The sequence below is a fragment of the Henckelia pumila genome, chromosome 3, assembly GCF_033568475.1.
Source record: "Henckelia pumila isolate YLH828 chromosome 3, ASM3356847v2, whole genome shotgun sequence".
Classification (NCBI taxonomy): domain Eukaryota; kingdom Viridiplantae; phylum Streptophyta; class Magnoliopsida; order Lamiales; family Gesneriaceae; genus Henckelia; species Henckelia pumila.
Window position 1 is genome coordinate 52397407 of NC_133122.1, and position 60948 is coordinate 52458354.

Below are 60948 nucleotides of genomic sequence, written 5' to 3' on the forward strand. Positions count from 1 at the left end.
ATTTTTTTTAAAAAAAAAAAGGCTATTTTTAACCCCCGGAAAAAAAAAAAGATGCGACAAATGTGAGTACTTTTATTGCTTATTTACATTCAAAATAGAATTTCTTCCAACCAAATAGAACCAAACAATACGAGAAGTTCTCGGGGAATTGACAATAATAACTTTATTATTATTTGTGTAGCAGATATTACAAATTTTTTAACACAAGATTTAGAAATGAAAAACAAAAATCTAGTAACATTTCCTTCCATCACAAAACGCTTTCTGATTATTATAATGCACGACAAATGCTGCAGTATATTCGTATAGATGTGAAAATCTAAGCCTGAACTCACCTTCCATCATCGGAGCCTCCAAATTGCGTGGAATTTCCGTTCCAATATTTGTTTTTGTCATTGTCATCATCTTCATCGCGTTTCAAAGTGTGGATGTTGCCCCCAAACCCAAAAGTTTTCTGTCTGCTCCTGCTATTGCTATTTTTGTCACTTTCAGATGTACTTTTATCCGACGAGTAAACAGCTGAAGAAGCACTTGAACCCCTCGCATTATTTTGAAGCAAAGAATTTTGATCTAAAGGGAAGAAACAAGCCAATCAATCAATCAGATAGTGAATCAGAATACATGCTTGAAGAGGTGAATATTAACAATTAACAACTGGTAAGAAACATTTTCTGTTCAGCAAATAATTTCGTGTCCATCATCTAAGTGAGGACAATGGGAATAACCATTAACAGCAAAGATCTTGAATGGATTCTAAAAAACCTTGAAAAATATAGTAATCTAACAAAACTGTCCCTGTACTGGATTACAGCCACATTCACTGCCCAAACTTCAAGGTTCTATTCCCTCAACATAGCACATAAGAAACATCAAGTTCTAAGTTCACAGTACAGAAGAAAATCATTGAAGGAGTCATGATTCACACACATGTATCTTTAGAAAGATAAGTGAATGTCGGTAACTAACTGTATTGCCACGAGCCACTAGGGAGTTCCTCGCCAGGACTTCGTGAGTCAGCACCACCACTCAGATAGGAGAAAGGATTCACATAAGATAAAATTCTTTTCACAGATGCCCAGTACCCTTCATTACTTTCCCTTGAAGAACTGAGATCTGGAGAAGAAGAATGCACAGATGATCTTTCTCTGTAATTCGTATGAGTTTGGTTGCGTGGAACCACTATTAATGCTTGTCTATTGAAGAGGCCCAATGCTGATAATGTGCTATCCAAATCTGCATCCATCATAAATCCACAATGAGAATTCAAGAGCATAAACAATTTAACATGATTTGCAAGAAATATGACAAGAAATCAATAATATTTGGGAAATGCCGAGCCAAAGTCAGAGATGAACTAAAACTGCTTTAAAGCCAAAATGAAACTTTGATTGCATACAAACTGTTAAAGAGTTATTCTTATTTATCATCTTCTACAACATTGGAGCACATTAAAGCTTCGACAATATCATCTGCTCTCTTCTAACGACGACTGATAACATAGAAAATAGCTCCAGTTTATTGGACATAGAAAAGTGGGTTGATGTAATTAAGAACAACAAATCTGTAGCTGCTTATTTGTCATGAGTTGCTTCAAGTGTCTAATATAACATCTCGATATGCCAGAAGCCTAAATGGGTTATGTACAACAGGAAAGCAAAACGCCAAACTAGCAATTAGAGCATACCTTGGTCGCTGAAAACATGGCGAGGGTAAGGTATTGCTAAATCAAAAGAGCCCAATCTGCTTGTTTGATTGTCATTTATATACTGATGGACAACTCTTAAAGTGTCCGTCACAGAGAAGTTGGCCTGCAAGCTACCATCTGGCAGTCTGATATTGAAGAAAACGTTATTTGATTTTATGGCAGGGGAATCTAAGGCGTCAACTTTCTCCGCCTCTGCAATTTCTGGTCTTTTCACTTGTGGAGCAGAAATTGTTTCATTGAGAAAACTTTCATTTCCACTACCAGAACAGAGGCCACCAAAGTTTAAAGTCTTTTCTGAGACAGGGCATACAACTTCAGGTTCACCTCGACCGACTCCTTCGGGATTTAGATATACATTTTCGGTTTCAATGGTTGGTATAGGTTCATCAGTTTGATTATTGATCAATATATTGGCATGAGAAGCTTGAATGGTCTCACCATCCATTTTGCAATCTGACTCCTGTTCATTAAAGAAAATTGAATGAATATTAAACAAGCCCAATTTGGTCTACACAAAACTAATACCCAAGGCCCAATAGATGTCACCTCGTCGTCATGGCTATGTCTTTTTACTCTTGTCTCTGAATTTTTTGGCAGTTCAGCATCACGAGATAAACTAAGATTATTTGTTAGAGGCAATGGTCCAGATGCCCCTGTAGTCTGTTGCTCAGATGATGCCCCTGTCGTCTGTTGCTCAGATGATGCCCCTGTCGTCTGTTGCTCAGATGAAGAGCTACCTGAAGTCCTGGAAGCAAGTGTGGCAGTCAAATACGCTGCTGTTGTCTCCTGCACATAACAAAAACTAATTAACAACTTGATGACTACCAAATATAAGAGCTGAACATAATCAAGCATAATGCATCAAGAATACAGTATGCCTACATATTGATATTTCAAAGTAAATCAATTAAAGCAGCAATACACAATAATCATGTGAAAAAAGAGAGAATGCTGATGATGTCTTCGATGAACAAGAGAAAAGAAAAGAAAGGCTAAAAATTAACATGAAATACAACATATCCTTTGTCGAAAGCGCAGCTCCAATTAGAAGACGAATGTTACTCATAGATTCAACAGGTATGAGTTTGAAGCCAACCTGAAGGTGAAGACTTAACCATGCCTTCTCGAGACTGGTGGAGAGAACGTCAGCAGAAACAAAGCCTTCTAAAAAAATTTCCATCAGAAAAACATAACAGTTTGTCAGAATACCAATATCATACTAAAGGAAGCTGACATAAAATAGACCTCGATTTCTAATAAAGAAGTACCTTTCTGCCAAAGAAGTATACCGTTGTATCCAATGACAGTTATACAAGGTGTATTATTCTGCGGATCTGGATTTTGATGCAAGAATACACATTTTGTTTCTACTGCTAAATGCTTCAAAAATTACTTATTTAATTGAAAATAATTTGACCAGCCACTGGATGATCATAGTGAAACCCTAGCAAGCCGAAATTAAATATAGTGTGCACAAATACAGGGATATGAGAATGTATAAAATCATCATTGTGCAATCTTGACCTTAAGTCTTAAGCTTTGGCTTATTGCCTATATGCAGTTCACATAGAAAACAACTTTTTTCCTCTATTACCTGCCACACCAGTATTTATTGACAAGGAAAGATTAGTTGGAGGCCAAGCTTTCCCCTTCAATAGTCATAATTGATGGCATCGGATTAACCACAAAAACTTAAAATTTTTAGGAACTGCTAGGTGATGTCAAAGGATACATATAGCTGAAAAGTATGATGCTTCGGAACTTCCCTCCGAGATCTGTAAGAAAATGCAGTACTTTGCGAAAGCCTCTGAAACCTGGATGCATCATGAATAATGAAACCATTGAAAGAGGGAAACAATATTTTTTCCATTCTTAAAACCATCTACTGAACAGAGGTGATTTGTATACAATAGAGAGAGCAACCCAACCGTTGGATTGATCCATGTGGATGTTTCTAAAAGTTTTGACTCGGGTTTGTCACCTAGTAGACAAAAGAAAGAACGTGAGGACCAATATTGTATGCAGCATAAAAATTGCCTTGTTCCACTAACAAATAAGAATACGTCAATGAAGGAATTTGATTTTCGATGTCTTTCAATGGGCGGGAGTTTTTGCTGTTCATTGCACGACAATTGTTTGTGTCCATTCATAAATTTTAGCAGAATTTTTGTGTTGGGTTGAGAAAGAGATTTTACCTAGATCGGAAAAATGAAGAAAGGGGAATGAAGCTTTAGTCTCTCTCTTTATTTGGGACTTGGGAGGGAATAAGAGAATCTGATTTGGTCGGAAGTCGGGGCGATAAAAACGTGGAGAGGTGGAGTAGGTATTTTAGGTAGATTCAAAAACAGACCAAGTCAACATTTAGTTACTTTAGGATGCCAACTTTAATAAATAGTAAAAAATTTTAAAGTTAGTATAACCATAGGGCAACAACTTCAGACAATGTTACCCAATTAATCGGAAGAGCCGTTGATTCGCTCTCCAAAACGGCCCAATGAATCCAATTATCCAACCCCACCCAATCAAAAAGCAAGTTTGTGTGAAAACAAGAAAGTTCATACATATCAATCACCAACAAATTACTTAAAAATATTCTACGAATCACAAAACAAAAGGGTGGAAAGCCCATCTTTATTGACATTAAAAATTTGGAAATGTAACTAGATTTTACACTTGACATTACCTTGCACTCCACCTTCTTCCTATTCTATGCTTCCCGTTCTTTCAATACCAAGAAAAGTTCAAGCTATAATTTTCCTTTCAACTAAATGCTACAATCAATCACGCTGAAAATAAGTTCATGAAAAAAGGCATACCAGCAATATAGACAACAAACAGTTTCTTTTGTAGTTTTGCTTCCGTGATTGCTTCTGCTATAGTACCTTTAAATGCAAGAGAAGTTTGAGAAGAAAGAAACTGTTGCTCCATCTGAAAGAATACATTAACAATTTAACAAGCCATGATTATGCATTTTAATAAATATATTTAGCTAAATACCTAATTTTCAATAAAAAGTGATAGCTATAGTTATTGACAAAAAAATGAGAAGCCGCCGCTTATATAAAAGCAAAGCATTGGGGTGCAAAAGACAGAATTTCACCATCTACAAATTGCCCCAGGGGCATAAAAAATGTTTCACAAAAACCTAAGCTAAACAAATTCATTATCGGATCAAAATACTATCAATGTGCTGATTGTTGCTATTGCGTAAATTGAACAGCTCCCGATCTACAGATTGGAATTGGTTGCGCCACCCAACGAGATGAGTGGCCATCGCAACTTGAACTACTGCTAATTATTCATGTAATCCGAATAATGAGTTTCGTTTCCCCATAACTCAAATCCAATGAGCTCAAAGAAATCCGATTAACAAGTTCTTCGCCAAACATAATCAAGTTGAAAGCAGACAGTGAGAAAAAGATCGCACCTTTGGATTCCAGCAATTGACTGACGATGGAAGGAACCTCCAATGAGGTGGAGAATCGGATCACGAGTGTAGTCCACGGATTGTGAGACCGGCTCGGGTCGGTGGGTTCTTTTTGTTTAATAATAATAATAATAATAATAATAATAATTAGTATCGAGCCAAATTTGGATCGGTGGGTTCTTTCGTTTCATTGATTTCTAATAAATTTTTAATCATATTAATTAGAACATATGTATTATAACACCCGGTATTTTAAATACGTAAATCCGCATGCATAATTAGAATATTTAATTATTTAAATTTTAGATTTATGGGTTAAATAATTATGTGAATTATTTGTGCATGATTTAATTTATTTTTAAGCATTTAACCCATAATTAGTGATTTTTATGATTTTTAGTATTTTAATTATTTTATCGCGTAGACGGGACCGTGGACGGACGAGATGACAACTTTCTAGCCAATTAATTTCATGAGCCTTTTTAGAGCCCTAAAATATTATTTTGAGTTTTATTATCTCAAAATTTTTAGTATTTAATTTTATATAATTTTAGGAGTCCATTTTTATTCAAAATAAGCCAAAATATTGACTTTTTAGTATTTTTAAAATTCCCTTAATTATGTATTTCGGGATTTGTAAATTTATTATCAGATTTTAATTGTTAGTTAGAGTTTTAAGTTATATATTTTGAATTTAAAAAACCCTTATTTATATATTTTAATTATCCTAAAAACCTATCTTTATTAAAATAAAAACTCTAACCTAATCTACCCCAAATCCTTAACCGATTACCCTAGTAGCCGCCTCCCTCCCCTCTCCATCATCTTCTTCATCGGCTTCCCACAAGAAAGAACACCATAGCCTCGGTTTTTGAAGGTCCAAGTCGATTGTCATCGCCCCCGTCGTCCCGGAATCGTCTCACGCTCGTTTTCTCTTCGTTTTTACGGTGAAAGGCATGATTTCTTCTCTATTTTTCGTACAATATCAGTGTTATAGTGTGTGTGTGTATGCATCGATTTTTTTTATTTATGTTTCTTTAAGAAATTCTATCGGTTTTGAGGTATGCATATGGTGCTTGAAATTGTTGATCATGTTCACGTTTTTTTTTTTACAAGCCATGGATCGTTCTAGCTGCTGGTCAAGGTTGGTAGGATGTCTAAGGTGGGTCTAGGCTCAAGTGGCTCGAGGGGCTCGAGCCAAATGAGCCTAGAATCAAGCCAAGAGGCGATCGGCTCCATGGGGTGCGCAGCTAGGGTTTCGAGGAAGAGGGCTCGGCCTTGGCGGTTCAGGCTGCATGGGGCTGGGGTCTTGGCTAGGTTAGGACCGCCCAGACGTGGGCTACGTCTGGGCGGCGGGGCTCCGGCCAGGGGTGGCCGGAGCAGGGCGGCAGCAGCCCTAGAAGGGCTGCTGCACGCGGCGGCCGAGGAGGAGAGGAGAGGTGAGTTCGGGTTTAGGTTTAGGGTTAGGGCTGGGTCCGGGTCGGGTTCTTGGGTCCGGGTCAAGTCAGTGGGTCGTGGGCCGGGTTAAGTGAGTCCGGGTCCAGGTTTGGTGGGCCGGGCTCGAGTCTTTTTATTTTTAAAATATTTTATGAATTAATTAGTTTTTGGGCCAATTAATTAGAAATAAAATTATTTGGACTCCCGAATAATTTTATTTGGGCTTTTAAAATTTTAATTAAGTTAGTCCATTAATTTTATGGGCTTTTGAGCCCATAAAAGTTATTGGGCCAGTCTTTGGGCTTTTGGGCCCATTGGGCCAGTTTAAGTTGTTATTGGGCCTAGAATGTTTTATGGGCTTTAAATTATTTTAATTGGGCTTAGAACAATTTTATTGGGCTTAAGTATGTTAATGGGCCAGATTTAAGTAAATGGGCTTGAGTGTTAGGGTCAGCAGTCCAGGACCATCCGTGAGAAATTTGCATGTGTCCTGATTATATATTTAATTATTTTATGCATTGAAGTTATTTTAATATTTATATGTTAGTAAGAAATTAAATTAAATATATATGAAGGACACACATTTATTTAAGTACATGCATTCATGAAATAATTTTATGCATAATTAAATGTTTAAGGTTGAGCAATAATAAAATATTTTATGTTGGAAGTTGAAGTAGTGTGACAATTTAAGGGGGATTCGTCCCCATATGTGAACTATTGAAGGGCAGTTTACTGCCAATTTAAGAGGTGATTCGTCACCGCCACGTACGTTGGTTTCCACGCTGATCAGTATTTAATGTATGATTTAAGGTTACACTACGGATACAACCATGCGATGTTAGAAAATAAATTGCTCAACAATGTTTATGTATTATGTTATTTAAGTTAAGTTAAGATATGCTATGTTATGATATTTTAAAGCATGCTCATTCATGTATATGTATGTATTAGTATTTAATTGTTTTAAATTATTTTAAACCCTTGTTATGTTAGCATGTTGGGCCTCTAGGCTCACTACACTGGTATGGTGCAGGTGAGTACGTTGAGGATGAGGTTTTACCCACCGGAGGCGAGGATGTATGAGCGGGCATGCAGTGACCCCGTGACCGTGATAGATGTCTGAGTCACATGCATGTTTTTGATTATGTCAGCACGTTACACATTTTATATTATTTTTCAGTGGTTGTGAGTTTTGAATATTTTATTGAATATTGTCAGTGCATGCAAATTTTAATCATTTTGTTTATGCAGTATTTTTAATTAAATATTTGACTCAGATATTTATTTTATTTTAAAGAATGCATTTTATTTAAGTATTTAATTGTTTATTTATTTATTTATTTTAAATCTTTTTATTCTGTGCATATATGTATGGACATATGTGTACATATTTTATTTAGTAAGTATAAAAAAAAAAAATTCCGCATATTTATTTATTAATTATAGAGTTAGGGTTGTTTCAGTTGGTATCAGAGCACGGTCCTTGGAGGGGTCATTACTGCTATGCGAGCTCAGAAATCCACGCTACCGGTCTATAAGTTTTAAGTGTTTATAGCATGATTTAATTTTTAGAATTTAAGTTAGCATTAATTTTAAACAACTTAGTTATGCATGACGATTTACGTAAAGAAATATGTGGTGGTGCAGAATGCCTCCTAGACCGATGAACAGACATGGGGGATCTCCACCTACACCTCCACCTCCACCTCCGCAGAACCCTCTAGCAGCATTGGAGCAGGCCAATGCGAATATGATGGCAGGGATTACTGCTCTGTTAGAGCAGCAGGCTACTCGTCCCAGGTTGTCCCATGAGGAGGACGTTGCTGAGAGGTTCCAGAAGAAGGGACCCAAGGAGTTTGTTGGTACCACCGATCCTTTGGTGGCGGAGGGATGGATTCGCTCTCTGGAGTCCATCTTTGCTTATATGGGGATCACAGACACCGACAGGGTGAACTGTGCGACGTACATGCTGAGGGGTGACGCAGCGCTTTGGTGGGAGGGTGCTGCCAGGGGAGTTCACCTTCCTACACTGACATGGGCAGAGTTTAGGCGTATCTTCTACGCCAAGTACTTCACTGAGGATGTGCGCAGTCGCATGATCCGCGAGTTTATGAGTCTCCGTCAGGGGGACAAGACAGTGGTTGAGTATGTGAGACAGTTCGAGAGGGGCTGTCACTTTGTGCCTCTGATTTCAGATAGTCCACCAGAGAAGTTGAGGCAGTTTGTGGAGGGTTTGAAGGCGGATATCAAGCATGATGTTCGCATGGCAGACGTCCTTACTTATGAGTCTGCAGTCAGTAGAGCCTTGCGTTCCGAGGAGGGTCGGAGAGAGATTCAGAGAGAGCAGCAAGGGAAGAGGCAGTTTCAGGCTGGGTATCAGCGACCATCTTCGCAGCCTCCTGCGAAGAAGCAGTATACAGGGCCGGCTAAGGGCCTGAATCCACAGCAGAGGCCACAGCAGCAGAGGCCGCAGCAGCAGAGGGGCGGGGCCCCTAATGCCATAGCTTATCCTACTTGCCCGAAGTACCAGAAGATGCATTCGGGACCTTGTCTATTGGGAGCAGGAGTTTGCTACCACTGTAGGGAGCCAGAGCATCAGATAGCTAACTGCCCGAGGAAGAAGAACACCGCTGGTAGGGTGTTTGTGATGCAGGCCGAGGAGGTAGATCCGGACACCTCCTTGATCACCGATATATCTTATCCCTAGCATTTTAATAATTTTCCTTTGGTTAAAAATTTAGTCTTTAATTTGGAATTATTGTTACTTGGGTTATTTAACTGCATGTTAGAATAGGAAGCATGTTTTACTTGTGATTAGAATTAAGAATTAGTAGTGACTCGTTGGGGAAAATTTAGTAGTGGTATGAAACTGTTGGGAATTTTCTGCGTGCAGGGAGAATTCTAGTTGGAGGCAACTCCACGTTTGCGTTGCTAGATTCAGGGGCTACACATTCGTTTATCTCCCTGGAGTTTATCAGGCAGGTAAGCATCACACCTGAGAGTAGTGACAGTGGGTATGATGTTACTATGCCGTCAGGGCAGATTATTTCTACCTCGAAGGTTATTCGAGGACTGGAGTTAGAGCTGCAGGGACACTCCATTCGAGCAGATGTAGTAGTTTTGCCATTGAGTGGATTCGATTTGATTTTGGGCATGGACTGGTTGACAGTCAATGGAGCTTCGATTGATTTTCGTCGGAGATCAGTGTCAGTGAGACCTACAGTAGGCGACCCGTTCACTTTTCATGCATCTCAGAGCAGTGATATTCCTCAGGTGATATCTCATATTCAGGCGAGGAAGTTGTTGAGACGGGGTTGCCAGGGGTTTCTAGCGAGTATCGTCACGACTTCAGAGCCATCTAGCAGATCATTGTCAGAGATAGAGGTGATTCGTGACTTTCCGGATGTCTTTCCGGAGGATGTTGCCGGAATTCCACCAGTGAGAGATGTGGAGTTCAGCATCGACTTAGTGCCAGACACCGTGCCTATCTCTAAGGCACCGTACAGACTTGCTCCTACCGAGATGAAAGAGTTGAAGGAGCAGATTCAGGAGTTGTTAGAGAAAGGCTTTGTTCGTCCTAGCTTTTCTCCGTGGGGGGCTCCGGTGTTATTTGTGAAGAAGAAGGATGGCAGTATGAGACTGTGCATCGATTACCGAGAGCTCAACAGGGTCACAGTGAAGAACAAGTATCCACTGCCGAGGATAGAGGATTTATTTGACCAGTTGTAGGGAGCTTCGGTGTTCTCCAAGATCGACCTACGATCTGGTTATCATCAGTTGCGTGTTAGAGATGCAGATGTGTCCAAGACTGCTTTCAGGACACGATATGGGCATTACGAGTTCTTAGTGATGCCTTTTGGGATGACCAATGCTCCAGCGGTTTTCATGGATCTCATGAACCGAGTCTTTCAGCCGTATTTAGATCAGTTCATCATAGTCTTTATTGATGATATCTTGATCTATTCTAGGAGCATCGAGGAGCATAGACATCATCTTCAGACAGCGTTGCAGACTTTGAGGGAGCATCGTTTGTATGCCAAGTTTAGCAAGTGCGAGTTTTGGCTTGAGCAGGTGGCATTTCTTGGCCACATTATTTCGAGAGATGGGATTGCAGTTGATCAGTCTAAGGTTGAGGCAGTGCAGAATTGGGGTATTCCGAAGAATGCTTCAGAGATTCGCAGTTTCTTGGGTTTGGCAGGGTATTATAGGAAGTTCATCAAGGGTTTTTCCTCTATTGCAGTACCCTTGACTTCCTTGACCAAGAAGAATGCGAAGTTTATCTGGAGTTCAGATTGTCAGAGGAGCTTCGATCAGCTGAAGGAAGCACTCACTACTGCACCAGTGTTAGCGATGACAGTACCACACGAGGAGTTAGTGGTGTACACCGACGCGTCTAAACTAGGTTTAGGCGCAGTGCTTATGCAGTGTGGTAAGGTTATTGCGTATGCGTCGAGGCAGCTGAAGATTCATGAGCAGAATTATCCGACGCATGACTTGGAGTTGGCAGCAGTGGTTTTCGCTTTGAAAATCTGGAGGCACTATCTGTATGGCGAGAAGTGCAAAATTGTCACAGACCACAAGAGTTCAAGTACTTCTTCACACAGAAGGAGTTGAACATGAGACAGCGCAGGTGGTTGGAGTTGGTGAAGGACTATGACTGTGACATTAGCTACCATCCGGGTAAAGCTAATGTAGTGGCCGATGCTTTGAGTCGGAAGTCGTCAGTGGTATCATGTTTGACCGTACAGTTACCACTACAGAGCGAGATTCGGAGATTTGGCTTGGAGTGTTATCCGAGTGGCCATGCACCGAGCTTGTCAGTGTTGACGGTGCAGCCAGTTCTGCGAGATCGGATTAGGGAGGGACAGTCTACTGATGAGGAGTTGCAGCGATGGAGACAGAGAGATGAGGCTCGAGGTAACCTCTTGTATACAGTGGAGGATGGTATCGTTCAGTACCGTGGTAGGATGTGGGTACCGAACATTGATCAGTTGAGAGCTGAGATTTTAGCAGAGGCTCACACATCTCCGTACTTCATTCACCCCGGAAGTACGAAGATGTACAAAGATTTGCAGCTATTGTATTGGTGGCCCGGGATGAAGAGTGACATCGGGAGAGTGGTGTCAGAGTGCTTGACTTGTCAGCAAGTCAAGGCAGAGCATCAGCGTCCAGCAGGACTTCTTAGACCTCTTCCTATTCCGGAATGGAAATGGGAGAATATTACGATGGACTTTGTGGTTGGCTTACCGAGGAGTGCCAGAGGTTGCACAACGATTTGGGTGATTGTGGATAGACTCACCAAGTCAGCTCATTTCTTGCCGGTGAGGACTACTTATACTTTGACACAGTATGCAGAGCTTTACATCAGAGAGATTGTTAGACTGCATGGCATACCAGTGTCTATTGTGTCAGACAGAGATCCGAGATTCACATCTGCGTTTTGGAAGAGTCTGCACACAGCTTTGGGGACGAGGCTTTTGTTCAGTACAGCATTTAATCCCCAGACAGATGGTCAGTCTGAGAGAGTGATCCAGGTTCTCGAGGATCTTCTGAGAGCTTGTGTCATTGATTTTCGGGGCTCTTGGGAGACTAGACTGCCATTAGTGGAGTTTACCTATAACAACAGTTTTCAGTCATCTATAGGTATGGCTCCTTATGCAGCATTGTATGGGAGGAGATGCAGATCTCCTGTGCATTGGGATGAGGTTGGTGAGCGGATTTTACTGGGTCCTGAGATTGTGCAGCAGACAGCTGACATAGTGACTCAGATTCGAGATCGGATGAGGACTGCTCAGAGTCGGCAGAAGAGTTATGCAGATGCCAGACGACGAGATTTGGAGTTCGCTGTAGGTGATCACGTATTCCTGAAGGTGTCACCGATGAAGGGAGTAGTGCGTTTTGGCCGGAGAGGCAAGCTTAATCCGAGGTATATAGGGCCATTCGAGATCTTAGAGAGAGTTGGCACGTTGGCCTACCGTTTAGCTCTACCTCCAGGGCTAGCGGCAGTACACAACGTTTTCCATGTATCCATGCTTCGGAGATATGTCTCCAACCCGTCGCATGTGTTGGATTTCGATCCCTTACAGTTGCCACCAGATCTAGTGTATGAGGAGAGGCCAGTGCGGATCTTGGCAAGGGAGGAGCGGAGGCTTAGGACGCGGGTCATACCGATGGTCAGAGTCCAGTGGCTGAATCACTCGGAGGAGGAAGCTACTTGGGAGACCGAGGCAGATATGAGGACTTGCTACCCGGAGTTGTTCGGGTAAGTACTTTAATTTCGAGGACGAAATTCAATTTAAGGGGGGGAGAACTGTAACACCCGGTATTTTAAATACGTAAATCCGCATGCATAATTAGGATATTTAATTATTTAAATTTTAGATTTATGGGTTAAATAATTATGTGAATTATTTGTGCATGATTTAATTTATTTTTAAGCATTTAACCCATAATTAGTGATTTTTATGATTTTTAGTATTTTAATTATTTTATCGCGTAGACGGGACCGTGGACGGACGAGATGACAACTTTCTAGCCAATTAATTTCATGAGCCTTTTTAGAGCCCTAAAATATTATTTTGAGTTTTATTATCTCAAAATTTTTAGTATTTAATTTTATATAATTTTAGGAGTCCATTTTTATTCAAAATAAGCCAAAATATTGACTTTTTAGTATTTTTAAAATTCCCTTAATTATGTATTTCGGGATTTGTAAATTTATTATCAGATTTTAATTGTTAGTTAGAGTTTTAAGTTATATATTTTGAATTTAAAAAACCCTTATTTATATTTTAATTACCCTAAAAACCTATCTTTATTAAAATAAAAACTCTAACCTAATCTACCCCAAACCCTTAACCGATTACCCTAGTAGCCGCCTCCCTCCCCTCTCCATCATCTTCTTCATCGGCTTCCCACAAGAAAGAACACCATAGCCTCGGTTTTTGAAGGTCCAAGTCGATTGTCATCGCCCCCGTCGTCCCGGAATCGTCTCACGCTCGTTTTCTCTTCGTTTTTACGGTGAAAGGCATGATTTCTTCTCTATTTTTCGTACAATATCAGTGTTATAGTGTGTGTGTGTATGCATCGATTTTTTTTATTTATGTTTCTTTAAGAAATTCTATCGGTTTTGAGGTATGCATATGGTGCTTGAAATTGTTGATCATGTTCACGTTTTTTTTTTTACAAGCCATGGATCGTTCTAGCTGCTGGTCAAGGTTGGTAGGATGTCTAAGGTGGGTCTAGGCTCAAGTGGCTCGAGGGGCTCGAGCCAAATGAGCCTAGAATCAAGCCAAGAGGCGATCGGCTCCATGGGGTGCGCAGCTAGGGTTTCGAGGAAGAGGGCTCGGCCTTGGCGGTTCAGGCTGCATGGGGCTGGGGTCTTGGCTAGGTTAGGACCGCCCAGACGTGGGCTACGTCTGGGCGGTGGGGCTCCGGCCAGGGGTGGCCGGAGCAGGGCGGCAGCAGCCCTAGAAGGGCTGCTGCACGCGGCGGCCGAGGAGGAGAGGAGAGGTGAGTTCGGGTTTAGGTTTAGGGTTAGGGCTGGGTCCGGGTCGGGTTCTTGGGTCCGGGTCAAGTCAGTGGGTCGTGGGCCGGGTTAAGTGAGTCCGGGTCCGGGTTTGGTGGGCCGGGCTCGAGTCTTTTTATTTTTAAAATATTTTATGAATTAATTGGTTTTTGGGCCAATTAATTAGAAATAAAATTATTTGGACTCCCGAATAATTTTATTTGGGCTTTTAAAATTTTAATTAAGTTAGTCCATTAATTTTATGGGCTTTTGAGCCCATAAAAGTTATTGGGCCAGTCTTTGGGCTTTTGGGCCCATTGGGCCAGTTTAAGTTGTTATTGGGCCTAGAATGTTTTATGGGCTTTAAATTATTTTAATTGGGCTTAGAACAATTTTATTGGGCTTAAGTATGTTAATGGGCCAGATTTAAGTAAATGGGCTTGAGTGTTAGGGCCAGCAGTCCAGGACCATCCGTGAGAAATTTGCATGTGTCCTGATTATATATTTAATTATTTTATGCATTGAAGTTATTTTAATATTTATATGTTAGTAAGAAATTAAATTAAATATATATGAAGGACACACCTTTATTTAAGTACATGCATTCATGAAATAATTTTATGCATAATTAAATGTTTAAGGTTGAACAATAATAAAATATTTTATGTTGGAAGTTGAAGTAGTGTGACAATTTAAGGGGGATTCGTCTCCATATGTGAACTATTGAAGGGCAGTTTACTGCCAATTGAAGAGGTGATTCGTCACCGCCACGTACGTTGGTTTCCACGTTGATCAGTATTTAATGTATGATTTAAGGTTACACTACGGATACAACCATGCGATGTTAGAAAATAAATTGCTCAACAATGTTTATGTATTATGTTATTTAAGTTAAGTTAAGATATGCTATGTTATGATATTTTAAAGCATGCTTATTCATGTATATGTATGTATTAGTATTTAATTGTTTTAAATTATTTTAAACTCTTGTTATGTTAGCATGTTGGGCCTCTAGGCTCACTACACTGGTATGGTGCAGGTGAGTACATTGAGGATGAGGTTGTACCCACCGGAGGCGAGGATGTATGAGCGGGCATGCAGTGACCCCGTGACCGTGATAGATGTCTGAGTCACATGCATGTTTTTGATTATGTCAGCACGTTACACATTTTATATTATTTTTCAGTGGTTGTGAGTTTTGAATATTTTATTGAATATTGTCAGTGCATGCAAATTTTAATCATTTTGTTTATGCAGTATTTTTAATTAAATGTTTGACTCAGATATTTATTTTATTTTAAAGAATGCATTTTATTTAAGTATTTAATTGTTTATTTATTTATTTATTTTAAATCTTTTTATTCTGTGCATATATGTATGGGCATATATGTACATATTTTATTTAGTAAGTATAAAAAAAAAAAATTTCCGCATATTTATTTATTAATTATAGAGTTAGGGTCGTTTCATGTATCGATCCGTTTGGTTTCAAAAACTAGATCAGAATAATATTTTTTAAAAAAAACTATTTTTTTGGTTTATAAAGTGTTTGGATGGTCATTTAAGTGCTTAAAAAATATTTTTAAATCTAAATTAGAGCTTTTTCAAAAGCAAAAAATTATAGATTAAAAAAATTTAAAAAAAATATCTATGAAATCCAAACGGACTCTAAATATAATTTTTTTCTAAAACTTAATTTTACAATAATTTTTTTATTTGTTCTAGAAACACGGATTAGTATCTTATTATATTATTTATAGTATAAGACTCCGTTCTATTCATCATATTATTAGTATATGTATAACTCATTTCATCACATCTCATTTTTTTCTCATCATATTATTTATCTATATATTAACTATTTATTTTAAATCAATCAAATTATTACTTATTTATAATAAATCAATCAAATAATTGAATTTAAATTATTATATTATCCCTTATAAATAATATAATTTTTAATTTATTTATTGTTAAAAGAACAAAATAGTCATTTAACATTTTTATATAAAACGTAATCAATCAAATCAAATAAACTATCATATATTAATCAAATCTAATAGTATTTTAACTACCATTTCTTATTTGTTTTTTATTATATTATATTACTTATCTATATTAGAACCGTAAAAACGGGTCAACCCGTCGGGCCAACCCGCCCCGCCTTTAAAAATTGGCGGGTTGGGTCAGGCTTTTACTGACCCGTTTAGATACGGGCCTAAACGGGCCGCGGGTTGAGGCGGGACGGGTCGGGTCAGGGTAGGGCAGGCCAGCCCGCCTGTTTTTTTTATAAAAAAAAACATTTTAATTTTTTTAAAAAATTATGTGTATAAAAATATTTTTTAAAATAACATGATTTTAAAACTAGTGTTTGATATATTTTTAATATTTTATATTATTATTTTTATGATTAAATATCTATTTATATTATTTGAAAATGTGATTTTTTATTCAAAATATAATAGCTAACATCAAAATTTTATATGATTTATTTGATTGTTACATGTATTATTTGCTATTGTGTAACATTGCTAATATATTTTTTTTCGATTTCGAAAACTAATTTTGATTTTTTGATTTATTTTATTTTTTAAAAAAAATTGGCAGGTTGGCCCGCTTAGCCCGCAACCCGCGGCGGGGCGAGTTGGGGTTTTTATGGCCTGTTGGAGGCGGGCCTAAACGGGGCAACCCAAACGGGCCGCAGGCCTTGACAAGGCGGGCGGGCGGCCCGTCTGACAGCTCTAATCTATGTATTACTTATAGTCTTATATCATCACTCAAATCAAACGGTGTCTAAATCTTTTAATTAATTGACTTTCAATTACTGGTGAATTTTGACATAAAATTACGATCATATCTTAATTTAATATATAATAAATCAAAATTATTAGGCAAATCTATCATTTTAATGACATTCCATTTCTTAATCATTATATTTTTTATTTATCAAAATGACATTAAATTTATGACATTTGGTGTTTTTTTTTTTTGTACAAAAATAGTACCCATATGTAAAATTATTGTATTAATTGTTGTTTTTTCGAAGATCATTTATTATGAAAACACTATATTTTTTGTATTTTTAAAATTTTAGAATTTGTCTTTTTTTCGTTTTTCTTTTAAAAAATACAGAATTTAGTAGCACGCAATGCGTGTACAAGAGCACTAAGTATGAAATGAAATAAATATGATATATTCTGATTTAATTTTACACTTATTATTTAATAATATGAGAAATGTTACCAAGGTTTGGATTTAATATTTGATGTGAACTATACAATCCTCACATAAATAATAGGGTAAAACAATATTGAATATATATATATATATATATATATATATATATATATATATATATATATATATATATATATCACTTTTTACTATATTATTAAGTGTGTGTGAGTTATAAAAATTATTTTTAGTATCATGGTACTTTTTTTAAAATTTACACATAATACCCCCATATCCATCACTAGCACTAACAACTTTCATCTTGTCTCATTTTCTCTCGCTTTCTCATTGGTTTTTTCTCTAATTTTCTTTCTTCACTTTTTTTTCTCTATCAAACTCAAATTTTTTCGGCCGACACCTTTATGAAGTTAGAATTTTTACCAAATTATAATTGTATGTTTACGGGACATGCATTGCGTGTGCCATGGTGGCTTGTATGTGTATATATATATATATGTATATGTATATATATATATATAAGTTCTGAGGTTTATTGACATTTGAAAAAATAGTCCAACGTGACTAAGCAGTCTCACACGATAAAATCCAAAAAATGACATTGGAATTGTAATTCACATTTTCGAGTATATGTTTTTTGGAATATTGATTTGTTCATAACCAATCAAGTTGACAAGCAAGGTCGGTTCAAATAAATGATAGAGAGTCGACAGTCATAGAAAAGAAAACCATCTAAAAAGTGTACAAAACATGAAGGAATCGACATATGATCTGATAACCCGACGATCTAACACTTGCAAACAACGTGCAAAATTTCAATAGTGTTTAGTTCATATACTCTAGTCATTTTAGTTGATTTTCAAGCATTTTACGACATTTTCATTAAAAATTTTAGTAGAGTGATTTGTGCAATTTTAGCAGTGCCATCACGAAGAGTCTTTCTTTACATGACTCGAAAAAGAGGTTTTTCTGTCAGTGATACAAAATAGCTTACACATGACAAGGATTGGATGATGTGGCGACAGACTAAGCGCCACTCAAGCATGTGAAATGATTGAGGTTACCTGTCATTGGATAACGATCTGAATGGCACGTGTGAATGTGTATATTGATTTACGAGTGGGTGAGATCATGACTGTTGGGTGTAATTGAATAAGTTAAACTGATATAGATCGATGATATAAAATCCAAATTGTTATATCAAAGCACAAGGTCCAGATTGTTTTAAACAATTTATAAATATTGATGTGTTCGATATTCGTTAGGACCCTTAATTTTGATGATTACAAACAACTGCTCGTTGTTATAGTCTGAATCATGCATTGTAAAATATGTTGAACACTATCGAATGCTCAAATGAACTGCTCAACAAACTATTGACTGGTATTCAAAAGCCACATATGACCAACTACATACTTCAATATAGCGACTGTTTGACTGCTCAAACGACTACAATTGTCCAAAGATATATCTCGAGGAAACATCAATGAATTTCAGATATTTTCATCAATATATGTGCATACTAAGTCATATAATTGACACCTAAAAAATTAGATATTTAAGAGTCATAAATGCGAAAGCATTTAACGTTCAAAATTTACCAAAAATAAAACCTGCAAAAGTTCACTTTACGACACATAACCGCTACTATCCATTTTTTAAATTAAACATGCCTCACGTTTGTGAGAGCTCGATTCTAATTATCTAATCAATAATTAATCCTATCAATAATCATAAAAAAGGTCCAAGAGATAAATCAATAAAACATTTAGCGACGCACACCTTACATTCGGCGACGCAAAATCACGTCGCGAAAAGTAGAGTTTTTTTTTCTTTTAATACAGAGAGGGACGCGCGGGCGCGCATAACGCCCTGTCCGAGCCTCCGAAAGAGAGCAAGACGCGCGGGCGCACATGGCCCGCTGTTTCTGCTCCAAAAATGACTCCAAGAGTGTAATCTAACACCCGGAAAGGCTCCGACATGATCCAACTAACATTTTTCCAACAACGAGGTATTCAATTACATAAAAAGTGTAGAACATGTATCAATTCTAAGTTTCACAATCCAAAATACAATACGATACAAGTTCAAATACAAATTCGACTTCTACAACAACAAGACCTCGCTCTATCAACTCATCCACCTAGCCATGCGATCTCTGACTCGGTCCTGCCTCACCTGTTGTCAAACACACATACAAAGACATGACAACAGCCGAATAATCCGGTGAGAATAATATTCCCAGTAAAAGAGACTAGCATGCAATATCAAATCGAAATACATCAACTTCCAGATATTCAAATATCAACCATGCAATTTCAAAACAAATGTCTTTAAAACTCTGGGATTATCAAGTCCGGATAATCAAGAATTTGCTGCTTTTGCTTTTGGGATCCCGATGATGAGATCACGCAAAACAACCCACCGACTCTCCCAATCAAGGTTGTGTCACGTATCCCACTCCTCTAGACTTTGAGCAACTATAATGAGTATGCTAGCACTAGGTAAAACGGCTACGACCTAGGCCACTCGATTATAGCTCCCAAAACGTCTTACATAAAAGGGTCGTCCTGCCCGCTGAAATCAAGGATTCTTGGCTCAAGATGAATGCAATGCAAAACATAACTCATTCAAGAAATTCAAGTAATTCAATTAACATGCAAGTATGTGATTTCTCCGAAACACTCGAATCAAGTCGGATTTGAGTTACTCGTTCCATTCCAGTCTAAGTCGTCTTATACCTTTCTCAAACGTCGATGCTCCAACCTGGAAACAACAACGATTCCTCAATCAATATTCCATCAAACTTTCTCAATCGAATATAAGAAATCGATACTATACCGGCTACAATCTTCAAAGCGAATCAACTCCTGAAATCTCACAACTCAACGGCCTTCGAACGAATCTGTACGGAGGTAAGAGAAGATCAACAATGACGATCAAACTCAATAGTCAAATATCATCGACTCAAAACGGTTCAAAATCCCAATTTCAAACCGGCGGCATGACGACTATATTATAATTAAACCGGAATCGCAGACAGCATCATAACAACGATATCAACTCAATACAATGCCCAAACAACAACAAAAGCTCAAACCCAACAAATCTAAAAATCCTCATTTTCGAAAATGGCTTCCAAAAAATCATAACAATTCCGAACGACGCTCTATTTCAAAACCGACAGAGAATAAACGATCAGAACTCTGCCAAGATCAACATACTCCAAACTCAATCGATTCTAACGACATCCGAAAATAGGAGTCTAGTTGATCGAAGAAAAACTTACTAAAGAACGAAGCTATCGCAGCCGTGATCGCTAATCTACCTTCAGAAATAATTTCTAACGGACGGATCGACCGAAAAGTGAAATCAGAAAGCTTGAAGTTCACGCTTTGCTCTTCAATGGAGGGAGGAGACGTTGGGGAAGGAGAGAATGGAGGAGAAGAAGTCAAATCAAGCTTAAATATCTATTTAAGTCCAAAATTGCATTTTAATCCCTGAAAAATCCGAAATTTGCAAAAAGGACCCTGATCAAAATCAAGTCGGCTCTTGAATTCTGAAATCTCCGATTATCTCAAATAAAGTCAATTAAGATTAAATTGGGGTTACAACGTTTATGAGGGCATGAAGAAGAATTAAAGACGATTGAAACAAGCATTTAATGAGGACTGTAGTCAAACGTTACTCTAAGTTGTCTATAAGTAAGAGGATGAAAACAATAGAAGAAGAAGAATCCCGCACAACGATTTACAAGCATTCCGAGCACTTCCTCATAACAGTCACTCATATGATCATTCAGGATTACTAAGGGCGAAGAATCAACTTCCAACTGCTCGTAGGAGTTGCTCACTAGTTTGGATCTTATGATTCATTCACTTATTTCAAACTACTTACCGTTGTTTTGTGTTGTGAACTTGGAGTTCCAGTTTAGCTAAAAGATAAATTATACGATTAGAGTGGTTGAATACAAGAGTGGGTAAAAGTAGTTTGTTTTGAACTTTCATATATATCGCCTCACTTTTGTTAACTGCTTATCCATCTTGTTATTATTGTTTGGTCGAGTATAAAGTTTTCACAAAAAAAATCGGATTATTTATCCGCACTATTCTTGTGGTCTAAACTTTTTTTTAGGTTAAAGAAATTAGTCTTGTTAACTAACCCTAACAAGACTGTTTGCAAAGCTTCAAAAAATCTAGGAGTGTATATTCATCATACTCTGCACACACATTTGATACAACAATATTATAAGATATTTTAATGATAAAAAAAAAGGGATGTTGTGATGGTAAATTGGTAATGTCAATAGTCATGTATATACAAAAATAGTTTATAAAAAATAAATCTATTTATATTTTATATTAAAAAAACATATATTACTTGAACAAAAAATTATTTAATATTTTTTTTCGACAAAGAAATTTATATAATATTTAATGAGTGGAGAATGATACAAATTTGTGAACACGTTTGGATTTTTTAGGAGAAATAAAATTTTAGAAATAGACTTTTCCAAATTCCAAATATTTTAAAATGTATGGATATACCTCTGGCTCTTGATAATTTTCGTGTTCATTGTCGGGAACTCGAAATGTAAATATCCTCGTCCGATACATATTTCTCCACATTAGTTTCACTATTGATAAAATAAATTCGGAAAACATCTAAAAGTTATTTCGATTTTGTAATTTTAATTGTTTCAATTACAAAACAAAATTCGTAATATCTTGAGAGATGTTTGTCGTAAACATGTATGTCGTATGCGAGCCAAATTTGTCTCAAACTCTCAAATAAATATTGTTTAACTTGAGTATTGACTTAATATTTATTCGTGTTTTTTTTCCCCACAAAGTACTTTCAATATGATGAAACTTAAAATTTGTAATTATTTATATGTTAAAAAGTGTGTTTTAAAATTTAAGTTTAATTAAAATTATGAAGTTGTATTATTTTAGTGTTATGTGTTTATATTTAAATATTTTACTAAAATGTTGTATTTTACAGTTTGCGCAGGTTTGGTAAAAATAAAATTACTCAAGCTACAGAGGTCATAATGGAGTAATCTCAAAACCTGTAGAATCACAAAAGAGGCATCTTCAACTTTGTAGAAGACAAGAAATTCCAAAAACTTCATTAAGATGATCAAAATAATCAAATATCAAAATGGAGACAGATTTACTTTTACTATGACCAGCTTGGAGTAAAAATATCATAAGTATTTCATATTTTATCCAAAATGGGTGAATGAGTTGTCAAAACACATCTACAGACAAAGGACTATGTGTTATATGTTTTGTGCAGAAGCAAAATCGGAAGTCTAAGGCATCAAACATGCCAATTAAAGTTGGGTCAATGTATTGACATTCAAAGAGACAAGCACCCACCAACTTTACTATTCCATATTTAATGAGTTTTGGACCCTTGCTCTCATTTGACCTATAAATAGATGTGTTGTATAAGCTTTGTAGTGTGCAAGAGTGTAGAAAATTCCTCATTTGTAAAATAAATATTGTGTGTGTGAGAATAAAAGTTTGAGTGTGCAAGTTTCTCAAGTTCAAGTATGAATTTTTTTTTATCTTTATTCTTGAGTTTCATGTTCATGGAAAGCTAAATCTTTTTATGTCAAGGTGAAAAGGTTTCATTGTTGGTCAAGTAAGATTGTTTATATTTTGTATATTCTTTTCTTTTCTATTTTTATTTTTACTAATTGATCTTTATTTGTAGGTATAATTTTGGATGATTTGTTGTTATCTATTTACATCAAATGCTTGGTACCTTGAATGTGGTTACCTTGATTTGTTGTCAAATATGATACAATAAATACTACAATAATTATATACTATAAATATAAGTATCTATTTATAATAAAGTCATATATATTATTTAGACGATAGCGTGACACTGTCGGTTGTTCTAAATAATATATTGTGATTTGAACTAACATTTACTTTTTCGCATCTAACTTTTACTTTATCGCAACTAACATTTACTTTTCCGCAACTAACATTTACTTTCTCGCATATAACATTTATTTTTCCGCAACTAACATTCACTTTATCGCATCTAACATAAAGTCATATATTTTATTTAGACGATAGCGTGGCTCTGCCGGTTGTTCTAAATGAAATATTGTGATTTGATCTAACATTTACTTTTATGTCAATTTATATTTATGCATTTATATATATATTATGGGTACCATGTATTAAATATCGGCTGATATTAATATAGTGGGAACTATATTATATGATATACTTGTTTAAATATTTAATTGTTCTTTTTATGTTTATATTTATTCATCTATATATATATTATGAGTACCATGTATTAAATATCGGTTAATCTGATATTAATATAGTGGAAACTATATTATATGATATACTTGTTTAAATATTTCATTGTTCTTTTATGTTTATTCTTATTTTAGGTTCTTTTATTTATTTTTATTAAGCAATCTTAAATAAACCAACAATGAACCTTTGAAGTCTTGACAATTTTATAATTTGTGTATTTGAAGTTTTATAATAATATTTTCATCTATAATATATCATTGCTAAAATTAAACTTACAACATCCTCTCCGTGGATCGATCTCGTACTCACGAGTATATTACTTGCAGACAACCTACACTTGGGTAAATTACAATTTAAGTTGTAGCAAGTTTTTGGCGCCGTTGCCGGGGAGGTATAAATTAAGTTTAATTTTATGTTATTTATGTAAATAGTATGTTGTTTTTAATTGTATGATTGTTTGGAGTCGTAAACAAAGTGGTAGACTTGTTCGAGTAACTGAAAATATTTTAAACATGAACGATAATTCTAATAATCAATATGATGATAATAATAATAATAATAATAATAATAATAATAATAATAATAATAATAATAATAATAATAATAATAATAATAATAATTAATAATAATAATAATAATAATAATAATCATCATCATCATCAAGAACATGAACAACCAAGAACACTTAGGCACCATATGAATCCAATAAGAACTAGTACACCATCTTGTTTAGTTTTTCCTCCTGATGCATCTAATTTCAATTTTAAGCCACAAGTCATTCAACTTTTACCAAATTTTCATGGTTTAGATTTTGAAAATCCATATTTGCATTTAAGAGAATTTGAGGAGGTTTGCAACACTTATAATGATCAAAATTGTAGCATGGATACTGTTCGATTAAAGCTTTTCCCTTTTTCCTTAAAAGATAAAGCTAAAACATGGTTGCAAAATTTGAGATCAAGTTCAATAAAATCATGGGAAGAAATGCAACAACAATTTCTAAAAAAGTTTTTTCCTTCCCATAGAACAAACTCTTTTAAAAGACAAATTACAACTTTTTTTCAAAAACAAGGGAAAACATTTTATCAATGTTGGGATAGATATAAAGAGTTACTTAATACATGCCCACATCATGGTTTTGAAATATGGAGGATAATTTCTCACTTTTATGAAGGTTTAATACCTAAAGATAGGCAAATGATAGAATTCATGTGTAATGGAACTTTTGAATATAAAAATCCAAATGAAGCTATAGAATATTTGGAGTCATTAGCAGAAAATGCTCAAAATTGGGATAATATAGGCTCAATTGAACCACCAAGTAAAACCAATAATTCAACAAATGGGGGTGGTATTTATCATCTTAAAGATGATGTAGATGTTCAAGCTAAACTTGCATCTTTAGCGAAAAAAATCGAGTCATTAGAAATGAAAAAGAGTGATCAATTAAAAAGTGTTCAAGAAATTGTTTGTCATATATGTGACACACATGATCACCTTACAAAAAATTGTCCTACTTTGCCTTCATTTAAAGAATGTCTCCATGAACAAGCCAATTATGTTAACAATTTTAAAAAACCAACATTAGATCCTTTTTCACAAACATATAATCCTGGTTGGAGAAATCATCCTAATTTTAGTTGGAGGAACGATAATAATGCACAACCTTCACAACAACCTTTTCAAAATAACCAAAATCATCAAGGTTATGCTCCTTATATCCCACCTCCAATAAAACATTTTGAAGATGAAATTCATGCATACATTCAAAAGCAAGAGTCTATCAATATTCAAAACATTCAATCTATGAATGATTTGAAAGAAACTCTTGCAAAATTTGCATCTGCACTTAATATTCATGAAAAAGGAAAATTTTCATCTCAACCACAACCTAATCCTAAAAATCAAGAAAAATTTGATCAAGTAAAATCTGTTATTACTCTTAGAAGTGGTAAAATAGTCAATGATCCATATAGTGATGAAAACAAAGATCAGTCAAACTCAAAGAGTAAGGATGAAAATCTTGATACTTTCGAGAAAGATGATACTTTGAGTCCTAAGATTAAGAAAGTTGATGATAAATTATCTGAAATAATATGTGAGTCAAATAAACATGTTCCTTTCCCTCATGCATTAGTTAATAATAAAAAACAAAAAAATGATTCTGATATTTATGAAGTTTTTAAACAAGTAAAAATAAATATTCCATTATTAAATGCTATTAAACAAGTGCCTTCTTATGCAAAGTTTTTAAAAGATTTATGTACTGTGAAAAGACAACTGCATGTAAAGAAGAAAGCATTCTTAACGGAGCAAGTAAGTTCTATTATTCAAAATAATTCTACCTTGAAATATAAAGATCCCGGTTGTCCAACAATTTCATGTATTATTGGAAAAAATAAAATTAAAAAAGCTTTGTTAGATTTGGGAGCATGTGTGAATTTAATTCCTTATTCAGTTTATGAAAAGCTTAAGTTGGGAGATTTAAAACCTACATCTGTTACTCTTTTATTAGCCGATAGGTCAATCAAAATACCTAGAGATATTGTAGAAGATGTATTAGTTCAAGTTGATAAATTCATATATCCCGTGGATTTTATTGTCTTGGATACACAACCAATAAAAGTACATAACGAAATTCCAGTAATATTGGGACGTCCATTTCTAGCAACTTCAAATGCTTTAATTAATTGTCGAAATGGAATAATGAAATTGTCTTTTGGAAATATGATTTTAGAACTTAATGTGTTCAATTTATGTAAACAACCAAGTATTAATGAAGATGAAGATGATAATGCAATAGAAACAATCGTGGAAGAAAATATACACCAAGAAAACTTAAATCAACAATCTGAAGTTTGTTTAGTGGAAAGTTTTGATTCAAAAAATGTTTTTAAATCAAAGTTATTTGAAGAAATTAATGAACTTGAAGAAGTAAAAGAAAATGATCATCCAAAACTTGAATTAAAACCCTTACCAATAGAACTAAAATATGCTTTCCTTGGTGAAAATCAAACATATCCTATTGTAATATCTTTTACCCTCTTACCAAAACAAGAAGAAGATTTAATAACACTACTTAAAAAACACAAAAATGTAATTGGATGGACTTTGCAAGATATAAAATGTATAAATCATTTAATCTGCACACATAGAATTCACTTGGAAGAAAATGCTAAAACATATCAACAACCACAAAGAAGATTAAATCCACACATGAAAGAAGTTGTTAAAAATGAAGTTTTAAAACTATTAGATACCGGAATTATTTATCCAATCTCGGATAGTAAATGGGTAAGTCCAACACAAGTAGTACCAAAAAAATCAGGCATCACTGTTATAAAAAATGAAAAGGGAGAATTGTTACAAGCTAGGATTTCATCTAGTTGGCGTATGTGCATTGATTATAGAAAATTAAATGATGCAACTAGAAAAGATCACTTTCCGTTACCATTTTTAGATCAAATTTTAGAGAAAGTGGCAGGTAATCCTTATTATTGTTTTCTTGATGGGTATTCGGGGTATTATCAAATACCAATATCATTAGAAAATCAAGAAAAAACTACTTTCACTTGTCCGTTCGGAACTTTTGCTTTTAAAAGAATGCCATTTGGTTTATGTAATGCCCCGGCTACTTTTCGAAGATGCATGCTAAGTATTTTTAGTGACATGATTGAAGAATTTGTGGAAGTTTTTATGGATGATATAACTGTTTTTGGAAACTTATTTGAAAACTGTCTTAAAAATTTGGATGAAGTTTTAAAAAGATGTGAAGAAAAAAATCTTGTTTTAAATTGGGAAAAATGTCACTACATGGTTAAATCCGAAATTGTGTTAGGGCATGTCATATCTGAAAAAGGAATTGAAGTTGATAAAGCTAAGGTTGATGTTATTGCTAATTTACCATCACCAAACACGATCAAAGAAATTCGATCATTTTTGGGTCATGCGGGATTTTATAGAAGATTTATAAAAAAATTTAGCATAATATCGAAACCAATTTCAAATCTTTTAACAAAAGATGCACAATTTGAATGGACTCAAGAATGTGAAACTGCTTTTAAAAAGATAATTAATCTTTTAACTACATCACCTATTTTACAACCTCCTGATTGGTCTTTACCATTTGAATTAATGTGTGATGCAAGTGATTATACTGTAGGAGCCGTGTTAGGACAAAGAAAAGAAGGTAAACCTTATGTGATCTATTATGCAAGTAGAACCTTAAATAGTGCTCAAATCAATTATTCAACAACTGAAAAAGAATTACTTTCAGTAGTGTTTGCATTAGATAAATTTCGATCCTATTTAATTGGTTCTACTACTATTGTTTACACTGATCATTCTGCCATAAAATATTTATCAAATAAACAAGATGCTAAGCCGAGATTAATAAGATGGATTTTGTTGTTACAAGAATTTGATCTTGTAATAAAAGATAAAAAAGAAAAAGAAAATGTAGTAGCCGATCATTTATCAAGAATAATTTCTGAATCATCTCAAAATGAAATACCAATAAATGAAAATTTTCCGGATGATCAACTATTTTATGCTACTACTATGCCTTGGTTTGCTAATATTGTAAATTTTCTTGTGACAAATAAAATGCCTTCTCATTGGAGTTCACAAGATAAAAATAAATTCTTGAAAGAGGTCAAAATATTTTATTGGGATGATCCTTATTTGTTTAAGTATTGTCCTGATCAAATTTTTTGACGATGCATACCCGACAATGAGGTAAGTAGTGTCATTAAATTTTGTCATTCTGAGGCATGTGGAGGTCATTTTTCGTCAAAAAAAACAGCTGCAAAAATCTTTCAATGTGAATTTTATTGGCCTTTTTTATTCAAAGATACACATTCATTTTGCAAATCTTGTGAAAATTGTCAGAAAATGGGTTCAATTTCAAAACGAAACATGATGCCTTTAAATCCAATCATGATTATTGAAATATTTGACAGTTGGGGAATAGATTTTATGGGTCCATTTCCATTATCTTTTGGATTCACTTATATTTTAGTGGCTGTCGATTATGTTTCAAAATGGATTGAAGCAATTGCATGTAGAACTAATGATCATAAAGTTGTGATAAAATTTTTGAAAGAAAATATTTTTAGTCGATTTGGAATACCTAGAGCTATAATAAGTGATGGGGGAAGTCATTTTATAAATAAATCATTTTCTTCGTTGTTAAGAAAATATGGTATTACACATAAAGTTTCTACTCCATATCACCCTCAAACGAATGGTCAGGTTGAACTTGCAAATAAAGAAATAAAACAAATTTTGGAAAAAAACAGTCAATCCAAATCGAAAAGATTGGTCTTTAAGACTAAGTGATGCATTATGGGCATATAGAACTGCATTTAAAACATCATTGGGGATGTCACCATATAGATTAGTTTTTGGAAAGCATTGTCATCTACCTGTTGAAATTGAACATAAAGCTTATTGTGCAATTAAAGCGTTTAATACTAATTTAGATGATGCATCTAAATTAAGAAAATTACAATTAAATGAACTAGAAGAATTAAGAAATGATGCATATGAAAATGCAAAGATTTATAAAGATAAAACAAAAGCATTTCATGATAAAAATATTATGAGAAAATCTTTTGAAATCGGACAAAAAGTTTTACTTTATAATTCTCGCTTGCATTTGTTTCCAGGAAAACTTAGATTGCGATGGTCTGGACCATTTATTGTTAAATTTGTCTATCCTCATGGTGCTGTTGATGTTGAAAATCCTAAAAATAATAATGTATTTAAAGTTAATGGGCAAAGACTTAAACCATTTATAGAAAATGAAGTTCTTAATGAAGAGTTTATGCCTTTATATGATCCAACTTAATTGTTACTTATATTTTTATTTTATTTTTGCAGAATTGAGTTCACTTCCCAGTTAAGTGGCGGATAACGGTACTCCGTGACTACTTTTAGTCGGTTTTATTTCAATTTCCCAAAATAATTGAATATATATATATATAAATATATATTATGGATGAAGCTATCAAAAAACTTGGTAAATATTTTCCATTTGTTTCTAAAAAATTTATGAGAATGATTTATGAAGGCAGATGTGAAAGATTGAGAATGCTTATGCAAAAAGGAAAACCGGAGGATATTCGTCTTATAATTGAAGCCAAGGTTTGATTAGGTGGTGAAGTTCCAAAATTCTTACTTGTTCGAAATATGTCTGGACTAGGTAAAAGTACCTATGCTAAGAAAATAAGGGCTAAAAGGTTAGATGTTTGTCATAATTGTGCCAGATGGACTTGTAATAGACAATGCAGATCTTTGGGATATGTTTCCACAAATAGAGAAGATAAAATTGATTTCATTAAGAATGGGTTGAGTAAAGAGTCATTAGATGATATCTCATTGACTCTTGAGACGCATTATAGTGGAGATGTTCAAGGTCAACTTCTCCATTTATGGAAACTATTCCAAGCGCAACGTCATGGTAATGGTCTTGGGAATCTGACTAAAAAAGACCCTATTTGCCAATTTATAAGAAAATTGGATGGTAAGCCAACCCTCGACTCATAAATATTGAAGGAACACAGTGAGCCACAATCACATCACTGTTTATACGCATGCATGTTATTATTATATATTATTGTTTTTTACTATTTTCATCATTTTGTTCACATCTGTATTCCTATTTCTGTCTTATTCCTTGTTTTCCTTATAAAATCACTCAACTCTCTCTATATTTTTGAAAAGAAAAAAAAAACAACATGACAGGATCTTCTTCACAAAAATTGAAAAATATTTGTGTTTTTTGTGGTTCTAATACTGGAAAGAATGAAATATTTGTTGATGCAGCAATTAATCTTGGAAAAAAGTTAGCAGAGAGAAAAATTCACTTGGTTTACGGAGGAGGCAATATTGGGTTAATGGGATCTATTTCAACAGCAACTCATCTTGGAGGTAGTCAGGTTTTGGGTATTATTCCTACAAGCTTTAGCTGAAGGAAATATTACAGGTGTTACGGTTGGGGAAGAGTTGAAAGTTTCATCAATGTACGAGAGAATAACTAAAATGATAGAAAATTCTGATGCTTTTATTGCCTTACCTGGTGGTTTTGGTATTTTAGAAGAAATTTTTCATGTTGTTTCTTGGGCACAACTTAATATCCATAATAAACCTGTTGGCTTGTTGAATATCAATAACTATTATGATGGTTTGTTGACTTTTCTTGATGTAGCCGTGGAACAAAATTTTATTTCAGAAAATTCACGAAGGATGCTCATCTCTGCTTCGAATGAAGACCAATTAATTGATGATCTCCAAGCTTTTGTTCATCAACCTGATTCGGCTATAACAAAGATCAATTGGTTTCAACCAACCAGTAAGAAAATAAAACTGGATCATTGATTCAACATGTCACGAAATGGTTTGTGTTTGTTCCTCATCTTCAATAAATTCCAGGTGATATCTCTTTCATCATGTACTCTTTTTTTTAATAAAAAAATTAAAAAAAATGTCATATTCAGGTTTGGGGGAGGGTTTATCCTTAAAAAAAAAAAATTTAAATTTAAAAAATATATATTTCTATAATAATATTTATTTTTCTTTTTCAATGGCAGAGTAAGGAGTCAAAAACTCCTGACACGCAGTAATTTTTATTTATCATCTTATCACAATAGATTAGATTTTAATATTCCGTATATATTTAAATTGCAAACTACTAAGAAAATGAAGTCTTTTTGTATAGATGTTTATTTATTCTTCTTTTTATCAATTTAATAGAAAATATATAATTGATGGGATATAAGTTATAAATAATATATAATTGTATGTTTCAAATAACATATTTTCTAAAACTTTTATGAGTATATAATTAAAGTGATATTGATTGAATGAATAATAACATGCATAATTGAGGGAATTAATTTGTAAAAGTGCAATATTTACTCACATAAATTTTGTGAGTGAGAGGTGAGAATTGAGAAAACAACTTATAAGCTTTTATTGATTATTAAGAAATGGTTGATTACTAGATTAAACCCATTTTAAAAAAAAATTATTGTGCATATGAAAATTGGCTGCAAAGATTGTTTGAAGTTTGATTGTAAAGATGTAGAGTATTAATATCTCTACTATAATTATCAATGTAATAGATTTACCTCATAAAAAATAAAAAAATAAATAAACTTTGAAAAAAAAATATGTTACATTTTCAAAGTTTATTGGAGGTATTTGGTTATGTAAAAACAATTTTGCAGCCAAGCAAAAAAGAGAAAAATAGGAAAAAAAATTAAAAAAAATTAAAAAAAAACAAAATGGGTTTATTCTTTGTAAATTACCCTATCTTATTTTCAATATTATGTTATTTGATTGTCTGCTTTACATATTAACCATTTTCAATGAGTGTATAATTTTATTCCAACTCCATGAGTGAAAACTAGTTATATATATATATATATATATAAAATATCATAACCCGAGAGAATATGGAGTTGAGACTTTTACATTAAAATTCCTGAAGATATACATGTTATGAAAAGGATTTCTATTATCATTTTGATTATATTATTCTCAAAGTTTTTAGAAAATATTTATATAAAAAATTATATATATTTAATATTTTGATATTGTGTGAAATATATATGTATACCCCATCCAATTATATATTAATATATTAGTTGATATCAAAATTTATAAATAAACATATGATCTCCTCACAAGTGTGTTTTTAAAATTTCAAAGTTTGCATATTTGAATATATATATTAAGGAATAAAAATCTAACTTGTGATTTTATGATATTTTATTACTAAGGGACTAGTAATTAGCCGGTTTGGGGGTGTGATGAAACTTAAAATTTGTAATTATTTATATGTTAGAAAGTGTGTTTTAAAATTTAAGTTTAATTAAAATTATGAAGTTGTATTATTTTAGTGTTATGTGTTTATATTTAAATGTTTTACTAAAATGTTGTATTTTACAGTTTGCGCAAGTTTGGTAAAAATAAAATTACTCAAGCTACAGAGGTCATAATGGAGTAATCTCAAAACCTATAGAATCACAAAAGAGGCATCTTCAGTTTTGTAGAAGACAAGAAATTCCAAAAACTTCATTAAGATGATCAAAATAATCAAATATCAAAATGGAGACAGATTTACTTTTACTATGACCAGCTTGGAGTAAAAATATCATAAGTATTTCATATTTTATCCAAAATGGGTGAATGAGTTGTCAAAACACATCTACAGACAAAGGGCTGTGTGTTATATGTTTTGTGCAGAAGCAAAATCGGAAGTCTAAGGCATCAAACATGCCAATTAAAGTTGGGTTAATGTATTGACATTCAAAGAGACAAGCACCCACCAACTTTACTATTCCATATTTAATGAGTTTTGGACCCTTGCTCTCATTTGACCTATAAATAGATGTGTTGTATAAGCTTTGTAGTGTGCAAGAGTGTAGAGAATTCCTCATTTGTAAAATAAATATTATGTGTGTGAGAATAAAAGTTTGAGTGTGCAAGTTTCTCAAGTTCAAGTATGAAATTTCTTTTATCTTTATTCTTGAGTTTCATGTTCATGGAAAGCTAAATCTTTTTATGTCAAGGTGAAAAGGTTTAATTGTTGGTCAAGTAAGATTGTTTATATTTTGTATATTCTTTTCTTTTCTATTTTTATTTTTACTAATTGATCTTTATTTGTAGGTATAATTTTGGATGATTTGTTGTTATCTATTTACATCAAATGCTTGGTACCTTGAATGTGGTTACCTTGATTTGTTATCAAATATGATACAATAAATACTACAATAATTATATACTATAAATATAAGTATCTATTTATAATAAAGTCATATATATTATTTAGACGATAGCGTGACACTGTCGGTTGTTCTAAATAATATATTGTGATTTGAACTAACATTTACTTTCTCGCATCTAACTTTTACTTTATCGCAACTAACATTTACTTTTCCGCAACTAACATTTACTTTCTCGCATATAACATTTATTTTTCCGCAACTAACATTCACTTTATCGCATCTAACATAAAGTCATATATTTTATTTAGACGATAGCGTGGCTCTGCCGGTTGTTCTAAATGAAATATTGTGATTTGATCTAACATTTACTTTTATGTCAATTTATATTTATGCATTTATATATATTATGGGTACCATGTATTAAATATCGGCTGATATTAATATAGTGGGAACTATATTATATGATATACTTGTTTAAATATTTAATTGTTCTTTTTATGTTTATATTTATTCATCTATATATATATTATGAGTACCATGTATTAAATATCGGTTAATCTGATATTAATATAGTGGAAACTATATTATATGATATACTTGTTTAAATATTTAATTGTTCTTTTATGTTTATTCTTATTTTAGGTTCTTTTATTTATTTTTATTAAGCAATCTTAAATAAACCAACAATGAACCTTTGAAGCCTTGACAATTTTATAATTTGTGTATTTGAAGTTTTATAATAATATTTTCATCTATAATATATCATTGCTAAAATTAAACTTACAACATCCTCTCCGTGGATCGATCTCGTACTCACGAGTATATTACTTGCAGACAACCTACACTTGGGTGAATTACAATTTAAGTTGTAGCACAATATAACCCAAGACAACATCTCAATAGTTTTAAATGTACATGTCTTGCATATCCACCAAATATCACTCAATACTATACATAATCTATCGCTCGATTCTCAACCGCGAACTCTTCCCCATATACAATAACTTCGAATCCACAATTCCAGCTAATAAGGTCTTGACCTAGTGGTCAAGACCGAGGCCCTGAGACCAAGAGGTCTCAGATTCGATTTCCGCTGACTGCGGGTTAGTTTTCTAATTTATTTAGGTTGATTTAGTTACCTTCTATGCTCGAGACAAGCACGTCTCGAGTCCATGCTCAAGTCCCGTCAGTTGTGTGAGGGCAATTTCATTCTTTATTGTTATGATTTGATGTAATTTGATATCCGATGTACTTGTACTAAAAAAAATCCACAATTTCAGTAATTTTTTTTCCAAACAACTATATTCAATATAATTGTTACATGTTCCATATATAAAGTAATTGTTTTAATAACTTGTAAAAGTATGTTTTTTAAAAAACAATATTTTTTTCGGTTTTATTCTCAAAACTTTATTTTTGAATCTTAGGTTGGATTATATTTTAAATGTTTATTTTATTATTTTTAATTTTTTTAAAGCAAATATTATCAAGAAAATGTTGAAATCAGATAATCATGAAAATAATCCTGCGTAGTGTTTGGTGGACTGAATTTGGAGGGGATTTGGTGAGATTTGGATTTGCAAATATCGTTTTGATGTTTGGCAAAATAGAATTTCAAAACAGGATTGATATTTGATGAGATTTAATGAGATTTCATTTAACTGTTTGAAATCCTTACAAAATTGGTCGGATTTTATGGGATTTGAGTTTATAAAAACAATAAAATTATTTCTAATAATAAATTCATAAACTTTAGTTATAAATGTAAGTTTTCCTAACATTTTTTTTTCAAAATATCATTTTCCTAAAATTTATGCTAGTAAATTTCAATATGTATTTAACTTTTATCCAAACACCAAAATGGAATTCGAAATCTATGAATTTAAAATCCAAATCCAAATCCAATTCTAAATTTCATTATTTAGGCATCCAAACATACTGAATGAATATATATGTATATAGATAGATGTAAATATTATGAAATGTTTAATTATATGAATAGTGTGATTTAATTCTATCATCAAGATCGGAAATGTTATATTTTTTTGTTATTTTTTAGATTTTATAGTATTTAATTACGAATTAAAAAATCATTATTGATTTTGTATAATTTTTAATTACGGAATTATATATATATAAATATATGCAAATATTAGAGAAATATATGTAAAGATTTCGGAATTATATATTTGTATATAAATATATGTAAATATTCGTAGGAAATTAAAAATTGATATATATTTTATGGAATTATGTTTATGTGTTTATATATATATTTATGTTTATATTTATATTAAACATTTTTCGAACTTTAGTTTGGATTTTTTTTTAAATGTCAATTCATGATTTTTAGTTTTTTGAAAAATAAATATTGTACGTAATTGGAATGCTGAAATCAGGGAATATTTTAAATAATTTTGTGTAATTTTAAATTAATATATGTGTATATAAATAGATGTAAATATTATGTAATTTTTAATTACATGAATATTGTGGTTAAATTTGAAAATGGATTTTTTTGTAAATATTTCACTTAAATGTCAATTCATGATTTTCAGTTCACAACATTTCTATTTTTCGAATTTTAGTTTGAATTTTTATTTAAATGCTTATTCATGTTTTTAAATGTTTTAGAAAGTAAATAAATATTATAAAGGGAATGCTAAAATAAAAAAATAATGAAAATAATCTTGTGTAATTTTAAATTTATATGTATATGTATATAAATATATGCAAATATTATGAAATTTTTAATTATATGAGTATTGTGATTTAAGTACTGATTTATGTAAAAATCTAGCATATGTGTAGCATTCAAAATATTAAACATCAATCTTAAAAGTTATTTTAATAGATATATAAAACAATTTCCAACTCGTCGTTAAAATAAGTAACTCGATCATTTATCAGATGACAAAAAATTCCTAGTTTCATACATTTATTATTATTATTATTATAACTTATTACTATCATATTTATTTTTAATTCATAATTAATTAAAATATTAATTAAAATTCGAACATAAATTATTATGCATATATATTTTCACGTACATAAATTATGATCCATAAATAAATATGTGACACACAATCAACACTTCAATTCTTTTTTTTTTGGGACTAATCAACACATTATTAATTCTAAATCTTAAAATCAAAAACATAAAAAATATATCAATACTGAATATCCAAATTTAAGCAGAAGATGAAGAACAAATTGGAACGCTTTAAATTACAAAAGTAACCCTGTATTTCGTGCATAATATATCAATCATACAATGCGATGAATATACTTGTTTAATAAATGGCCACGAGGACACACGCTTATACCCCGAGGCCCTCAACCGTAATAACAACAAGGTCAATTTGGTCATTACACCTTCAAAGCACCGAGCTACGCGTCCATAGCTTAAATCCCATCGCGCCCTCAGATGACGACACGTATCCCCCAGCAAGCCATCCGACGGCCGAAACCACCTCCGAAAGAAACACAGAGAAAACACAAAGGGTAGGGAGACGCAGCGAGGGTGACGTGGCAGAAAATGTTTAGATACAAGCGGCGTCACGAGGATCGATGACATGGCAAAAAGGAATTTGAAATCCCGCCCAAACCCGGACTTCAATTGTTTTCCTTTGGGGAATTTATGTACCCTTTCCTTTGAAACCCTTCAAAATTTCTTCTATTTCTATCGACCTCTCGTTCACTCTTCAGCCCCCACGCCACAACTGCAAAGCAAAAGTACGCTACCCTAGGTGAGCTTGCCGCTGTTACAACGTTGACTCGGCCGAGTCGCGCCGATTTTCGGTGCTTCTGTACGATTTCTGACGGTTTCGTTGATTTTTCAGCTTGTTTTCTTCGCAGAGCAGACATGAAAGGAGGCAAATCGAAAACAGAGTCCAAAAAGGCTGATCCTAAGTGAGTGTTCTTTTGTGATCTTTTAGATCTGTGATTTATTTGTTCTTGTCAATTGGATTTTGATCGATTTTCGATGTTTTTGGAAGGCTGTCGGTGAAGAGAGGAGCTGCGGCTGGAAAGAAGCCAGTGAAGAAGGGAAAGGCAGCTAAGGATCCAAACAAACCTAAGAGGCCTCCTAGCGCTTTTTTCATTTTCATGTAAATCTGTTATCCTGTTGTCGATCTGTATTTTTTTTATGGGTCAAACTTTAATTGGTGATATCCATATCTCATCAGTGCTTAAATAACACAGGGAGGACTTTAGAAAACAGTACAAAGAGAAGCATCCCAATAACAAATCTGTGTCCGTTGTAAGTGATTGATGTGTGTTCTGATATTACAGTAATCGCTGATTGTTTTCTGAGTTGCAAGCGTTTATGCGAATTCAATGTTATGATTAGGTTGGGAAGGCTGGTGGTGAAAAGTGGAAATCGTTGTCTACCTCGGTATGGTTTTACTTCGATAGCAGATTATTCTATTCTCCCTGAAGACACATCTATTTACCTTTGTATCATTGTATTCTGAATTACTTCATAATTTTTCTAGGAGAAAGCTCCATTCGTTGCGAAGGCCGAGAAACGGAAGGCCGAGTATGAAAAGACTCTCCAGGCGTACAACAAAAAAGTGGTGATTATTGACACAACCCTTTTACATGAATTGCCTATTTCAATTATGTTTTTTTACCAAATTCATTCAAAAATTTTCGGCAGAACGAAGGAGCTGGTGCTGAAGAAGAAGAGAGTGACAAATCTAGATCTGAAGTTCATGATGAAAATGACGACGAGGATGGAAGCGACGAGGTATACTCTTTTCCATAAAAAAATAATCAGCAGAATCTATATCTAAAGTTGAATTGATTTACCAATACATCAAGATTAATTAGGCTAATGTGCATACACACGCACATTTAACACAATTGCCATTAAATGATTTCCTTGGTTATTTATATAATTCTTTTAAATTTCAGGGTGATAATGATGAGGACGACGACGACGATGATGATGAGTGAATGATGTGGGAATTGGGTTTGGAAGACGTTTGTATTCCTTCACAAACAGCTCATTAGGACTAAACTAAGCCTGGATAGATCTTCTTTTTTTATGTATCTTTAAGTTGAATCAAATGAAAATATTTTCTGTAATCTTAATTTTAGTTGAGATTGAGAGTTGCTCTTTCTTATCAGATGTTCCCTACCTTCTATTTCAATGATAAATCACTTGAAGTTTTGCTTCTATCCATCTTCTCGAAACTAGTATTATTGAATGATTTATTTTACATATAAATTTCAGTAGTTCGTAATGTGATGATTCCCTTTGTGCATTTTCTATGTGTACTTTTTGTGTCCGGATTGAATTGTTTTCTCTGGTAGAATCCTTTTAAGGTGATGTTTGGTGGTGGAGGGAATTAAGTACGGCGTCCGAAGTATAATATCAAATGTGATATTTTTAACTTGCCTCTCTTACAAGAAATAACAATTGTTATTATGATTTGTATAATTGTATTTGGGTGAAAGCTTATACTGTAAATGTGAGTTTGATTGTTAGCAAGAGTGTTGGCTGATATCTGTTTGGTTTTTCTAAATTTTCCTTCGTTGGTAAAGTGCCAATGAGATTATGTCAAACAATCTTTTTATGCCTCATGTGAACTTATCTATGAATAATAATAGTCAAATATATATTGTTTTAACTTATATATTTTCACACGAGTGATAAAAATATTCTCTTTTTCAAATATAATAATAGTTTATGAAAAAAAGTATCAATTTGGAGGATCCGTCAACATTTTAATTATATATAAAATCATTTAAGGTAATTATGTAATTAATAATAGAATAAAAATGTAAAGTGTATAAGTTTCCTGATTCGAAAACAGTCGGCATTTCAAATAATTCATGACAGTAACATTTTGTTTTGGAAAATCATCTCAATTGCATTGAAATTAATTTTTCATAGTATATCACCACGATCATTTTTTAAAAAAATTTCGATCAAATTTAATGTTTTTAATATTCTTTACCGTATGAAAGACATGCAAGATGGATTGATCGATAACTGCCTAATGCCTAGTATCGCCTGTAATCTACTGCTGTTTAAAAATAAAGGTGGTGGATAACCGCTCACTAACATAGATGTAAGTTATATCCTACTTATACAGACACTGTTTTGACATAAATCTAACGTTGAACATTTACCAATAAATATGAGGTCCATTATTTTTTAGTGAACCCCGCATATATTGATAAATAAGGACCTTTGGGGTAATGCCTGTAAAGGTAGGTTGAAATGAACCATAACATAGGATATCCTAGTCACTAGTCAACGTAGTTTAGAACACTGATTATTAATTGAATTAAAATTGATTTGATGACACCAAAAACATAACATCTAAAATAACCCTTGTAAAACCAAAAAAAATAAATAAATCCACGTATGTATCTCAATATTTATGTTTTAACGACACACACAATGTGCGGATTCAAATAATTTTTATGGATTGTCGAATTGAAAATCCATCTCATAAATTGAAAAGTGAAACCACTCATATAAATTCTCGTAAAAATGTATAATTAATAATTTATCATCAAATATAGTCATCTAGAATATACTAATATTCCTCTGTGTATCTATAATAAAATTGCAATACATAATACAAACATAAATTGTATTTGTATTTGGATGGTTTTGAGTCTTTCCGATTTCTGTAATAAAAAAACTTTTAAACAATTATATCAGTAGTATGAAAAAATATCATATCAATATTTATTGTAATTCAAGAATAAGTGTAGTGTTAAATAAAATTATGTTATAATTATTTCAATACATATAATTTTTGTAGTTGTTAAATATATAAATATAAAGTTCAGAAACCCAATACTTTATTGTACTTCAAAAAATATGAAATACTTCATTGTATGGTGATAATTGTGTCGAATAATTTACTTGAATTTAGTCTAATGCTAAATGATTTTTCTTTAAATATATATTTATTTATAAAATGGTTACTTAAATGTTTTGTTTCCGTTTTACCATCTTTTACCCCTTCGCATTTCATACCTCGCGAGAATTGCTTTGAAGAACTGGGAGAATTGATTGAGCAAATTGGAGATGTGATTAATCACCCAAATTCCTTCTTCTGGACGATATAATTTGAAGAGTTTTTACTGTTATTGTACTATTTCGATTGCTCTAGTTTTGGGTTCTGTATAGTATTGATTAGATCTACTGGGGTCAAAGTCTCGTCGGCTATTGATCTCATTATCTCAGACAATATGTGAGTGCATTGAATATTTTTTGAATTAGAATTGAATCGTTTCAGGTATTACATTGTTTTGAATCCATGTTATTTGTGGCTTTTAGTTCATCTTTTCAGTAATCTAGTGTTTTTTTGTTCTTTGTATGTAAATTTGCTTCCATGTGAATTTATTTGCTATTTTGATGAAGAATTTAGTTGAATGCTTTAATTAGCTGTTGATGCCTATTCCGTTCGTGGTATTCTATGGCTTCTGAGAATGATCACATCGCCGTTACTGTTTTCCAGCCTTTTGATGAAGCGGTCATAATTCTGATACTGAAGAAGAGACGGGACGTGAGAGTAAGTCGGTCTGGTTTGGAAAGCCGCGGAGATGTCCCTTGAAGGGGTTGATGGCGCTGTGCTGGAAAATCAAATAACTGAAGCTGTTGCAAAACATGAGACTATAAAATTGGAGAATGAGAAGCTTAACCTGGATTCTGAGGCTGATAGCAGTCTTGTCAAGGGAAATGGTTTACATGGTCAAAGCATGCATTATAATCACAGTGATAATGAGCTTCTGCTATTTCTGTTAGAGCTCGATTTCCAGAATGAATACATGAAATCTCAGTTTCAGGGGTTTAAGATTGTTCTTGTGAACTCTGAGCAACATGGCTCACAGAACGGAACCCTGAAGGATAACCATTTGGAATCTCATGGTATTGTCAAAGAGCTTAGTGAAAAACTGGAGTCTTTGAACAAAGAACTTCTAGAGGAAAGGCTAACACGAGGTGCCGCTGAGGAAGCTCTGAAGCATCTAAGGGCTGGACACTCAGAGGCGGATATGAAGGCGCAAGAACTTTCTGTCAAACTTGCGGAAGGTTGTAACATTTGTTGTTGGCCATGCTGTTTCCAATTCGAGTGAACGCAGAACCGTAGTTGTTGAAATCCGATTCCTTATTTACTGGATTAAATGTTTTGGCAAAACAAATGATGATTTACTTTGGCTTTACTCTCTTCTTCTTTGTGTTTTTGGTCTAAAGTGTTTAATGCTGTACTTCCCTGGCGTAGCCCAACAGAAGATGGATCAAGAAATAAAGGAGAGGGACGATAAATATTCTGAGCTGGATTCCAAGTTCAACAGACTTCATAAAAGAGCCAAGCAGCGCATTCAGGATGTGCAAAAAGTACTTGATGCCTCTCTTTACCTTCTCATTTGTCTTCTTTGGTATTTCATCCCGACCTCTATTGCAAAATTTGGTTAGAGTGGTTCGTCATTAACTTTTATATGTTCTCATATTTGTGTATTATATAAAAAATTTGTGAAAATTTTCATGAATAAATCATTCATGTGTTTGAGATGCTCGTTTATTCTTAACCGAATGATTTAGTAAAGGATGCCATAAATTTGTGGACTGCTTTATGCAGTCTCTAACTTTTTGGTTGTCTGGGTTTAGCTCTAATGTCACTGGGATTGTCACCTTCAGGAAAAAGATGATTTAGAGGCTAAGTTTCGTGAGGTTGCAGAGAAAGCCGAGCACATATCTTCCCAGCTGTCAGCATTACAACAAGAATTGGAACGCACAAGGCAACATGCTAACGAAGCATTGAAAGCAATGGATGTGGAGAGGCAACAATTACGAAGTGCAAACAACAAGTATAGTCCCCGAAAAACTTCATGTCTGGATTAACTTGTAATGCAACGGATCCATTTATGCTAAAATCAAACTATTTCCAACTTTCATTTGAAAATTATTATGGAAAAAATTTATCTTTTATTTTTCCTAGTGACCTAGTCGTAGAATATGTTTATACCTCAGATTTGAAGAAGAATGAAAATGACATCCAAACTTCTAGGCTTGTTAGTGTTCATTTGGATAATTTGGCAATTTGATTTTATTTAGTCTTACTGTCTTCGGGACAACATTGAGGAATATGTTTATACCACAGATTTGAAGGAGAATGAAAATGACATCTGAACTTCTAGAATTTTCTGTGTTCATTTGGATAATTTGGCAAATTGATTTTATTTAGGCTTAGGGACAACATTGAAGAATTGCGCCATTCTTTGGTCCCCAAAGAGAGTGCTTTGGAGACATTGCAACATACTCTTCTGGAAAAAGAACAGGTATTTATTTCAATAATGGTAAAGGAATTTAAGAGCATTGATTGTTTATACTGTTCTTTTTGATACACATTACAGTTTATTATTTTAAATTTGTTATAGTTGGTTGTGTCATAATTTTGCATACAAGAATTAGGCATAAATATCTTTCAGTATCAAACTATTTATTGGACATGGAGACAGTAGACCTCATCCTCTGCTCTTATTATTATTTTTTGAATATGCGATTGTATGAATCGTTTCTCCCTTTCCCATCTGCGCCTGCTCTTTTTGCCAATTATTATTATTTTTTAAATTCAACACCACAGCTATCATGGTGGGGGTTTGTTGGACGGTGGTCCGTGCCTGTTTATTATTAACTAATATGATGTATCATTCATTAATTTCAAATATTGATAAACACAAATTAGAAAAATGAGGATCACATCATTCCCTTGTTTCGTAGATTTGAGTTGTCATTAAGGACAATTAAAGAGTTAGAGCTTAATACGATTCAAGTGTATGGCTAGAAAAGCTTAAAATCAGTAAGCAAGCAATCTCAAAGCTGGATAAATAAAGTAGTCCAGTTCCGATGGCTATGTTACTGTACCTATAATTTGTAATCTAAACAAGTTTGACCGGTAGTCAAAGAATGAATATCATCTCACATTCACCTCTTGCCTTGCTTTCATAATATCCTTTGTTTAGGTTAGCATCCCTGGCATCCTTTCTGGTAGTCTACAATTCATTTTGCATTGGAAGCCTATCCTTTCACTAATCACTAATGAGAAACCATGCTCGCATCGTATTAGATGTTGGAAGAGATGCAGGGGTTACTGCAGGTTGCTGATGAAAAGCGGCAAACTTCAATCACCGAGATATCGCTGAAGCACCAGAAGGTAATCTGCATCTAGATGTCCAAGTAAACTTCTTGTTTTTCATTGGCACAAAACTTTGATCTCTTTTTTGCTTCAGGTGTCTTCCAACTTAACTAACTTTATTGAACTTCGTTTTCCCTTCATATGTTATATTTACTAGCAAGTTGAGAACCTGGAAGCCCAAATAGCTGATGTATTAGCTGATAGAAGCAGAGCAAGTGAAACAATATCCTCTTTGAGGGTAAGAGCTGTAATATCTCATGCTCCTTGAGTTGTATCTCCATATGAAATTAACTAGTAAAGCTGGATAAATAATTTAGGTTCATTATAATTGCACGTTTCTCGGTTTCTTTCTCATTTGATGTTATGATTATATCTCTCTGATCTCCACTTTACAAGCCAAAGGATGGTGCTCCAAATTTCACAAATTGTAATTTGACTCATGGCTTTTAGTTATATATATTTCCAGGCTTTGATTGTGGAAAAAGATGCCAAGATTGCAGAGATGGAAGCAGCTTCTAGTGGTGAAGTAGCACGGCTTAGAGCTGCAATGGAGGCTTTGAAAGGAGAATTCAGCCATCGGAAGAATGAACATGTACAATATTTTTCTTAGTAAAGTTTTAGATGATTCCCTATGTTCCCTTTAGCTATTGGCCGAGTGGTTTAGCATTCATGGCCTACTGAATTATAATTTTGCAATGTCAAGCGTCAACATATAGCATATATTAGATGGTCACTCAATGATGGTTTTTGTTACTTCAGAAAGCTCGACCTCTCGGAATATTTTTCCACTTCCTATGAAAGTATTATCTCATGTCCCAGCTTCTATGATATTATGGTCATGATTGTTTTCTGGCACATACTTTTGTCGATCAGGGTTGATTGTCTCCCCTTTGGGTTTCCTTTAATAGTGGTTAATTTCGAAGTGTGGAAGGAGATTCACTAAAGATGACACAACTGACATTGAATAAACGTTGCTTCAGTTGTTGGACCTTGCCCTTTTGAAAATCTGAAAGTACTTGGAACTTTTGGAAGAAAGTATGTGGTAAAAACGTTTCTACAGATTCAGTCCTTTGATTGGATATAAATGCACCAGCTCTTTGTTGATTAACAATGGAAAGCACGATATCATTAGTTTTCTTGAGTTCTTCATTTCCTTTTAGCTGAATTGAACAACATTGTGAAAGTTTTGAATGTTAAATTTAATAAGGTACATGTTTGTGATGCATTCAGGAGAAAGAGAGAGAAATTTTGGAAGCTAGCTTCCAATCCATGAGAACAAAGCTAGAAATTTCTGAGAGTAATCGGATACATGTTGAAGTCGAAGCGGCAAAATTAAGAAGTATTCCTATTTTCCTCAAGCTTTGTACTGTCAACAATTCTTTTTCTACGACATAAATACCACTTTCCTCTTTATTTTTTCCCAGGTCAATTGGAATCAGAACTTTCAGTGCAAATTCAGCTGCTGAACAGTAAAGATACTGAGCTAGAGGCATTGAAAGGAAAGGTACCATTTTCTATGTTTTGCCTGTCTTGAGGACTGTTCCATGAATAACTTTCATGTCCCAAATCTCATAATATTGTTTTAGTGGTAGTAACTGTTCATTTGACCGGATTGATTGTTTTGGTGACTGATTAGCTAATGACATCTAATTTGTAGCTTGCTTTAGCATCGGGAACTGTTCTTTTCATCAGATTACTGGTGACTGATAACTGATTAGCTAATGACCATTCATAGGATTGCTCTGCGTTAGAATGTGAAAGCTGTCACAGTTGCAGTTTTGCGGCTGCACATTCAATTATCAAATACACCGTGAATTTGTTTGTTAAATGTGACAGACAATCTATCAAGGAAGGGATTCCACTTTATTTCAATCATTTCTCTGGAACCGTGAAAATACTTATATCATAATATCTGAGTCTGATTAAGCCTCCATTATTGGAGAAAACTAGTTCCCAGTGTGCTATTTTTTTCACGTCTAGTCTAATTTCTTTGTTATATGGTATTATATCTATGGAGAGACAAATAGATTTTCTTTTGGTTTGTGAATTTAGTATCTTTATACATAAGAAATGTAAATTAATTGAATTTTTTTCACATGTCTAGTCTAATTTCTTTTTTATATGGTATTATATCTATGGAGAGGCAAATGGATTTTCTTTTGGTTTGTGAATTTAGTATCTTTACACATAATAAGAAATGTAAATTAATTGAATCAAGATTCAACACTTTCAGTTTTATTTTAGTTAATTTGGTAGTTCTTGCATCGTGGTAGTAGAGAATGAGACAGTGGAGATTAAGGCGAGGAGCTTCTATTGTGTTATGTTAAATCTACTATGACATATAAAGACCTGCATTGTACTGAACCAAAGTTCCAAAAGTTGAACTGTCATGTAAAATCTACGATAACAAGTATGGTTTCGAACTTGAGATGGGACCGTAAATTTGGTTTGCTAATAACCAATAAGAGATACTGGAAGAAAAGGAAAGCTGCTTAAAGTGGTTCAATCATGGATACTTTGTAGGAGAATTAAAGTGGTTCAACATGGATAATTTGTAGGAGAATGGATTAATTTGTCTCGACTTATTCAAAAGAAGGATTCTATATGTAACTAATTAGGAAAATGGATGGAGTGTTGGCATGTTGTCACTGGCTTACTTAAAGGAAGGGGTGCATTATAATTACATAGACCGCAGTGATCAAGAAGGATTTTGATATCTGTGATTGCATTATAGTAATTAAATTGTTAGAGTGAAAAATAAAATTTTGTAGATCAGGTATTGGATGTGACTTGCTTAACTTGATACAAGGCGAGCTTACTGATTTGTCTGGTTCAAGGGGCTTTACTGGTGTCTTTATCTTTTTAGTTCTAGAAAAAATGTCTAGCAGTGGGGTTAATATAGATCTTAACCTGTATCCGTATGTGCTAAAGAAGGGCTATAAAGCTCGATTGTACTAAGTTTTACTTCTTTTTTTGCTGAAAGAATCAATATGTTTGTATACTTCACCCTCGTAAAAATGTATGATATACCACCTGAGAGAGTTTCATGGGACTGGTGTTTCTTCATGGCACATTACATATACTTCTGACATTGTTAAGTGAGATGTAATTAATCTTTTTTTAAAAATATATATATGCTATTACATGTGTTTTCGTCATTCTTCACGGAACGTTATATTTGAGTGTGCTGTTTAGCAGTTGTGGTTGCTGATTTGCGCGTGTGAAAACCACTGCCTATCACTATCTAATCTTTTTCATGGTTATGAATTGTAGATTGATCAAATAGAGAGTGAGTTTGCTTCTTACAAGGTTCGAGCTCATTCACTGCTTCAGAAAAAGGAAGCAGAACTTGCTGCAGTTAGGGACAGTGAGCAATTAAAAGCTCATGAGGAAGCTCTTAAGGTAGATGCAGTAACTTTTGTGTTATCTGAAAATATATGTAATTGATTCGACATCACCAAAGTTTTGCTCTAAACTTCTGATTTATGTTTCTTAGGAGGCTGAGAGAGAAATACTTTCGATATCTGCAGAAAAGGATAAAGCTCTCCAAGATCTCAAAGATGCTTTGATCAATTGTCAGACAGAAATTGCCACCAGGTGATAGCACTTTTGGAAGTGCCCTGAAATTTACTAATGCTTTATGGTACAGACTAATTGTGGGAAAGTATATACAAGTTCAACTTTGCGTGCCGTTCTAACTGCTTCTGATGCCACGACCTTTTATTTCCCCTTAGAAGTAAGGAAACAACAACACGGTATGGCATTGGAGCATCTATGGGGAAAATGCTCAAATATTGTATGCTCTAAAAATGCAGAAACATATTTTAAACTAGGGTTGAATATGCAGGGTGGTAAACATCTGGAACCAAAATTAAAATCTTAAGTATCGTGGTATCACTTTAATCGTGATTAATAACTTTATGATAACCTCATTTTTAATTTTTCCTGTCATTGATTTCCTGCATTCATTTCATGTCGGTTGCTAAACTTTGACATTTACATCCATACGCTCATTTTCTGAAATGTTTTTCACACCCCTAAGGCACACCAATGATGTTTACATGTTACAACCGAGGATGCTGCAAGGACATGTTTGGTTGTGCCAAAAACTGCATTCGAGTGAACTGTGTAATATACTAATATACGACTTATGAAGCCAAGGAATTGGATTTTGAAATCTGCTTTGTTCTCATTCTTATCGGTCTTTCATTTCAGAGATGCAGCTCTCAGCACCGCTGAGCATAATATTAAAAGCATTCAGATGAATTTGGACTCTGCTTTCTCTTTGCACCAGTCTGAAAAAGAAGCATGGGAAAGAAATTTGCAAAACATGGAGGAAACCTGGAGAAGTACTACCATCAATCTTTTCCTGTTAGCTCATTCTAACACGTCTTTAGTGTTATCTCGATTTGAAAAAATACCATTTGCCATTTTTTGTGGTGTAAATATTGTTTACATTATTTCTTATCTTTACAGTGAGATATGAGGCAATGAGTAGGCAAAATGAGGTGTCTTCTTTCGAAAATTTGCAAAAAGAAGTTGAAGAGCTGAGGTCGCGTTGTAAAATATCGAAGGTTGTGACCTCTGTGATATACTCTTGCTAGTAAAATTGGGCTAGCATTATCATTGTCGAACTTATATCTTGTAGGAAGAGCAAAATTCGTTTCATGATCTCGCTGATAAAATGATGGAGGAGAAGGACAAAGAAATTTCTAGGCTTTTGGATGACAATAAGAATCTACATCAACTGCTGGACTCGAGACCACAAGTATGTGCTTCTCTTCTACGCAAATAATGGAAAATAAACGTTCATTACCAGACAAAATTTGGATTTTTAGTTCTGTTCTGATCACATGTATAAATCCGTTGATATCTTTTGGTTCCTTTTCAGACTTTCGTAGGCCACTCTTACTTTATTTTATATACTCTAATGTAGCCTTTCTAATGACTCTTTCATTCCTTATATTCCAGGCTCAGTACCGTGATGATCTTTCAGTTTCAGGTACAGAAATTTTATTTTTAAATTTCTATGTTGCTAGAATCGGAAGTTAAAATGTCTAGCATAGAAGTTTCGTTTGCTACAAAATTGGCTGGGTCTTAAAATTTGTTTTTTTAATTGCTGAGCTGAGCAGCTTATCAGAAGCAGGAAGCCTCAAATTCTAGCATATCTGCTGCAGACCAACAGATCCTAGTATGCACAGTTTTTCCTATTATGATATTGAAACTTATTGCTATTTGTTTCATAAGCACTCTCCACAATATCCAATCCTGTATTTTAGATACTTTTTGAGATACAAACTGATACTTTTATACTCAGAAATTAAATGACCCATTCCATAAAATGCTATTATAATTTTCTTCACTAAAAGGCCAGAATTCATTAACATCGTTTCTGTTGTTATATTAATCTCAGATTTTGGCAAGACAACAAGCTCAGAGAGAAGAGGAGCTTGCTCAAACCCAGCGGCATATACTTGTACTTCAAGTAAGTGTTTGTTGTGGGGCAATAAATACCCATGACTCAAAGTTTTAAGATGGTGGATGCACATGTTCCAAATGGTTGAATCAAAAGGAGGATGATAAAATCTGTTCAATTTAAATTCAGATTTTTAAATTAACAAATAATATTTATTTGAAAATTTATCAAGCTAGATGAGTGTACTTACTTCATTCGACTAACCCTTAACTAGATGAATGTACTTCACTTGATTGAACTAAACGGGACCTTGGGTGATGGGGTTTAATTTGTTAAATCCTTGTTATCTGCAATATATTCCAAAACCTCACTAAAATCTTATTATCTAACCTGCACATGACAAGCCAGGGATTGGTAAGAACTGTTCATCTATGTGCCATGCAGTTCGAGTGACCGTAAAAAAGAGTTGGAACTATCCATGTTTTTTCCTTTTAAATGTATTAGAAAAGGAAAATAATTCAAATTTTCAGATCTAGTTGGATGATGAAATTGAGTCTGTGTGATGTTTCTATGTAATGCTGCAATGTTTTAATTGCAGGAGGAAATTGAGGAGCTGGAGCATGAAAACCGGCTTCACAGGCAGCAGGTATTTCATTATGCTTGTGGCTAGTCTCCTTGTAACAATACTCATTTATGCTGAATATGTCGATGTGATATTCGCAAAATATTCTGCAATACTGTGGAGATGAAAGTTGCAGTAGCTTTTACCTAAAAAAAGGTAGCATTTGCACGAGAAAAACACTATCTAAGCTGATTATTGATACATTTGACAAGGTCCCATAGTGTCCATCTAAAGGTGATGAAAATTAGTATTTGTCTCTGGCGATATCATCGTATAAGACACAATTGTGGTTCTTTTTGGCTTCGTGAATTACTGAGAAACAAGGATGATTCACTTGTTTCCAGCCCCATTGCAAGATAATTAAAGATTGATGTCCTTGCTTGTTGACCGAGAAATATTTTCTATATGATTCATCTCACAACTGAAAATGATTACTTAGTTGACGCCAACTGTTTTTTCTAGCCAAAAGTTTCTATTTATGGATTGGCTGCACGATTCAAAAAGCCTGTGTTGGTCTTTTTGCCCACTATTCTTGAAAAATTAAATTTTATATAGTTGAAATGAGTAGTGTTGATGACACCCAGACCCGATAATCACAGGTAGGATAAACGAACTTGGAAATGATATGCATGTGGTTCTATGTTTCCAATTAGATTGAATCTGTTTTTTGGTGAAAGTTTAGATGATGATCTTGTGTGCAGGAGTCTATGTTGAAGGAAGAACTTCGAAAAATGGAACGAATGCAAAAGAGGGAAGGAGTAGACATGACATATGTGAAAAATGTGATCTTAAAGCTTCTAGAGACAGGTAATTTTGCTATTTCCAATTTGTCAAGTTAAAAGTAAGATACACGATTTATGACCAACAGCAATTCAATAGCACATTTTTATAGCTTATTATCAATCGAATTTCTAGAATATCAAGATGAATATCTAGAACATGTGTACGGTTTGTAACTCCTTAGATTGTGAACCCCCAAATTTCATTATATTTTATAGAATAAATAGCTTTAATTTACACTCAAATTAGTAGGTTTTATATCCTGAATGTTTTGGGGGGCACCATCTTTGTTATGTAGAGAATCAGTAATATGATTGCACGAACTGATTTGTAAACATGGAAGCAGAATAATGTTATTTACTTTTACTTTTGCTGAATTTCTTATTCTTTTTTGGAGCTTAATGATCATATGAACTACCTACCATATATTTAAATTTGGCCCTCAACGTAAAGGCATATTAATTAAATGACGGCCTTGAAATTTTTTATCATTGGTTCTGTTGTAGAATACTTCCTCAAGAGTCTTGTTCTCTACCTATGGTACTATTTTTTAGTGATTTCTTTTCGGTTGATTGAAATAGGACTTTATTGACAGACATAACTCACTGTTGATTGGTTCTTACTCTATTTTCCAAATGAATAGGTGAAGTGGAGAGACTTTTACCAGTTATTGCAATTCTCCTTCAGTTCAGCCCTGAGGAGGTAACTCGCGTACAGGATTATACATCTGATATATCACAGCGCAATAGTTTTTCCACAATTCCTATTAATTTATTTTTTTTAGTTCATATAAATACACGATCGGATACCACACATTTTTGTTTTATTTTTGGGTGGATTGAAAACGCCGATCATACTTGATGATCAACGTGCAGGTGCAGAAGTGTCAACAAGCCTACCACACCTTAGGCGACGTGTCTCCTAGCCCAGCAAGTGATTCTTCGGGATCTGCACTGTCCCTCTTTTCTAGATTTTCATTTTCATAGCGTATAATTGAATGACAAAGTGTTCTTGCAGATATTATATTATTCATCGTCTTGTGCCACAAACAGGAACTATGTGGTACTTGTTTTTCCTGTTAAAACCAAATCCAGATACCAAAAAAAAAAGTGATGGATAATTGGGTATACTGTAAAAAACTGTAAGCAGATGAAATTGAAATAGAAGATAATTATGGAAGCCAAGGGCATTTTGTTTTTATCAGGTCTATTTTCAATACCCCAGCTTATTCAACTATCGATAATGCACCTGGTTGCTTTTCTGTGCAGTAACTTGCGATAAACATGTTTTATCAGTCCATTTAGGTTGGATAAAAATTGTTGTCATGTGAATACCGCGCCAACTTCTTGCTTATGTGTAATTTTTCTATGATTATAAGAGAAGAATAATAATATGTTTAGTGGATTACATGTATTCAAGAACTAGTGAATTTGATGGTGTCACCCAAGCTGCATCATGAAACATTACAGGTGAAATGTAGTTGATTCTCTTAGAGAAGATATTGCTATCATAACCAAAAAAAGAGGATAAAGTTAGGTTTATTGACATGTATTTTTAAATGATTTTAGAATGAAAGTAAATGATTAAAATCAAAATACGTTATTTTTTTAAATGTTACGTTTTATAAATATTTGTTCAAACAAAATATTATTATTTTCGTCTAGGACGTAAATGTTTTTCGATTGTCTGGTGGTATAATTTGACTGATTGATGGGCGAACGAGCTTTAACAGCAAATGTAGCACATGTACTGCCCATTGTACTGGAAGTCATCTTCAGATTCATGAATCAGAGCATTAAATTTGTGTTTGATATGTATGAACATGTCCCCGTTGGTAATTGATGGATATTTCCGAAGAGGGATATATGATTATTCTTATACTCGTCCTACGTCAAATTCACCAAAATCTCGTTTAATTATGGCAATTTATTTAGATTTTTGGATGGTGATTCTAGCTGACTTTAATTACTTTCGATCATTTGAATTATTTTTGAAGGGGATGCTAGACTTTAACTTTAGCATGATTCAAAATCTGATTCTTTTATTAATGACTTCATAAACACGTAGATGCACGTACAATATACTGCATATAATTACGATTGAAAATATATATGTGAAGTCCACGGGATGATCAAGTGAAAAATATTTTTATTGAAATATAGAGATTATTCCAAACGTATCATAATTTGGCAGAAGATGGAATTTATATGATTTATCTTGTGAATTTGGTTTTAGGCTTGGCCTTATCAGTTGCTTCATTCGGCACAAATTCCTTTTTTTGAGTTTGCAAAGGAATGACATATCAATCCTTGCCTCCTTGGTAGAGTATGACCTTCTAATTAATTTATTTTGAAAAATTACCTATGTATCTAGTTATGTTATGTCGATTCTAAAAGATTTTTGTCTTGCAAAAAAAAGAAATTTTGTATTCTTCTACTTCTAATATAAATATAAACAGGAAAAGTTATTAAAATTGGAAAAGTTGTAACCTTATAATTATAATTATAATTATAATGAATTAAAGTGCATGTTTTCCAAGAAGGATATGGTTGACCTAGAATGGCGGGCCACAGCTGGGCGGGGGCAGCTCTAGTTAATTCATTGGAAAATATCTGTTTTGCTTGAATTTTTCCACGAAATCTTATATATGCATTGACTAGTTATTAAAAAAAAGTTTTAGTCGTCTCATTCGAGTGATGTGATAAACAAATAATATTATATAAAATAAAATAAAAAATGATAGTTAATATATTATTTGATTTGATTGATAGATTATAATTTATATGATTTGATTGATTAAATTTTATATAAAAATAAGAAATTATCATTTTGTTTTTTTAAGAATAAAATAAAATATGAATAATATTATTTATAAAGGTAATATATAATAATTTAAATTCAATGATTTGATTGATTTAATATAAATAATTAATGATTTGATTGATTTAAAATAAATAATTAATATATGGATAAATAGTATGACGAGAAGAACACGAGATTGTATATGATAAATTATACATGTACTAGAATACTCATACCAAACGGTGTCAATTAAGACACACACACACATATATATATATATATATAGACACACACACACTATAAATTGATTTAATTATTCAATGTATAAGAACGATATTCAGTACTCTATTTCATACCCAAAAAAAATTAAATAAAAATATAATTCCTAGTGTATTTGTTTTGTGTAATATTTATAAACACTATATAAAATGTATTTATCCTTGTATCTTTATTACACACATTGACACATATATTGTATAAATATATATTTTTGTCAACCAAGAATTTATTTATTATATTGTATAATATTATTTCTCATGCTCACTTGCGAGTCAAGTTGTGGAACTTTTAGGGTGTAAACAGAAGGGAACACGATCACTAAAATTCAACATTTTCCCGACGTATTCATCTTTGGATCACTATCAAGAACACGTTGGAGTCAACCCAACCAGCTGCCATTCACATATATATAATTCATCTACATTCTAACATTGATGGCTACGTATATCAATTAGAACCCGTTGAAATCGATTTTATTTGCGGTAAAAATAATATTTTAAATTTTTGAGATCGAGGGTAGTAAAAGTAATATTAATTTTAACATAAAAATACTAATTTTCATGAATCGAATCGAATTAATGAAGAATCATATCACAAAATTGAATCGTAAAACATTTTCATAAAATTTGTGAGAAAGTAATTTAAATTGTTGTATTATAACATGAAACCCCATATTAACTTAAATTTATATTAAAATTTTAAATTGATTTACCACAAACAAATTATAATGGTGGAACCAAATTATTAAAACGTTCTCGTTTTTTTTTATAAAAAATAATAGTAATATATTACGAACATACATTGGATGAACCGACCCCAAAACAAAATATGGAATCAAGGCTACTCTTTAGTCTTTAGCGACTTGTCGATAGCCAAAAACGTTGAAACCCCCAATAAATCTTATCTACATGCCCACATACATATACTATTGTTTTATAATATTTAGGAACGAGATAATTTGAGAAAAAAATTAATATGATCCAAATTAGTTATCATTTAGAACTTATTTTATTTGAATAATAGAATATGAATATAGAAAAACCCACTCCAAAACAAAATTACAAAAAAATACTCTTATAAAATAATCTAATTTTATCATTTTTATGTCAAAAAAACAAAATATATTAAATCAACGGACAGTTAACGTTCTTTGGCTAGCAATTAAAAACTTTGAAAGCCCCAATAAATCTTATCTTTGTGTGTGTATATAATGGTATTCTGTTTCTCTTCACCCATATATATTAATTCCACAAATAATTAATTAATACACCCACATGGATCACAACTCCTCCTCCACCATCAACAACCGGAAGCCCGAAAGTAGCCATGAAGAAGAAGAAAACGCAGATCACAGCAAAGAAATATTAACGGTACTGGAGGAAAAAGATCATGAAGCTACGTCGTCTGAGTCGTCGGTGGAGAAGATATTCGAAAGCAAAGAGGTTCCGCCATGGCAGAAGCAGCTCACCTTGAGAGCTTTCTTGGTGAGCTTCGTTCTTAGTATTCTCTTCACTTTCATAGTGATGAAGCTGAATCTGACGACTGGCATCATCCCGTCGCTGAACGTGTCGGCGGGGCTTCTGGGTTTCTTCTTCTTGAAAGTTTGGAGCAAGTTTATGGAGAAATCTGGGATTCTCGGGCAGCCATTTACGAGGCAGGAGAATACTGTCATTCAAACTTGTGTTGTGGCTTCCTCCGGCATAGCCTTCAGCGGTATGTACGTTAATATTAATTATTATCCATTTGTTGTTTATTTTACTTGCTAGCTAGCTACGATCTTATTATATTTACATATAATATTATGGTAGTTTTATTTTTATTTATTCTCTAATATATATATAATTATCCATTCATATCATTTCTCTTGAATTTTTTTGATTAGTTTGAGAAATTTTATTATTATTATCAGATAATCATTTTAATAGAATATTAATATATTCAATTAATTAATTAAGAGCTTACAATCTTGAAATAACTCAACCTATTTTGTTTTGTTTCCCTTTTTTTTTTTTTTTTTTTATGAAGACGAATCCTTATCTTCAGGTTTAATTATCTTGGCTTTCCCTTATACATGTATTTGTAAAATGATAATAATAATAATAATAATGCTTTCTGGCAAAAATCTCAAAACATTACTTTAGTATTTTATTAGCTTATGAATTATGATATATATTATTACAAGCATGCATTTAGTGGACCTTAACAACTGTATAGTGTACTTAACAAGTGAATGCATGCATAGTGGAAGGACTTTACGAAATCCGATAACACATATTATATTAATAGGTGGAGTTCAGATTATATAAAATATAAAAATTTATATTTAACTCTGGTTCCACCGTTATTGGTTATATAAACTTAATTTCAACCATTATTTTAATATATGATTATAGTATTTAATTTCGCTTGGAATAATGTAGTCAAGTCAACGGTCTGCATGCGAAGCTTGATAGTACAAACAAAGAATTGGTGGGTTTTTTTTGGACCACGAATTCCATTAACTTTTTTCCACTCAATAATTTTCTGGCATGTGAATTGGTTCCCAGATTTGGAAATAATATTAAAAATGAATTAATGATGATTTCAATCCCATGGTGATGGGTGCAATTTGGGACGACTCTAAAGTCAAGTCTTTCCTGTTTTTTGTTTGTTTAATTTAATTAATAGATTCCTAAATTGACAGTATACTTTGATTCATTAATTTCTCGAAGAAAAAACGAACAAGTGATACATAATTGAATTATAAAATATAGTATTGGAAAAATCTTGATATCCGATCGATACTTTGTAATTTGTAAATCTAATAATTACCCATTGAGTAAATGTGATCTATATGCTGAATTTCTTGATGGCGATCACGGTGACAATAAACCATTGGAACCCGTGATCGAGAACCGTTGAGAAAATCACAGGAAAAGTGTTCTAAAGTCTAAAATTCATTTAGAAAAAGAATGTTCGTAACGAGAATATATTAATATGGATGTAACTGAGCCGAGTGTAACTCGTGAATGCATGATCAATTTCATGACTCGTGTATAATTGAGTCGAGCTTAAATTTTATTTAAACAATATATATATATATATATATATAATTGAATAGTTTATGTGAGTTTTTACCGAGCATAAATGAGATTAAGAAATACAAATTTTAAATTTCATATTCATCTAATTCATTAAAAACTAAATTATATATCAGCTAGCTAGCTGCATAGTTGAATATTGTAAAGCTTGTGCTTTGTTGGTTTATTTTAAAGAGCTTCATTTAAGTTCAAACGAGTTTTTATCGAATCGAATTTTGAATAAACCACACAAACGGTTCGGTTCATTTAGAACGTTAAATATATACAAGCAAAATCACATATATATTAACATATGTTAGAATGTTCATTGAATATAATTATATTGCAGCTTTTGAATGAACTAACATTGGTCATGCATCAATCAATTTGTACATATACAGGAGGTTTTGGAAGCTATCTTTTTGGTATGAGCGAAACAATTGCCAAGAAAGCTACTGAAGCTAACGACTCACAAAACATCAAGAATCCAGCCCTCACGTGGATGATCGGATTCCTTTTCGTGGTTAGCTTTTTGGGACTCTTCTCTGTGGTGCCACTCCGCAAGGTCAGTACTACTGCATTCCACCACAAATTGCATGTGATATATGTTGGAAAATTTGTTATGGACAAATGGATGGTGAATGAGGCTTTATGCTCATTGTCCCACATTGATAAAATGTGGGAATAAATTGCACTATATAATGTCAAAGTTTAGACAATGGGTTGGGGCCCCAAGGGGTACCCATGTTTGTTAAAGGGAGCGGACCTAGTCTAGGCTAGGTTCGAACCATTAGCCGCACGCGCGCGCCGCCACCGTCCGATCGGTCGGCACGGGCGTGGGCGTGGGCTGGGCTGGCTTTGACATGAATATAACTTTTTTGGACAAAAATTAATTAAATATTTTATTTTGCTTCCGAATCAGTGCAACCATCCAGCTCGAAAAGCACGACTTTTGGTCCGAAACAGTGCGTCTTGCATTCATTCGAACTCACCAATTCACTCATTCTTTCTTCTCTTGTCTTGCATTGAGAGTTCTGATCTCTCTTGTTTCTCTTCATAAAAGAGTTTCTTTAAAGCACTTTGTGTTCGAAGTTCTTTGGGTTTGCAGTGCTGCTACTCAAAGTTGTAAAGCGTTCTATCTTGGGAGACACTTTGCACAATCCCGTTAGCACCTAGGCGGGGCAAATTTTGTTTTAAAGAAAAAGAGTTAAACTCTTGGCTCGCTGTTTTGATCATGTGGTTGCAAGTGGTGAAATTTGTGGCTACAATATATATATGGATTTCTTCAAACTGAGACAAACTTCTTTTGGGACCAACTCGAGTTTCGATTTCGAACTCAGAATTTGAATGTTTTGAATGGTTTTCAGATCATGATCATAGACTTCAAGCTTACTTACCCAAGTGGGACGGCCACTGCTCACTTAATCAACAGCTTCCACACTCCTCAGGGAGCCAAGTTAGCAAAGTGAGCACTTGGATATTACTCGAAAACAGTATTTGAATGCATGCACAATTATAGTCTTCTAAGTTTTAAAATTGTTTTGTATTGTTGCTTGCCTCCAGGAAACAAGTAAGAACCTTGGGGAAGTTCTTCTCTTTCAGCTTCTTGTGGGGCTTCTTTCAATGGTTTTTCACAGCAGGAGATGGCTGCGGATTCGTTGAATTCCCAACTTTCGGTCTTAAAGCCTACCAAAACAGGTAAAAATATCAGCCAATAGTACTGTTGATCGACTAGCTAGTAACATGATCATGTAGTTAAATTCGCAATTTTTTTGTTCTTGGTATAGTTTCAAGCCTTATACTTGTTGTTTGATTAAAAAAAAAAAACCACCAGGTTCTACTTCGATTTCTCAGCAACATATGTTGGTGTCGGTATGATATGTCCATATTTGATCAATATATCTTTACTAGTCGGAGCCATTCTCTCATGGGGCATAATGTGGCCGCTCATAGAGAAAAGGAAAGGCGATTGGTACTCGGCCACGTTGTCGCCTAGTAGTCTCCATGGCATTCAAGGTTACCGGGTATGTGATCAAAATACACTAGTAAAAATCAAATCTTGTAACGTTTGGATATATATGGCCTATATGTATGTGTATATTTAGTCTTAATTTCTTGATTCTTTCACAGGTCTTCATTGCCATAGCCGTGATCCTAGGCGACGGCCTTTACAACTTCGTCAAGGTCCTAGGCCGTACTTTACTCGGCTTGTACCAACAAATCCGAGATAAAAATTCCGGCTCAGTCCTCCCGGTCGGTTCCAGTCCATCTCCTTCAAATACTCCTGCAGTATCCTATGACGACGAACTTCGGACCCGACATTTCTTGAAGGACAAAATCCCTACATGGGTGGCCGTTTCAGGGTACCTGGTGCTTGCCATAATCTCTGCGGCAACTCTTCCCCACATTTTCCATCCACTCAAATGGTACTATGTAATTGTCATGTACATATTTGCACCAACGCTAGCTTTTTGCAATGCCTATGGATGCGGGCTCACCGATTGGAACCTAGCATCCACCTATGGGAAGTTGGCCATATTCTTGATCGGGGCGTGGGCTGGAGCCTCCCATGGGGGAGTTCTTGCGGGGCTAGCTGCTTGTGGAGTCATGATGAATATAGTCTCCACTGCATCTGACCTTTCACAAGATTTCAAGACAGGGTACATGACTCTGGCCTCTCCCCGGTCCATGTTCGTGAGCCAGGTGGTCGGGACTGCCATCGGTTGCGTCGTCTCACCGTGCGTGTTTTGGATATTCTACAAGGCTTTCCCGGATCTTGGCACGTTGGGGTCACAATATCCGGCGCCGTATGCGACCGTGTACCGTGGCATTGCTATCCTTGGGGTGGAGGGGTTTTCGTCTCTGCCAAATCACTGTCTCACGTTGTGTTATGTTTTCTTCATAGCAGCAGTAGTCATCAATGGGTTGAGAGACGTCGTAGGGCCGAAATGGGCTAAGTACATTCCTATCCCAATGGCTATGGCGATTCCTTTCTTTCTTGGACCATATTTCACCATTGACATGTGTGTGGGGAGCTTGATTCTTTTCATCTGGGAGACTCTGGATAAGGCTAAGGCCGACGCGTTTGGGCCGGCGGTGGCGTCGGGGTTGATATGCGGAGATGGGATTTGGACGTTGCCCAGTTCAATCTTGGCTTTGGTTGGTGTAAAGCCTCCTATTTGTATGAAGTTCCTGTCCAGAAAAACTAATGTAAGGGTCGACGCTTTCTTGGGTAATTAGTTTGCTGTCTTTTCTTGCGATTTACGGTCGATCTCATAAATATAGTTGTAACTATATATTATTGAATATTTAAGTCGTCCCAACTATCATGTGAATTTTATCTAGTGGTTTTTTGTGAACCATGTTTGCTATAATATGCTACAACTTACAAGACCAATCAAGAACGCTTGGCAGTTGATACAAGCTTATCAAAAAAAAAAAAAAAAAAAAAAGAATGCTTACGAGAAGCTAAAATTGAAATAATATTTAGTAATTACATTGACAAAAGTGGAGATAAATTTTCATAAATATTAATAATTTAGAATGGTGTAGTTTTTAAAAATTATTTTATAAACAAAACACACACTAGGTAATTTTGAGGGAAGGTATAAAAGTTCCATTATATTGGAAAATCGGGTATTATTACTAGTATTTAAAAAATGATAATACTATGTGTACATAGAGTCTTACATAGAGGGTTACACGTCCTATTAAATTAGGAAAGTATATCAAAATTCTTTTAAATATATTTATTTTCAACCTACAATTATTTGTCTTGGTCAAAAAACTCTAAACGAAAATATTATTTTTATTTTATTATTTATTATGCAGTTTTAGGGGTGTCAAAATTGAATCCGGCCCGAGTTGATCATATAAGTTTCGGGTTAAAGTTGAGGTTTTGGGGTTTAGATTGGACCCGAAATATTTGATTTTTAATTTTTTTTTAAAAAATAATTAAATACACATAATAATAATAATCAATATATTTTAATTTAAATTCATAATAGCTTATCTAGTTTCATATAATTTAAATTTGAAAGTTCAAGTGTACAAAATTTATACTTACTACACAAAATAAAAATTATTTTTAAAAATCAATTTTTTACAAAATAAGTATTATATGTTTAAAATCTATGATACAATATACAATAATTTTTTCTAAACATAAAATATATAAAAATATAGTAAATATTTCTTAATTCTATAAATATGTACAAAATCTTTTTAAAAATTTTTCAAACCAAATCTGAATAAATCAATAGCGATCGACTCAAATTCGACTAATCCGATCGACCCAAACCTACATAATTTGATTTTTTATTTTGTTTTTTTAACAAAATACTTAATTATTACACATAATAATATTAAATATATATTTTAATTTAAATATATAATAATAAAATCTTGTTTATATATGATTTAAATTTGAAATTTTAATTTTAAAAATTTTAAAATATATTTACTATAAAAAATAGACAATTATTATTTTTTTTGAATTTAGTAAATAATTATATTTTAAAATTTTA

The 60948-nt window shown here is 33.5% G+C and overlaps 4 protein-coding genes and 1 non-coding gene across 9 annotated transcripts; 3 read left to right on the plus strand and 2 right to left on the minus strand.

Moving 5' to 3' along the window:
• Window positions 1-123: 123 nt before the first annotated feature.
• On the minus strand, window positions 124-5233 carry LOC140886765 (plant UBX domain-containing protein 11). Of its 2 annotated transcripts, none has more exons than XM_073293573.1 (10): window positions 5133-5233; window positions 4522-4633; window positions 3634-3686; window positions 3438-3519; window positions 2974-3039; window positions 2802-2866; window positions 2252-2491; window positions 1685-2165; window positions 967-1233; window positions 124-570 (listed from the first exon to the last, which is right to left on the minus strand). In XM_073293573.1, exons 2-10 carry the CDS (start codon window positions 4631-4633, stop codon window positions 332-334), a joined length of 1605 nt encoding a protein of 534 aa, XP_073149674.1. In that variant the 5' UTR covers window positions 5133-5233; the 3' UTR covers window positions 124-331. The 2 variants fall into 2 exon arrangements, with proteins under 2 accessions (XP_073149674.1, XP_073149673.1); XM_073293572.1 differs by having other exon boundaries at window positions 2802-2869.
• Window positions 5234-24592: 19359 nt separating this feature from the next.
• Window positions 24593-24703, minus strand: LOC140894222 (small nucleolar RNA R71). Its single transcript, XR_012153766.1, has one exon. It is a non-coding gene; the product is annotated as a small nucleolar RNA R71 (small nucleolar RNA).
• A 12253-nt stretch (window positions 24704-36956) lies between these two features.
• On the plus strand, window positions 36957-38485 carry LOC140891183 (HMG1/2-like protein). Of its 2 annotated transcripts, none has more exons than XM_073299534.1 (8): window positions 36957-37050; window positions 37160-37213; window positions 37300-37410; window positions 37505-37562; window positions 37653-37697; window positions 37798-37878; window positions 37962-38051; window positions 38219-38485. In XM_073299534.1, the coding sequence occupies exons 2-8, from the start codon at window positions 37167-37169 to the stop codon at window positions 38258-38260; spliced, it is 474 nt and encodes a 157-aa protein (XP_073155635.1). In that variant the 5' UTR covers window positions 36957-37050; window positions 37160-37166; the 3' UTR covers window positions 38261-38485. The 2 variants fall into 2 exon arrangements, with proteins under 2 accessions (XP_073155635.1, XP_073155634.1); XM_073299533.1 differs by having other exon boundaries at window positions 36963-37050; window positions 37144-37213.
• Window positions 38486-40227: 1742 nt separating this feature from the next.
• LOC140886620 (protein GRIP) lies at window positions 40228-51476 on the plus strand. 3 transcript variants are annotated; one of them, XM_073293295.1, is made up of 22 exons: window positions 40228-40566; window positions 40789-41360; window positions 41551-41666; window positions 41967-42136; window positions 42514-42607; window positions 43396-43482; window positions 43622-43702; window positions 43931-44056; window positions 44695-44803; window positions 44889-44968; window positions 46738-46866; window positions 46961-47061; window positions 47680-47813; window positions 47941-48038; window positions 48113-48232; window positions 48436-48466; window positions 48597-48655; window positions 48878-48949; window positions 49479-49526; window positions 50204-50309; window positions 50926-50984; window positions 51158-51476. In XM_073293295.1, the coding sequence occupies exons 2-22, from the start codon at window positions 40874-40876 to the stop codon at window positions 51266-51268; spliced, it is 2418 nt and encodes an 805-aa protein (XP_073149396.1). In that variant the 5' UTR covers window positions 40228-40566; window positions 40789-40873; the 3' UTR covers window positions 51269-51476. The 3 variants fall into 3 exon arrangements, with proteins under 3 accessions (XP_073149396.1, XP_073149395.1, XP_073149397.1); XM_073293294.1 differs by having other exon boundaries at window positions 40228-40521; XM_073293296.1 differs by lacking the exon at window positions 40228-40566 and having other exon boundaries at window positions 41228-41360; window positions 41559-41666.
• A 3061-nt stretch (window positions 51477-54537) lies between these two features.
• On the plus strand, window positions 54538-59745 carry LOC140886457 (probable metal-nicotianamine transporter YSL7). The gene is made up of 6 exons (XM_073293032.1): window positions 54538-55076; window positions 56824-56987; window positions 57790-57887; window positions 57986-58120; window positions 58257-58446; window positions 58553-59745. Exons 1-6 carry the CDS (start codon window positions 54638-54640, stop codon window positions 59660-59662), a joined length of 2136 nt encoding a protein of 711 aa, XP_073149133.1. The 5' UTR covers window positions 54538-54637; the 3' UTR covers window positions 59663-59745.
• Window positions 59746-60948: the final 1203 nt, after the last annotated feature.

Bases quoted from the DNA above. Each gene is read 5' to 3' on its own strand.
- LOC140891183 (XM_073299534.1), top strand. From the start codon at position 37,167: ATGAAAGGAGGCAAATCGAAAACAGAGTCCAAAAAGGCTGATCCTAA. The intron at 37,214-37,299 runs GTGAGTGTTCTT...TGTTTTTGGAAG, and splicing joins TCCAAAAAGGCTGATCCTAA to GCTGTCGGTGAAGAGAGGAG. The intron at 37,698-37,797 runs GTATGGTTTTAC...TAATTTTTCTAG, and splicing joins GGAAATCGTTGTCTACCTCG to GAGAAAGCTCCATTCGTTGC.
- LOC140886765 (XM_073293572.1), bottom strand. From the start codon at position 4,633: ATGGAGCAACAGTTTCTTTCTTCTCAAACTTCTCTTGCATTTAAAGGT. The intron at 2,166-2,251 runs GTGACATCTATT...TTTAATGAACAG, and splicing joins GACATAGCCATGACGACGAG to GAGTCAGATTGCAAAATGGA. The intron at 571-966 runs GTTAGTTACCGA...TCTTCCCTTTAG, and splicing joins TAGTGGCTCGTGGCAATACA to ATCAAAATTCTTTGCTTCAA.
- LOC140886620 (XM_073293295.1), top strand. From the start codon at position 40,874: ATGTCCCTTGAAGGGGTTGATGGCGCTGTGCTGGAAAATCAAATAACT. The intron at 41,361-41,550 runs GTTGTAACATTT...TCCCTGGCGTAG, and splicing joins TTCTGTCAAACTTGCGGAAG to CCCAACAGAAGATGGATCAA. The intron at 50,310-50,925 runs GTAATTTTGCTA...CCAAATGAATAG, and splicing joins CTTAAAGCTTCTAGAGACAG to GTGAAGTGGAGAGACTTTTA.
- LOC140886457 (XM_073293032.1), top strand. From the start codon at position 54,638: ATGGATCACAACTCCTCCTCCACCATCAACAACCGGAAGCCCGAAAGT. The intron at 58,121-58,256 runs GTAAAAATATCA...AAAAACCACCAG, and splicing joins CTTAAAGCCTACCAAAACAG to GTTCTACTTCGATTTCTCAG. The intron at 58,447-58,552 runs GTATGTGATCAA...ATTCTTTCACAG, and splicing joins ATGGCATTCAAGGTTACCGG to GTCTTCATTGCCATAGCCGT.